At 36.7% G+C, this 60,948-nt stretch overlaps 7 protein-coding genes across 7 annotated transcripts; 6 read left to right on the top strand and 1 right to left on the bottom strand.

The window, feature by feature from the left end:
• The first annotated feature begins 12,028 nt into the window (after window positions 1-12,028).
• On the top strand, window positions 12,029-12,643 carry LOC145138925 (uncharacterized). The gene has a single exon (XM_079072922.1). It carries the CDS (start codon window positions 12,029-12,031, stop codon window positions 12,641-12,643), a length of 615 nt encoding a protein of 204 aa, XP_078929048.1.
• A 446-nt stretch (window positions 12,644-13,089) lies between these two features.
• LOC145137772 (ARM REPEAT PROTEIN INTERACTING WITH ABF2-like) lies at window positions 13,090-18,070 on the top strand. The gene is made up of 18 exons (XM_079071910.1): window positions 13,090-13,446; window positions 14,017-14,177; window positions 14,346-14,518; window positions 14,597-14,717; window positions 14,801-14,875; window positions 14,982-15,076; window positions 15,159-15,234; window positions 15,371-15,478; window positions 15,594-15,722; window positions 15,824-15,892; window positions 16,008-16,067; window positions 16,143-16,266; window positions 16,396-16,538; window positions 16,860-16,923; window positions 17,021-17,100; window positions 17,234-17,416; window positions 17,517-17,641; window positions 17,787-18,070. Exons 1-18 carry the CDS (start codon window positions 13,200-13,202, stop codon window positions 17,863-17,865), a joined length of 2,112 nt encoding a protein of 703 aa, XP_078928036.1. The 5' UTR covers window positions 13,090-13,199; the 3' UTR covers window positions 17,866-18,070.
• A 242-nt stretch (window positions 18,071-18,312) lies between these two features.
• Window positions 18,313-20,055, top strand: CYCP1;1 (cyclin p1;1). Its single transcript, XM_079070367.1, has 3 exons — window positions 18,313-18,587; window positions 19,150-19,529; window positions 19,606-20,055. Exons 1-3 carry the CDS (start codon window positions 18,564-18,566, stop codon window positions 19,892-19,894), a joined length of 693 nt encoding a protein of 230 aa, XP_078926493.1. The 5' UTR covers window positions 18,313-18,563; the 3' UTR covers window positions 19,895-20,055.
• Window positions 20,056-21,568: 1,513 nt separating this feature from the next.
• Window positions 21,569-24,032, top strand: RANGAP1 (RAN GTPase activating protein 1). The gene is made up of 2 exons (XM_079071817.1): window positions 21,569-21,711; window positions 22,251-24,032. Exon 2 carries the CDS (start codon window positions 22,262-22,264, stop codon window positions 23,891-23,893), a length of 1,632 nt encoding a protein of 543 aa, XP_078927943.1. The 5' UTR covers window positions 21,569-21,711; window positions 22,251-22,261; the 3' UTR covers window positions 23,894-24,032.
• A 375-nt stretch (window positions 24,033-24,407) lies between these two features.
• Window positions 24,408-26,385, bottom strand: CSP41A (chloroplast stem-loop binding protein of 41 kDa). The gene is made up of 6 exons (XM_079071818.1): window positions 25,956-26,385; window positions 25,740-25,861; window positions 25,485-25,587; window positions 25,175-25,313; window positions 24,735-25,012; window positions 24,408-24,664 (listed from the first exon to the last, which is right to left on the bottom strand). The coding sequence occupies exons 1-6, from the start codon at window positions 26,325-26,327 to the stop codon at window positions 24,482-24,484; spliced, it is 1,197 nt and encodes a 398-aa protein (XP_078927944.1). The 5' UTR covers window positions 26,328-26,385; the 3' UTR covers window positions 24,408-24,481.
• An 18,814-nt stretch (window positions 26,386-45,199) lies between these two features.
• On the top strand, window positions 45,200-46,995 carry LOC145136222 (GRIP/coiled-coil protein). The gene is made up of 6 exons (XM_079070390.1): window positions 45,200-45,341; window positions 45,422-45,541; window positions 45,629-45,751; window positions 45,987-46,214; window positions 46,293-46,457; window positions 46,536-46,995. The coding sequence occupies exons 1-6, from the start codon at window positions 45,294-45,296 to the stop codon at window positions 46,824-46,826; spliced, it is 975 nt and encodes a 324-aa protein (XP_078926516.1). The 5' UTR covers window positions 45,200-45,293; the 3' UTR covers window positions 46,827-46,995.
• Window positions 46,996-54,575: 7,580 nt separating this feature from the next.
• On the top strand, window positions 54,576-59,017 carry FZL (FZO-like protein). The gene is made up of 11 exons (XM_079070695.1): window positions 54,576-55,169; window positions 55,286-55,827; window positions 55,910-55,978; window positions 56,275-56,472; window positions 56,555-56,686; window positions 56,781-56,867; window positions 56,993-57,412; window positions 57,490-57,657; window positions 57,927-58,157; window positions 58,329-58,444; window positions 58,601-59,017. Exons 1-11 carry the CDS (start codon window positions 54,668-54,670, stop codon window positions 58,884-58,886), a joined length of 2,751 nt encoding a protein of 916 aa, XP_078926821.1. The 5' UTR covers window positions 54,576-54,667; the 3' UTR covers window positions 58,887-59,017.
• The last annotated feature ends 1,931 nt before the right edge of the window (window positions 59,018-60,948 follow it).

Raw genomic sequence — 60,948 nt, 5'->3', positions numbered from 1 at the left:
TCACCAAATTAATTCTCAATTAATATATGACTTATATTAATCAAATAACATTATTATTTCTTTAATATATTATTCTCATAATATATTAACAATAATATCTCTTCTCTCTTAACAAATCATCTTGTCAAGTTGCTATGGTGAAGGCAACCCAAAAGGACCATGCATAACCGGGTCAAGTACTTACCAAATATAGTTACAGCCTTAGACACTAATCCAACACAACGTTCCCGTCAAATTCCAACGTCTTAATCCAATGGCTTAATCCCTTAAGCCAAACGTCGAAAATCTCATAATAGCTCAAAATAAGTGACTTAACCCATAAAGTCAAAGGTTTTTATCCTTTGCATGGCTTAATGAAGCCCAACACCAAAGATGTACCCCAAAGGTCAAAATCACCCCAAAATGTCTTAAAAACTTCTCAATACCTTAAGACCTCAATCTAAACTTCCAGATCTGATTTCAAGGGACTTCTTAAGTCATAAAGTTTCAAACTTTATGACTTAACATAACTTAATGGGACCCAAATCAAAACCTTAAGTCCCAGACTTCATCAAATGACTACCAAATCATGCATGGAAGGTTTATACCCATCAAGATCCAAACTTTATGACTCCATAACCTCAACAAGGACCAAATAATGAAGCTCAAATGTTTTGGAGTAATTTCTACTCACAAGAACCACCTCAAAGGGACCAAAACCATACCAAAATACCACTTAGCTAGATCTACATGAAAGAGTTGTCAAGGTTGAGACTTTATACCTCCACAAGATAGATCTAGGTGCACAAAGCCTGGATCCAAAAGCTCAAAGTCAAGCAATGACTCTTCAAGAAGTTCCTTCTTCTTCCTCAAGCACCAAAAACACACATAAATCACTTTGAAGCTCAAGAATCACTCAAATGGAGGCTATGGTTTGATTCTTAGGGTCAGAGAGGATGAAGGCTAAAGGAAATGAGGGTTGGAGGGGAGTTAAGGTCTTTAAATAGGGTCCAAGACCCTAAATTAGGGTTTTAACCTGGCGTGACGAACATAGGGCGTTCCGAAATGCACCCGCGTCCAAATTCCTGTGTACGCCATGCGTACCCGTTTTGGCCCAACACATGTCTAACTTCAAATGGACATAACTTTTGCATACCTTATCCGTTTTCGTCGTTCTTTATATCCACGAAAAGGTAACTAGAAGCCTTGCACTTTTATAAACTTTATTTAGTCTAAAAACCAACCGAAATTAAATCCAAAATTCATAAAAGGCTCGAACCAACGCCTTTACCGATACCCTTGGGCTCCAAAACACAAACCGAATACTCGGATCATCCAAACTACATCATCCACCTCCAAATGAGCCCAAACTCAATTCTTCAAGGGTTCTAAGTTAGTTAATACCCACTCATTGATCACCACCCCGCAATAGGAAACGAGTCAAAACAAGGCGTTACACAACCATACCCCATTTCCATCTTCATTTTTAGATATGAATAGTGTTATCCATATTTGGGGGAATATTATTCATATCTCCGAAAATGGAGTTGAAGTTTCGGTTGCTAATTTTAGTCCCTCTCATTTTTATTTCACATTTCTAGTTTAATTTTATCTACTGATTATAATTTAAATGCAATATTTAATATTTGTAATATCATGTTATATACTAATTTATATTAATTAATCATAAATATAGAGTTTAATATTTATTTATCGAATTCATATAAAAAAAATTAAATATATACTAAAGGCTTGAAACATGATAACATAATTTATAAAATATAGTAATCAAATATGATCGTGATCTTGATATATTTACTATAAATATAATCTCATTTATTTAATTATTATTTATAATAAAGTAATTTAATTTAAATTTATTATATATAAATATTTTATTTATGATAATATAATTGGTAATATTTTTTAGAATGAAAAAATATAATATATATTTCTTAAAATCAAATTTGTAGAGGGGTGTATTTGACAATATATATAAGTTATAAAAATGAAATATTCTAAGAATATACTTTTTGGGGTAAAAAATGGGGTAGAAAATAGAGTATGGTTGAAGATGAAACACTATTTACATGTTATGTGCATTTTATGCACCATTGAAGCATGTTTAATCGGGATGGTGAAAAAGGGCCGGAAACAAAGATGCGGATTTTTCGGAGCAAAATTGAAGAAAACAAGAATTTGTCACAAAAGAGTTGACACGGGCCGTGTCAAATTTGACATAGGTCGTGTCAAATGGTTTATCAACGTACATTGGTTGCAGATTAGAAAATTTTCCAACTTTTTGAGTGACACGGGGCCGTGTCATTTCTTCACAATTTGACACGAGGTCGTGTCTGTCGCATAACTTCCTGGGGCAGTTTTCTTTTTTGATCTAATTTCGGGATTTTTAGGGGGGACACAGACTCTCATTCACTCCAGGCGACCAAGGACGACTCTTAGAAGAAGTTTTTAATTTTGTAGCTTGAAGAAGTTCATTTGGAAACATTTTAATTTCATATTTGTAAGAACTTTAGTACTTTAATTTCCTTTATAGAGTTGTTAATCTTGTTCTAGTCATGTGTGGCTAGAACCCTAGTTTCTCCAACTTTATGTTTTGACTTCTTGAGTTATGATTTCAATCATACGACTTGATGTTTGCTTTTAATTTCTATCTAGTGAATTTGATTTTGCTTTAATCAAATGTTTATATCTAATTGTGATATGTCGTGTCAAATGGTTTATCAACGTACATTGGTTGCGGATTAGAAAATTTTCCAACTTTTTGAGTGACACGAGGCCGTGTCATTTCTTCACAATTTGATATGGGGACGTGTCTGTCGCATAACTTCTTGGGGCAGTTTTCTTTTATGATCTAATTTCGGGATTTTTAGGGGGGACACGGACTCTCATTCACTCTAGGCGACCAATGACGACTCTTAGAAGAAGTTTTTAGTTTGTAGCTTGAAGAAGTTCATTTGGAAACATTTTAATTCATCTCTGTAAGCACTTTAGTACTTTAATTTCCTTTCTATACTTGTTAATCTTGTTCTAGTCATGTGTGGCTAGAACCATAGTTTCTCTAACTTTATGTTTGACTTCTTGAGTTATGATTTCAATCATATGACTTGATGTTTGCTTTTAATTTCTATCTAGTGAATTTGATATTGCTTTAATCAAATGTTTGTATCTAATTGTGATTCTTATTGGCCATTTGAATTAGAGTTAGGTCATTCAAGTTATCTAATTGCAAAATCCGTAATTATTTTGTGAATTGGACCAAGTAACAAGCACAAAACTGATTCCCATTGAATGAATTTAGTGTAAATCACTAAATCTTATTCACACACTCTTACACTCCCGAGCTTGTGAGGAGTATTGGGTGTTGTTGGGAACATTCACATAAAGTTTAATGCAACCTTTTAATCTAATTCTAAGAGCTTGTTTAGATTAGGTTAGTAAGGTTAGGGTTAATCAAAAAGCTTGTTTTGGTTAACTAATGTAGTGAATGGGAAGTGTTAGAGCTTATTAACACTTTCAAGTACCAACTTAGATAGAATTGAGCCAATATCTAATCATCTTTGAATCACATTGCCAATTTGTCATACATAGAGTTGGAGTCCTTACAAATTCTAAAATTAATTCACTCATTTAGTTGATTACTTGTGTTTTTAATTGTTTGTTTTAATCATTGCATTCAAAACCCTCCTCTTTAGTGTTGGCAACCATAGTACCTTGCGCAAAGAGGTATAGACTGATTGTCCCGTGTCTCTCTGGATCGACCCTGATTGCCTTGTACTACCTTTTAGTGCAATATAGTAGTGTTATTTTTGGAGTATATCGTACCCCTTTATTTGTTGGGATTGACACGCCTAACAAACTGGTGCCGTTGTCGGGGACACGGTGTTACTAATTGTTTATGCCTAGATCTTTTCGTACAAGTACACCATTGCCAATTGACTTGGAGATAGAGAATACTGCAAAGAAGTTACGGAAGCAAGCCAAGCTTCGTAAGAGGCAACCGGGTTCCGATACTTCTTCATCATCTACCCCTCCGGTCATTAACATTTGGGAGGATATACCCCTCTCAAGTGTGTCAGAAACTGAAATAGAAACCCTCTCACTCTCACCTCAACCATTCTCATCCAGAAATACCACTCCACCTTCTTCACCTACTCATAACGTCCTAACCTCTACACCCACAGAAACCTCAATTCCTACTCATACCATGGGAGATAACCATGGAGGGAATCCACCTCCAAATCCACCACCAGAGCAAACCCTTCGCCAATGGGCGAGGCAAGAGGTTACTCAACAACCTATTTGCATCACATATTCAGAATCCACCAACTTAGAACTAAAATTCGGGCTCATCCATTTACTCCCAACCTTTAGAGGCCTGGAAAATGAAGATCCTCACAAGTTCCTCAATGAGTTCCATGTTGTGTGTATGGGCATGAAACCACATAATGTCACGGAGGATCAAATCAAGCTTAGGGCATTCCCCTTCGCGGTGCAAGATGCAGCAAAAGACTGGCTCTATGACCTCCCACCGGGGACGGTTACTACTTGGGTAGATCTTGCACGCCTTTTCTTGGACAAATACTTCCCGGAAATGAAAGCTTCAGCCATACGAAGGGAAATCATTGGAATCAAGCAACATAAAAGAGAAGCTTTCCACACATATTGGGAGAGATTCAAGAAACTTTGTGCCCATTGTCCCAAGCATGGAATTACCGAATACCAGCTCCTCCAATACTTCATTGAAGGCATGACTCCAATGAAAAGAAGGCTTCTTAATGCCTCAAGTGGCGGGTCTTTACCCGACAAGACTCCAACCGAAATCCGCAATCTAATCAAAAACATGGCTGAAGATTCTAAGCATTCAAGCCATGATGAAGAATGGTACATGGATGCACCGCGAGGTGTAAAAGAAGTCCAAACTCCTCAAATTGAAGCTCAATTGTCCGAGCTTACAAAAGTGGTGATGATGTTAGCTAAATACAAAGGTGTGCAACCCATACCCCGCCCTTGTGGTATTTGCACTCAAGTGGGACACCCAACTGATATGTGCCCACAACTTCAAGAAGAAGATTATGAAGAAGCAAAAGCCATGGGAGGATATTCCGGATCAAATAAAAGAGGATACGATCAGCCATGGGGTGACCAAAAATGGAACAACAATCAAGGTTGGGGAGGACATCAACATGGAAGTTATCAACCAAGTCAACCACATCAATACCAACAAAGACCACTTTTTCCACCACATAACTTTCAGCCAAGGCAGCCACAACACCCTCCTCAACAAGCGGGTTCATCAACTATGTCCTTAGAGGACATAGTGAAGAGTTTGGCAACTAGTACACAAGCTTTCCAACAAGAAACAAAAGCAAGCATAAAGAACTTAGAGCAACAAGTTTCACAACTTGCTACTTCCGTAAGCAAACTAGAATCTCAAGGAAAGTTGCCCGCCCAAACAGAAACGAACCCAAGGCACAACGTGTGTGCCATCACATTGAGAGGCGGAGAGAGTTACAATGGTCCAAAAGTGTCAGTTGATCAAGATGAATAAAAAATAGTGATCGAAGAGGCAACCAAAGAAGAGAAGATGGAAGATAAAACAACCGAAAAGAAACCCTTCGTCACTGAATCTAAAGCCACACCTGCTCCATTTCCCGAAAGATTAAAGAGCACAAAGAAAGAATGGGAGGAGAGTGAGATCATGCAAATGTTCAAAAAAGTTCAAATAAACATCCCACTCCTCGAGGCCATCAAGCAGGTACCTAGATATGCAAGGTTCCTTAAGAATCTTTGTGTATCTAAAAAGAAAATAAAAGGAAACCAAACTATAAGAGTCGGGGAAAATATATCTCCGGTTTTGCAAAAGAGGATGCCCCCGAAGTGCAAGGATCCCGGTGTCTTTACCGTGCCTTGCAAATTAGGGAATCTTTATGTACCTCGAGCCCTTCTCGATCTAGGTGCATCCATAAATATCCTACCATATTATATTTTTAAATCAATTGGTGTAGGACCATTGAGCAAAACCGGTGTGATCATCCAACTTGCCGACCGGTCAATAGTACACCCAAAAGGTGTACTACAGGACGTGTTGGTGCAAGTCAATGAATTTGTTTTCCCGACTGATTTTTATGTTCTAGATATGGGAGATGATGACTCTCCAAGTTCAAGTTCCATACTTTTGGGTAGACCTTTTCTTAAAACTTCTAAAACAAAAATTGATGTCTACAACAGAACTTTAACTACGAAATTTGATGGTGAAGTTATCAACTTCAATATTCATGAAGCAAAAAAGGTTCCTTCCGATGTTCAATCTGTCAATCTTGTGAATATGATCCAACCCTCAACTAAAAAAAGTTTAAACTTGTCTAACAATGAATTTCTAGAGTTAGTTTTGTCACGAAAACTAGACAGGAGCAAAGCCAAAGAACTTGCAAAGGTGTTCGATATAAATAACGATGTGCTGGAGATTTTGGAGTTTATTGGTTATAAGAAGCATACAAGAAGGTTGATGTGTTGGAAAGGCCCACATACTTAGAATGAAGCACATTCAAGGGCCAAGTCGAGCCAACGACTTAAAACAAGGGCGGCTAACTGGGAGACAACCCGGGGGTATTTTCGTCATTTTTTTTCGTTTTTTGTATTTCATCGTTTTTAATTGTTCCAAATGACTTCTCAGCTTTCTAATAATTAAAAATGAATTACCAAAAAAGAAAAAATGAATTTTTAGTGTCGGAGGATGCCGAAACCAAAAAAATTATGAAATCTCACAGTACGTTTGACACGGGTCGTGTCATTTTTTACCATATTTGACACGGGGCCGTGTCCGATAGTTGGCTGAAATTTTATCAAGTCTGGGAATGACACGGGCCGTGTCATTTTGCCTTCATTTGACACGGGGTCGTGTCTAACGTGCTGTAACGTTTTTAAGAAAAAAAAGACGGGTTTTGCTCATTCTTTCACCACACCCACTGCTTTCACTCGTTTTTCTCTCCACTTTTCTTCCCCAAAACCAATTTCACTCTTAAACCACCTTAGATTCCTTAATTCCAAGTGAAATATTCTCCCAAGTTATGAAATTTCTTTCCCTACACTTCATCTTGATGCTCTTTGTTGGACCTTTCATGGTGGATCCGAGTTTTTCTCACAAACCCTAGGTCCGAAAATTGACCATCAATTGTGTTAATTCGCTTGCCTTGTTGTGTAGGATAAGCTTGGGGAGGACAAAGGAGGAATCTTCACCACAAAAGTCACACACTCAAGCACAAATCCGGTATATTCATTCCAATACTTATTTAGTTGCTTGAAATTGTTCAAAGTCTGTATCTTTGTGTGATTATTGGTAGTTATTGGTGGGTAATTTGATTTGGAATTAGTTATCTATTACCTTTGTGCATTTAAAGCCCATGACACCCAAAACTTCAAAAAAAAATAGTAGAGTACCCTCTCCAAGCATCGAGGACGATGCTTATTTTCAAGCTTGGGGAGGGGTATGAGGTATTTCATGTTGCATGGTTTTACTTACTTGTCTAAAAAAACATTTTATTCTATTTTTGTTTTGATCCAATCCCAAGCAACCAAATCTTCTTAAAATAGTTGAGTTGATAAGTGAGTCGTATGCTTTGAGATTAAACTTGCTCGTTCTTCATTAAAACCTTAAAGCGGTCCAATCACACACGTGCACACCTCCTGAAGCTATTCATGCAAAACAGAAAATGAAAAGGTTTTCAACACTGAAGCATAACGACAGGTATGAGTCAATCTTTGGGACGCATGACTAGTCTTATGAGTATTAACTGCTCAATTGAACCCAAAGTGCCAAATTCAAGAAATCATAAAAAGAATAAAAAAAATTTCAGTGTTCCGAGCCTTCCAGCGCTCTAAAAAGTCATTTCTACTCATTCCCTTTTATATACCCTGCTTGGGGACATAGTTTCCAACTATACTTACGGATCTTTGCATGTTGACTTCAGTCCCTCGAAAAAAATGTCTAGAAGTCCCTCACGGTAATAGACAGTGAGGTGTCCCACAATAGAAAAGTCAAGGACGAAAATATAAAGAATTAAGCCTAGCAAATAAGTTGATAAAAAAAGTTATTAAGTTAATCTGTGACCTTTGGGATTCGAATAAGTAAACTCCGAGGGGTGTTTTACACCTAATCGCCTAAAGTTGAATAGTTTGGGACTGATTGGGTTGAAAGTTCGCTACACGGGTTCCATAGAAAGTCATGAACTTAATAATTAAAAAAAAATAGATATTCAAATAAAGCTAATATGTGGCCTTTGAGGTTCGGGCAAATAAACCTGAGGGATCTTTTTAAATCTAGCACACTAAGGTCATATGGTATGGATGTGTTGGTTGGAAGCCCGTTACAAGGATTTCAAAGAAAGCCATGAGCTTTATTTGTAGGAAAATATAATTAGATAGTGTATATATTTATGTTTATAGTTTAATTGAATAATATATTTAGGAAAAATGAGTGACCGCCAAAAGATTCATTTGAACTTGGACTTGAACTTATGACATTGGGACTGAATGTTAATTACTTTGACTGGTGTAAGTGGTTTGAAATTTGTAACCAATCTGGGTAAATTTTAGGGAATTCTTAGAAAAGATTTTTTTAGAAAAAGATTGTTGTCAATCAACAAATAGCTGGAGTCGGTCATTGTTTTATTTTGTAAAACAAAGATGATTGAGCATGTTTTTGTCACATATGTTTTCACGAGAGTAAGACCATAATTTGTTCCATGAATTGAGTTGGTGCTATTAAAAGTGAATAAGTGTTGTAATCTTCGATTCTGTTGAGTTGTATCAAGGAGTGCCTAAAGTATTGTTTTTAATGAAAATGTGTTTGTGGGGCCAAAACCAAGTTAGCTCAAGGCACGATAGGTATATTCTCAACTATGTGAAAAAAAGCAAGGTCAATTGGGTTGGATCATTTTTGTTTTGTTATGTTTTGTTTGATTCATTGCATTGTAAAAAAAAAGATCTATACTTTTATTTTCTTCTTTTCTTCTCTCCAGTTTATGTCTATCTTTTGTTCTTTCTTGAGGACAAGAAAGGTCTAAGCTTGGGGAGATTTGTTAGGTGCATTTTATGCACCATTGAAGCATGTTTAATTTACTCTTTTGCATTTCAATTTAGTAATAATCCATGCATTTTACTTGTTTTGGGACAAAACTTGGCACACTTTATTTCCACACTTTTTATGCCATTTTCAGGTGGTTTTGGAGGTTGGAGATGAATCGGGATGGTGAAAAAGGGCCGGAAACAAAGATGCGGATTTTTCAGAGCAAAATTGAAGAAAACAAGAATTTGTCACAGAAGAGTTGACACGGGTCGTGTATCTTTTGACACGGGTCGTGTCAAATGGTTTATCAACGTACATTGGTTGCGGATTAGAAAAATTTCCAACTTTTTGAGTGACACGAGGCCGTGTCATTTCTTCACAATTTGATATGGGGACGTGTCTGTCGCATAACTTCTTGGGGCAGTTTTCTTTTATGATCTAATTTCGGGATTTTTAGGGGGGACACGGGCTCTCATTCACTCTAGGCGACCAATGACGACTCTTAGAAGAAGTTTTTAGTTTGTAGCTTGAAGAAGTTCATTTGGAAACATTTTAATTCATCTCTGTAAGCACTTTAGTACTTTAATTTCCTTTCTATACTTGTTAATCTTGTTCTAGTCATGTGTGGCTAGAACCATAGTTTCTCTAACTTTATGTTTGACTTCTTGAGTTATGATTTCAATCATATGACTTGATGTTTGCTTTTAATTTCTATCTAGTGAATTTGATATTGCTTTAATCAAATGTTTGTATCTAATTGTGATTCTTATTGGCCATTTGAATTAGAGTTAGGTCATTCAAGTTATCTAATTGCAAAATCCGTAATTATTTTGTGAATTGGACCAAGTAACAAGCACAAAACTGATTCCCATTGAATGAATTTAGTGTAAATCACTAAATCTTATTCACACACTCTTACACTCCCGAGCTTGTGAGGAGTATTGGGTGTTGTTGGGAACATTCACATAAAGTTTAATGCAACCTTTTAATCTAATTCTAAGAGCTTGTTTAGATTAGGTTAGTAAGGTTAGGGTTAATCAAAAAGCTTGTTTTGGTTAACTAATGTAGTGAATGGGAAGTGTTAGAGCTTATTAACACTTTCAAGTACCAACTTAGATAGAATTGAGCCAATATCTAATCATCTTTGAATCACATTGCCAAGTTGTCATACATAGAGTTGGAGTCCTTACAAATTCTAAAATTAATTCACTCATTTAGTTGATTACTTGTGTTTTTAATTGTTTGTTTTAATCATTGCATTCAAAACCCCCCTCTTTGGTGTTGGCAACCATAGTACCTTGCGCAAAGAGGTATAGACTGATTGTCCCGTGTCTCTGTGGATCGACCCTGCTTGCCTTGTATTACCTTTTAGTGCAATATAGTAGTGTTATTTTTGGAGTATATCGTACCCCTTTATTTGTTGGGCTTGACACACCTAACATTACCCTATTTTTTACTCCAATCACGAGGGAAAAAATAGTGATAGGTTGGATATGGTCTTAGAGTATTAGTTGCTTGGTAATTTTATTTTATCTTAGTTTTAAAAAGTTAGTTTTCATTAGTTTAATCAAACTAAACCATTTTAACCAACATTTATATGATTTATCTTACATTAAGATAGATAGTCATGTGAGTACGATATCTGGTCTTACGATTATATTACTTTGCACGACCTTGTATACTTGTGAGTACATGTTTTAGTCAACACAACCCCATTTAAATTTAATATGTATTTAACTTTATATTTAAATTTTAAATAATATTATTTAATACTTTAATTATAATTATAAATGTTATATTATAATATATATTTAGAAAAATGCAACCATAATTCCCACTCTAACCGAATTTTGGTGTCGGGAACACTACACACTCTGGACCTCACTTTTTCAATCACGCCTCATGATGCCTAACCATAAATTAGCGAGCTTGAAATTTATAAACAAGTCAACCTAATAGTAACCAATTATCTAATATGTTGGATAAGTTGAAAATCTCAATCCATTCAAGTAAATATGTTGAGCTATGTTGAAATCTTTAACCCATTTATTAAATGGCTTGAAGACAAAACGAACCAAAATCGACTCATTGTCAGTTATAGCCTGTCCATCCACTAACAAAAGGCCCAAAAAAATATATATAATTTTTTTGCGAAAAAAATACCTTAAAAAATGCATCATAATTATATTATTTTATCAGTTTATACAACATACATTTTTTTGTCAGTAAATTGTATGTAAATATCTAATCTAATAAATGATTTTTTTTTTGCCACATGCCACACTTTCATTGATTTGGCCATATGTCATTTTGTCATTATTTTCAATTAAAATTTTCTCACGTGATATTTTGTGGTTGTGTCATTTTTATTAAATTTCACATAATATTTAATTAAATTAAAAATATTAATTGCAATAAGTATAATAATAAATGCAATTCAATTTCATTAATTGACTTTCTTTCTAATTTCTAAACTTCTAAATTAACCTTTCTAAATTAAAGTCATTAGTTTCTTTTGTTTATTTATCTAAGTTATTTTTTTTTAAATTTAAAAGAGAAAAAACACATTAATTTTAATAATTCAATATTTTTCTAAATTTTCTTATAAATTCAAACTTCCCAAATGTTTAAAATTTCATATTTATTTATTTTTTCTAAATAAACCAAAAAAGCATGTGGAAAGCAAAAACGTTGAGCTTCAGTGGCAGAATTACGCTTGCGAAGGCAGTGCTTGGTGACCTCCCGATATATTACATGTCCATCTTTGTTGTTCCTAATGGTGTCATTGACATTCTTGAAAAAATAAGAAGAAATTTGATCTGGAGCAGAGAATACGGGAAAAAAAGCATTTGCTGGGTGAAGTGGGAAAAGATCACGACCCCAAAAAAGGTGGGGGTATTTGGCTTGGCTCAATTAAATCTCTTAATCTATCTCTGGTCACTAAATGGTTATGGAAACTAAAAAATGACAATTCTGCCCTCTGGGCAAAAAGTGATCAATTGCTTACATGGGCTATCGGGAAGACATTGGTCTGTGTTTGGTAACTACTCAATCACGGGGGTCTGGAAAAACATCATAAAGTCTAGCAGGTGCTTGGCAAATCTCAACATCGATCGTAATGAGGTTGTTTCCTGGAATCCGGAGATCAACAAATGGGTATCTAGTTTCTCGTATGGAGATCAATTCATTGTCAGTTTGTTACGAGAACGAATCGAGTTGGCGAGTCATATTGTCAATGATGGGCCTTTTGATTGGTGCAAAGTGATCCCATACAAGATTCTATGTTTCATATGGAGGGCTAAACAGGAAAGAATTCCAGTTGCTGTGGCACTAAGTCAAAGGGGAGTTACCATTCCAGTCACTATATGTAGTATATGTAATGCTGGAGAGGAAACTAGTGACCACGCCTTGATTTTATGTCATATTGCAAAATCAGTGATGGAGTTGTTACTATCTTGGTGTGAAATCAGAGGCGAATGCTTTACATCGGTGAAAGACATTGTCCTTTTTATCTCTCGATGGTCCAGGTGTAGAAAGAAACAAAGCTTACTAAATGTAATTCTTTGCAGAGCTTTATGATGCATTTGGACAGCTAGAAACAAGTGGATCTTTCCAACGAATCCGACGAGTATTGCAGAAAGAATAAAGGTTACTACCTTCTCATGGTGCAAGCATAGAGGTTCCTTCGGGAAAATTGACCGGAGAGTGTGGAACATTAATCCCTTCTTTTGCTTGTAATTTGCATGTTCTTTAACTTTTTTCTTTTTTTTGCTTTCCATTGTACTCTTTTCCCCCATCGTCTTGATAGGGTTTTAATATATTTGCCGTTTTCCAAAAAAAAAAGTTAACATTAACCAAGTAAATGAAAATTAGTTGTATTATTTAAGTTGATAAAAAATGCAGCGCGCAGATTAGCATCTTATTCGGCAACATATTTAGAGCGGGAGTGTACGTTAGCACGAAAATCTCAAAAAAGAGAGGGGAAAAACAATTATTCAAGGGCGGGCGTTGAATTTCTAATTCATTTATTTTAACCTCCGAAATTGCTTTCTCCCCATTTCATTTTCACTTTCACATACTCCTTTTGTAAAACGTAACTTCTCTTTCCCCAATTTACCCCTACATTCAATCTCTCATGGCGGAGGATCGGAGACGCCATGAACAACCTACTAACTCCGGTAGAAGGAGCCTGAAGAGGAAGCTGGAGGACGAATTAATCGTAGATCATAAGTTCATTTCTACAGACGACGTTTCTCAACAAGATCTATTATATGAAATTCGTGCTCAGGTTGAAGTACTCGATTCTACTTTCTCATCGAGTGAAGCAGATCGTGCCCTAGTCAAACGCTCACTTCACGTCCTCTCCGAGTTCGCAAAGAATGGTTTGAATTTTTCTTATTGAGTTTTGTTTTTCAACTTTACGCAGCGTAATTTGATTTGATTTCGTTTGCTTATAATTTAGTAGTTATTGTGCAAGTTTTAGATTTGTAGTTTTGTGTTAACGCGCGGACGAATTTTTAATATCTTTCATTTCACCTACTCTTAGTTTTCGTTTTTTAGATTTTATTCATACTTCGTGTGATATATATTTACACATATAGGTATGTTTATCCGTTCTTATCGCCTTTTAATATCGTGTTGCTCAACGAAAATTTCTTTTTGGCGACTAGGTAGATGCTGATGCTTTGTGTTATTACTGCAAATAAATTGAATACTTTGCCGACGAGTTCTTAATATATTCATTACATGCTCTCTTAAATTTCGTTTTTAGATTTTATTCTTACTTCGTGTGATCACTGATCCTTCTATATTTAATTTTGTGTTTCTTGATTGTTTTGACTTTTTATTGAGTATCTGCTAATGATTTGTGTTAGCACAGGTGCTAAGTTGGATAATTAATGGTACCCCTGCTTTTATTTATTATTCGCTAAGATTTTTCATGTTTTTCTCAGAGGATATTGTGAACTTGATCGTCGAATCTGGTGCTGTTCCAGCCCTAGTACGGCATCTTCAAGCGCCACAGTCACTAGAAGAGGTTGTTACTGGCACAATACCGTATGAACATGAGGTGGAAAAAGGAAGTGCTTTTACTCTTGGACTTCTTGCAATTAAGGTAGGTACTCATTTGAATTGCATAACCTTGTCAATTAAAATAAAGGAGAATCCGAAAGATTATGTTTGATAAAATTACTGTTATTAATGGCGATAGATTGTTTCCTCTTGAATTTGTTCACAAACAATTTCTGAACACTTTCAAAAAACCTTCCCATTGTTTTAACAGCCTGAGCATCAACAACGCATAGTGGATGCTGGAGCCTTACCTCATCTGGTTGGTCTTCTTAAGAGACAGCTGGATGGCCAAAGTTCTCGAGCACTGAATGGTGCCATAAGGAAAGCAGCTGATGCAATCACCAACCTTGCTCATGAAAATAGCAGCATCAAGACCCTTGTTAGGTTTGTTTCCCTCCATCTTGTTAAGATGCTATTCATGTATTTTGGTACCTTTAGTTCATCACATTTTTTCATGTTTAGGGTTGAAGGTGGCATTCCTCCACTTGTTGAATTGTTAGAATCCAGTGATGCTAAAGTGCAAAGAGCTGCAGCGGGAGCCTTGCGTACACTAGCTTTCAAAAATGATGAAAACAAAAACCAGGTTGATGCTTTTATAATTTAGTGCAGCTTCTTTTTGGGATCAAGAACTAAATATTTTCTAATATATCCATGAAACATTTGCAGATAGTGGAATGTAATGCTCTGCCCACCCTTGTTCTAATGCTTCATTCAGAAGATGCTGCTATACACTATGAAGCGGTTAGTTTCTGTACCATTTCTTAAGTACCAATTAGTGTGCATACATCTATTGCATTAGATATTTCAGTATGTTTGACTTTCTTTTGACTTTGGAATGGTCTCTTAGGTTGGTGTGATTGGCAACCTTGTGCACTCATCCCCAAATATAAAGAAGGAAGTTCTCCTTGCTGGAGCATTGCAGCCTGTAATTGAATTGCTTAGGTACCATAATACCCCTCTGTTGACTAATGCAACCTTTGCTCACTTTCTTTTGGCCTTGTTTAATTTTATCTTTTGTCAGCAGTTCAACTTGTTCAGAGAGCCAAAGAGAAGCTGCATTACTACTTGGACAGTTTGCTGCTGCTGATACAGACTGCAAGGTTTCTCAAATTTTTATCATTTATAAAATGATGCTATAGTGTTGTAACTGTATGTCTAACAATAAAAAAAATTTGTTTTTATGCTTAATTTTAGTTGTTGCCATAACCCACATAACCAAAAACTATACTTTTTCAGGTACATATAGTTCAAAGAGGTGCTGTTGGTCCACTAATTGATATGTTGCAGTCTCCAGAAGCTCAACTGAAGGAAATGTCAGCTTTTGCACTTGGGAGGTTGGCACAGGTAATCTATTAATCATGAATTTATTTATTTTCTTTTGTATGATGTCTTTATTGCTATAACATTTATGATTAAAAAATATGTTGTTTCAAATGATGATTTTATTGTCATCTATCAGGACACTCACAATCAAGCTGGTATTGCACATAGTGGTGGCATTGTTCCATTATTGAAACTTCTAGATTCAAGAAATGGCACTCTGCAACACAATGCTGCATTTGCTTTGTATGGACTTGCAGATAATGAGGTAAAACCTTGAACTTTGTAAAAAGTTGGAGCAATATAATTTTTCATAATATATCTGTAGCCAATAATTACCATTCAACTTATGGTAAAATCTTTTTGTAGGATAATGTTGCTGATCTGATAAGAGTTGGTGGTGTTCAAAAGCTGCTGGATGGTGAATTTGTTGTTCAAGTAATTACTTTACTTATCAATTATCATCAGTCCACACCCTTTAAAATAATAAGCCTGACTTTTGGGACAGATTACTTGGTTAGTTGAATTCATGAGTTTATATTTATTTGTGCAGCCAACTCGGGAATGTGTAGCAAAGACATTGAAGAGGTTGGAGGAGAAGATTCATGGAAGGGTAATAATTGCTTGAATTCTTAATTGAAAATTTCAATCACACATGGTAATATGGTATTACTATTTGTTGTGTCAGGTGTTGAGTCATTTGCTGTACCTGATGCGTAGTTCTGAGAGAAATGTTCAAAGACGAGTTACCTTGGCTCTTTCACATCTCTGTTCGCCTGATGACCAGAAATCAATATTTGTGGATAGCATTGGTAAAAACAGCCTGTTCTGTTCTTTGTTAAAATTTGAGTGACATATTGCTAATTACACATTTTCTGTAATCTTTATATATATATATATATATATATATATATATATATATTTGATGACACACTTTTCAGGATTGGATATACTTTTGGAGCTTTTCCAATCAAGCAATTCAAAACATCAAGAAGACAGTTGTGTTGCTTTGCGAAAGCTGGCTGAAAAAGCTACTTCACTTAATCCTGTGGATGCAGCAGGACCATCATCTCCAATATCTCAGGTTGGCTTTCCTTTTTTTTTTTTTTTTTTTTTTTTTTCCTTAGAGCGAATTACATTTTTGGTCCCCGAAGCTTTCAATTTTGATCATTGCTTTTGGTTCTTATTGTTCCAAGTAAAATGACTATCTTTGGTCCCTGAGAATAGCTGAAGTTTGCATATGTGGTCCCAGAAATAGTCATTTTACTTGAAACAGGTATGGACCAAAATTGTAATAGAACTTTTTGGGAACAATCAGCTTCATGCTTGGACAAAAAAATTGCAATTTAGTCTTTTACTTATTAAATTCCAAGTTAGAAGCATAGTAATTGTTGTTGCATTGCAGGTATATTTGGGTGAGCAGTATGTGAACAACCCTACACTTTCTGATGTAACTTTCCTGATTGAAGGTACATATGATATGATATGTTTTAAAAAAAAGTAAAAATTAAGTAATGGATTTGGCAGACAATGTTTGTTTATTTATTTTTTTTGGTATGATATCAGGCAAACGGTTTTATGCTCACAGAATCTGCCTGCTTGCTTCTTCTGATGCGTTTCGGGCAATGTTTGATGGTGGTTACAGGGTTAGTCTCAAACTAGAAACATATAATATGTATCATATATATATATATATATATATATATATATATATATATATATATGTGTGTGTGTGTGTGTGTGTTTTGTGTTTATGAATGTGGTTGGTTTGCATTCTAGGAGAGAGATGCAAAAGATATTGAGATACCAAATATAAGTTGGGAGACATTTGAGAAAATGATGAGGTACATTTACAGTGGATCGGTGGAGGTGGATCTGAGAATAGCCCAGGATCTCCTTAGAGCTGCCGACCAATATCTTCTAGATGGGCTCAAGCGTCTTTGTGAATACACCATTGCACAGGTAACCTTTTCATCTCTGTTATGGAATTGGAACTATCCATCAGTTATGGATTTTTGTTGGCTAACATGAACATCTTGTTTCTGTATCTGTTGTTAATTAGGATATTACGCTTGACAAAGTAGCATATATGTATGACTTATCAGAGGCCTTCAATGCTGTCTCCTTAAAGGATGCTTGCATTCTGTTTATTTTGGAACACTTTGACAAATTAAATTCAAAACCATGGTAAGATAAAATAAACCAATTTAATATATATATATATATATATATATATATATATATATATATATATATATATATATATATATATATTTTAATATTACTTGCGATGGTTTTAGTCAAAAACTTAAAATGGAAGTTTCAATTTCAGGTATGGTAGTTTGATGAAGCGGATGTTGCCAGACATGTGTGATTACTTTATGAAGATACTTGGCAAGCCACTGAAATGAAATCTGAGAGAGATGATTTAGATCTAGGTTTGTTGTTTTCAAGGGAAAATGTACAGAAAGTAATCAGTTTGTGTTGTTTTTTTCAAGGGAAATCATGCATCACAGCTGTAATTCGTCAACAGAATGTGTATTTCCGAACATGATTAATGCCCTTATTGCCAATTTGCTATACAAGAGTCGACAGGGGACTTCGATCCTTAACTAATTACTCTAATGGAACAGTCTTTTGATAAAAGCTTAACGTGCACACATTAACGTCACCAGTAAATCCGCTCTCAATCCATATACTATATTTTATACATTATTTAATCATAATTAATATATATATATATATAATCTTATTTACCACATGGACCATTTTTGTAATTCACCCTATAAAATATATAGGCCACCGACACCCACCGGCTTTCATGTTCCTTGATTCACCTAAATACACCTCCATTCTATTCCATTATTGCAAACCAACAAATTATTCAATCAATAAAAAAGAAAACCTATTTTTCAACGTGAATTGACCTAAAATTAGACAACTAATCTCGAGGGAGAAAGAGAAAGTGATCAAACTTATTATAAGAAGATAAAAGGGGTTTATGCTTATGCTTGCTTCAAGTAAAGGACTACTCATATGCATCATCATCATCATACATAGAACATCAGGTGATCGATGATTTGACTTTTGGGTAGTGGGCGTGGCAACCATGGATGCTTCAAGGACCTCCTCTGTATGTTCTTTGATTTCTCTCTTGCTTTTCATTTTTGGGTATTTCTTGTAACACATTGACGGTCATAAATATCTATGTGGGTTTTGCTTTTTTAATCATTAGTTTATGGTTTTTACAATCTGGGTTCATTTACTGGTGTTTGGATGTAACCAACCTCCTTCCATTAGGGTTAGATGATTGGTTGGTATTAAGTCTCAATAGTCATAGTAGTTGCAACGAATCCTATAATCCAAGATTACGAGTAAAATTACTTATTTACTTGCTTAAATGGTCCCGTTCTATATGTTTTTTGCAACACATTTCCGAATTTGTATGCAATTTTACTTGTGGGTTTTGCTTTTAATCATCAGTTTATGGTTCTTACAACATATATGGGTCAAGCTAATCTTGTTTTTCTTCTAAATATGAAATCGTTTCTTGACATGACATTGCTTTGTTGTCAAAAATAAATTTTGTATATTGAATACGAGCTTATTAGGTAATGGTGAATTTCCCTCGGCTCTTTAAAAGGCTTTCATTTTTCTTCCATATACGATAACAGATTTTTCTTTCATAAATGCAGGAAGCAGCTTTAACACTTGAAAACGACACCATTGGCTCAAAAGTCTGCCATTTTTTAGGCCTCAAACAAAAATATGGAAACCCAAAAGTTGTATCCCTTGTTTCTTCATGTCTTGAGAAATCGGTTGAAAAGAACGAGCAAACTACTAAAAAAGACATTGATATTACAGTTTTTCATGGCTCAAGAGCACCTACACTCACCATTCAACAATACATGGATCGCATCTTTAAGTACTCTCGCTGCAGTCCTTCTTGCTTCATTGTTGCACATATATACATCGATAGATTCATCCAATCTCAAAATATCATTTTGACTTCTCTTAATGTTCATCGTCTTTTGATCACAAGCATATTGGTAGCTACAAAGTTCATTGATGAAGCGTAAGTCCCTAATCGATCTTCTTAATTCTTCTTCCCAAATCCCTAATCGACCTTCTTAATCATCCAATTATTGCAGATTTTTTAATAATGCGTATTATGCGAAAGTGGGAGGAGTGACAACAGCAGAATTGAACAGACTGGAGATGAAATTTCTGTTTGGAATTGATTTTCGACTGTATGTTGACATTTCTACATTTGGAAGGTATTGTTCGGCGTTGATGAATGTGGCTCCAGGCGAGGAGGAGGTTCAGGTACAACGGCCATTGCATGTGATCAACTGTGCATGTGGATTAATCAAAGACAACTGGTCGAAGAACAGTAATGACTCCAGTTATCATACCACTATTGGAATACATATCGAATGATTTTTTATTTATTTATTTATTTTTTTTTAAATATGTGAAACTAGAACACTTATCGAACCATTTAGAAAATTGTTTGTAGCTGTTGTATCAAGATGGTTTGATCTATTTATCAACCATTATGTTATATATTATTGTTTAGTTAATATAACTAATAATGAAGATTAGTTGCCTTTTGTTTGGTAAAAGATTGCATCTTTGTTTCTCTCGTGATGTCAAAAAGATTTTAGAGTTTGATTTTTCATATTTTAGTACTGTAGTCCTCTTCAAAATTTGATGTAAGAGTATCGAATGATGACTGTTGTCTTTTAAGAGCAGATTCTGACGATTAAATCAAATATGTATAGTACATAAACTAGGGCACTTTGTTTCTCTAGACTAAAGCGAACCATCTTGAGAAGTGTATGTGAGAGGGCGAGTCAGGTATGGATGAATATGATGTCCCTCCTAATGGTGGAGATGTGTTTTTTATTTATAGGACAAGTTACGAGTCAAAGAGGGGACAATGAGAGAGAATGAAGGGACAAGGAGGCAAGCGCGTGCTCCAAACCTTCTCTTTGAATGAGGATGATATGAATTGATATCTCAATAAACTCAATAAACAATAACCATGACAAAAGGTTCTTCGTATTGAATTAAAACACTCAAACCAACGCAAGAATAATAACGATAAACCTAATGATTTGCTAGAGATTCGAGAGCCTAACCTCTCCCAAGAGTTCTAAGACCAGAATTTGACAAAAGATACCTTCACCCTCCTTCCAACCATCCTCTTATAATACTTTGGCATAACAAACTTATTAAGTAAAATACCTAAATTATCCATCTACTAATAAGATGCTCTTTATTTATGATTTTCCCAAAATACCCATTTCTCAAATAGATGCTTAAAGTGGATGCACGGGACAAAACATGGGTATCAAAGGATCCAAGAGAATTGGCTAGTCATGGTAATAGGCACAAAGAGGTGACCACTCCAGCTAAATGAGCCTAACACCATTATGACAATCTTACCTTCAATTTAATCTACACCATGGACATAAAAAGTACATGAATACATCTTAGTTAGTATAAATTGATAGATATTATTAATCATTAAAAACAAGTATATCATTTGGTGAGCAAAAGACATGGAACTTTCACCATATACGGATATAAGGGGGAGACGTACGACTTCCTTGAGGGTAAGGTAATTATCTTGTTTTTGCAATGATGATGTATACATAATTTTTTTTTTTTTTTTTTTTTTTTTGGCTACAATGAGCTCATTCAAAAAATTCAAGATCAACGTAATTTTGAGTAATTATTTTATAATTATACTTTCCAAAAGAGCTATTAAAGGTTGGGGTGAGCATAGGGATCAGTCGGATAGAATCGGACCGGGATAAAAAGGGAATAAAATTTACATAAACAACCACTGCCTTTAGAAATATAAATTAAATAAATAATAAAAACATGAAAAAGGTAGCAGCAAAGCAACACCCTAGTGGAGTGTTTTTCTGAGTTGGATGGCCCATGAGCCATATCTAAAAAATAAAATGGGCTTGTAAGACAGCAGCCTGGCCTAGAGAGGAAATCGTATTCGTATCGGCGTATCGCTTCTTCTCCAAGTCCATTAGGGCCCACGTGCCTTCTTCCATACAAAAACATAATCACGGGGGAAACAATCACAGTCCCCCACTTTGCAGTTCGAATTGCCCTCTTCATACTTCAAAGGGTTTTCGTCTTTGCCGGCGGAGCAAAGAGCCGCTCCGGACGGTTTTCAACAGGAGAAAACTTCATCAGTCGCCGTTTCTCTTTCACATCCACCACCACCACCGGTAAAGTTTTTCTTCATATTTCTTTTGCCCTATTACACTGAAAAGAGCATTTATTTCTTTCAGATCTTGTTTGTGTTTAATGAATTTAATGACCGGATCCTTTACTACACGACCGTTGACGCTGGAAACTAGGGCACTTTGTATCGGATTTGTTTTTCTTTTTATCTTATCCATTGATTTTGCTGTTTTAGTTTAATCTGTTGTTAACCGAAGAATCTTAACTTAATCCTTTGTGCAATGGATGAAAGTTCAGCTAATCGTAGGATATCAGTAAATGTAGTCGATGTTGAATTTATGCATTACAGAAAATATATATCAGTTGTTTCAGATAAACGACATTGACGGCTTATGTATCGAGGTTACAGCGCTACCGTTTGTTCGAAAGTGTTATCATTTAAGCTATTTCGCTAGTTCATTTTCTTTATTTTAAAGATTAGGGTGAATGATTTATTAGTTCTGATAACTTTCTTAAGTAAGTCGTGCTGGATTAAACACGAGCGCAAGATTTAAATCTTCTGTATTTTATCGTGTTATTGCAGGTTCGTTTGATATGGAGTCTACTGCACCAAATCAACTGCGCTCAATTAAATTGTGGCCTCCAAGTCATGGCACCAGGCTTGTTCTTGTGCAACGTATAGTTAAAAATCTCACAACTCCATCTATTCTATCTAGAAAATATGGTATTTTAAGCAAGGAAGAAGCAGAAGAAGAGGCAAAGCAAATAGAGTCATCAGCCTTTGCCATTGCAAACAAACACTTTGAAAAGGAACCTGATGGTGATGGAGGATCTGCTGTACAAACTTATGCTAAAGAATCCAGTAAACTCATGGTGGAAGCTGTGAAAAGAGGCCCTAAACCAAAAACAGATCAAGAACCTGAACCCATACCAGATTCAGTTACACCACACCATGAAACCTTCTTTGACATTTCTGGAGGAAAGCGAGCCTTCATTGAGGCAGATGAAGCTCAAGAACTTCTAAAACCTTTATCTGAACCTGGAAACAAATACACAAAGATATGTTTTAGCAATAGAAGTTTCGGTCTGGATGCTGCCCGAATTGCTGGACCCATTTTGTCATCTCTGAAAGAGCAGTTGACCGAAGTTGACCTATCCGATTTTATCGCCGGGAGGCCAGAAGCTGATGCTCTTGAAGTCATGACCATTTTTGCCTCAGCTCTTGAAGGGTCAAATCTTAGGTATTTAAACCTTTCAAATAATGCTTTGGGTGAAAAAGGTGTAAGGGCATTTGAAAAGCTTTTAGCTTCACAAAGTAACCTTGAAGAGTTGTATTTGATGAATGATGGTATCTCAGAGGAAGCTGCAAAGGCAGTATGTGAATTAATCCCATCAACAAATAAACTCAAAGTCCTTCATTTTCATAACAACATGACCGGAGACGAAGGGGCGATTGCCATTTCCGGACTCGTGAAGGAATCACCAATTCTGGAGGACTTCCGGTGCTCCTCCACGAGGGTTGATTCCGAAGGTGGGGTTGCATTATCTAAAGCACTCGGGACTTGCCCCAATCTGAAAAAGATTGATCTTCGTGACAATATGTTTGGAATCGAAGCCGGAATCGCATTAAGCAAAGCCATTCCAGTGTTTACTAGTCTCACCGAGGTGTATTTTAGCTACTTGAATTTGGAGGACGAGGGGACTTTGGCTCTTGTGAATGCAATCAAGGATTCCGATTCCCCCCTTGAAGTTCTGGAGATGGCCGGAAACGATATTACATCGGAATCGGCTTCGGCTTTGGCGGCTGTTATAACCGCAAAGAAAAATACTTTGATTAAATTGGTTTTATCTGAGAATGAATTGAAGGATGAAGGTGCGATAGTGATTGCTAACTCACTTAAAGAAGAGTTTGGACAGTTGACCGAAGTTGACCTGAGCACAAACGGAATCAGAACGGTTGGAGCTAGGGCTTTGTCTCAGGCTGTTGTGGGTAAACCAGGGTTTAAATTACTGAACATTAATGGTAACTTTTTATCGGATGAAGGGGTTGATAACGTGAAAGAGATATTCAAGAGTTTTCCTAGTGTTCTTGGTCCATTGGACGAAAATGACCCAGAAGGAGAAGAATATAATGATGATGATGATGATGATGAAGATGGTGATGATGCTAATGAAGATGAGTTGCAGTCAAAGCTTAAGGATCTTGAAATCAAGCAGGAAGAGTAGGAGAAGATGGATTCAGTATATTTAGAATCTAATCAAGAGTTGGGATGAATGATATGTTTTCTATCTATATATTATTCAAACCTATGAAGTTGGGTACTTGTAATATTATTATTATTATTATTGCAACTCTATTATGACTTTTGTTGTCGTTTTATAAATTGAAATTTTGTTCTAGAAATGAAATTTGTCAGACCCATACTAAAAGTCATTGGTTCAGGTTTGTTGTGCTAAAAGATTACAGCTGTTGGAGCACAGAGTAAGGTGCAAATGGTTTTATCCAAATTTAGGTAACTTTTGTGTTTTTGACTTTTTCTATAGCTCAAAATATAGAAGAAAAACTCTTTCAAAAGTCAAAAAGCTAAAATGATTGTATTACAAAAATAAATAAATGGTACAAGTGTTTTTGTGTATTTTGCGGTTTTATCCTTCGTTTTTCTTTGTTCAAAACTGTTATGCTGACTTTTTTTTTTGGTGTAAAATTTGACACATACAAGCATATACACCTGATGAAATATTAGGCAAAAAGCAATCTGATGACATTTATAAGAATAGGAAATTTGAACATAAAACTGTTAGAATTTTGGGTGATCAGACAGGAACCGGGATTTTAAGGGATTCTAATATCTTATCATCGATATCAAATTTGATGGTCTTCTTGTCTCTCCCAATCTTGACATACTCTTGAAATCTTTCTTTCAAATCCTCGGGTAAGTTGGTGCTGCTTTCCCATCCTAAAATGTCCTTTGCAGCTCTGGGTTCCGCATAAAAATGCTGCAAAACAAATCATCAATTAGACTTACACAAATGGACTTGTACCTTGTGCATTAAAAAATGGTCTTACCATATTACGAAAAGGAAAAGCTTTCTTTGCATCACTCCCAATGGATTTTGGGTCGTAGTGCAGAATCTCAACGGGCAATCCTGCTGCTTTAGCACATAGTTTAGCCATTCCGTCTAGTGTCACGGCTCGATCGCTAACACAGTTGAAGATATTCCCACTTGCAGCACTTGGATTCTCGACCGCTTTTGTTAGCATAGACGATAAATCCCTAACGTGTGAGATGTTTGTTAGCTGCATTCCCGACCCTGGAATCGGAATCGGCCTCCCCCTCACAATACCTGTGGAAATTTCATGTGTTGTGTTAACCACACGACATCACAAAACAGACTGCACGACTAATGTCAAATCAATAGGACAAACACCAGATTAGCCCTCGACCTCTGGTTTGTTTGTCCAAAAGATGCAAATGCCCTTTTCTGAGTAGGCAAGGTAAGACTTACGATCAAAGAACCACTCTTCACAGTCTTTGTTGTTTCCAGAGCCAATCATGTATTGTGGGCGAAAGCTGGCCCAGTTTTCGAAAACCTCAGACAGGTATTTTTCTACTAAAACGTGACCGGCATCGGATTTCACCGCATCCTGTGTGTGATATTCATTATTATAAACACTTCTGCATAACATGTGCTACTCTGACAAATGGAACAAAAACTACAATTTTGAGTGTTTTTTATTTTGTACAAAATATCATGTTGTGTAAAAACGAAACAGTATATGCAATGATTCAAGATTCAGGAATAAGGATGTGTGTACCCCTTCCACATGTGGTGGCTCTTCGGTTTGCTTATAAATTCCGGCACTGCTTATGAACAAAAACTGTCCTACGCCTGCACTCTTAGCCCAATCTGCCACTGGCCTGCAAATAATCAATCAAGATTCCATTTCCATCATCATTGAATTCCAGTAGAATCCAATTTGATTGATTGGTTGTATGTTTTACTCCAAATCCATATAGATTGGCTTAATTGACTTTAAGCCTGAATTATTTGGTATGTTTGAAAAACAAACCTCACGGCATCCAAATCTTTGCCATTGTTATCCAAAACAACATCAAATGTCAATCCCTCCAAAACTGTCCCAATTGCACCAACATCACCCCATACCGTCTTACCACCACCATCCACAATTTCCTGCAAATAAATCTCTCTCACTTTATTGACTAATGCTACAAAAGGATGAATTTTTTATATATATATAAATAAACACAATGGAGTTAGAATTAACAGAGAATCTGGTGAATGGAGGCTTCTTCATCTTATCAGAGCTCTCATCACCAACGGTAAGAATGGTGACATCATGCCCAGAATTCAAAAGCTGCTTAGCGAAATAGAAGCCAATAACAGCATGCCCACCGCTATTTGTGTTAACAATCACAACTTTCTTCTTCTCTGAAGCAATAGCCTTCACTGTGAAGGTAGAAAGAGAGGGTTTTTTTCTCCATGAAGATGATAGAGTGTGAGGAGCGACAGAGATGGAGGAAGATAGAGAAAACGAGGAGGAGAATGAGGAGGATAGAGCTAGGGAGGAGATAGAGGGAGAGAGAGAAGGCCGAGAGAGATTGGAGAAGACGAGAGAGGATGAAAGAAGAGTGGCCATTGATACTCGCCCTTCTTCACAACCAGCAGTTTTTCATCTAATATACAATCAATTGAGAGAGAGAGAGAGAGAGAGAGAGAGAGAGAGAGCCAACACTATTCTTTTATTTTTATTTGTTAGGGATTAAATGATTAATTTTAAAAAATATTTTGTTGGGTAATAAAATATTATTTTTGTATATATTTAGTTATTTTTAATATGTTTTATTATTAAATTTAGATTTATTTTGTAAGAAATATTATTTTGATAAATTATTACAAGTCAAAGCATGTTTTTACACCTTGAGAAACATCATTAAACTAGTCATTAAATTTATATTTTTATACATGATTTACCATTAAACTAAATTTTATACTCATTCAATTACTTTCATATTTTCCGGTCATCATCATTTTTTCAATTATTTTCTTAGGCCAACACAATTCCAAAGAAGAAAAAAGAAACACCATTTTGTATTTTTCATATTTTAACAACATGCCCAAGAAATTCCATTTATATGGGGACGAGGGAGGTAGAATGTTAACAATTAGCCTCGAAGATTCACATAGATGACCTATGACATGTTCCTCGACGAGGACCCATAGATGAGGCAAAGAAGGAAACAATACATCAAAGTTAGCAGTTAGACAAAACATGAGAAAAATATGGAACAAACCTATGAATATGAATACATATAAATGAAGCAAACAAGGAAACGATAAATCATTGTGAACAGTAAAACACGAACATGAGAATAAATAAAGTTAAGAAAATGTGCATATGAGTGTGAAGCAGTTGTCATCAATAAAAGATCAAATAACAAAAGGTACATGTGGGTTAGGCTACTCATCTACCTTAATACTAAGCCTCCACACGCTCCTATCTAATGTCATATCCTCAGAAAGAGAAAACTCCCCCATTTATATCCTCATACTATCATCCAACTTCCTTTTATGACGTCTTCTTTTCTTACCATCAGTTATCATCGACTATACCCTCCGATGTCGACCTTCTTTGTACATGTCAATACAACCTCAATCGTCATTCGCTTAATTTTTTGATGATCCGCTTAACTCTAAAAGAATTCTTATAATTGTATTTGGTAGCTTATCCAAAATAGTTCTACCGCAAGTCCACCTCAACATCCTCATTTCAGTTATCCAGTAAACTCCGCCTCTTCGGATTTTCTTATAGTTGTTTTTGGTATCATGTATGTATCTTAAAAGCATTTTAAAGTGCACACTCTCCTCTCCGCTTAACTCTAAAACATTTTTCTTATTTTATGAAATACTTTTCATCCTACATGTATTTATATTCAACATAGAATTCAACCGGTAAGTATCTTTTTAAGTAATAATATTTGTAATAAGATTTTCACGTAGTATAACCAAGAATACTTTTAGCTTTTATATAGTTATATCTGATTCACATAGAGTGTTACGTAATATTATCAAATATACACTTAACACGTATTTTAGATAATAAGCATTTAATTCACCTATAAAGTATACTGTCAACATAGAATACAAACAAACAAACTTTTCAACATATATTTAATTCTTTAAGTATTCAATACTTACATTAAATCGTACTCATGAAAGTAAATATCCACTCACTCGATTATAGGTGGAAGATTCATGGTTAAGCCAACTCATCGCCTAACACTTCAATTTTTCTCTTTTAAACAACCTAAATACGAATATTACTACGTCTCGGTATTCATTGGTATTTATAAGGTTATATTTAACCATTTATGGATCCTTCAATAATTCCAAAGAAATACATCAAGTTTAATCTGATAAGGAATAACCAGATAAAATTATATCAAATGCAAGATCCGTTTGGTATACAGAGTATAATGTTTGGAAATTCAACTTTAAACACCTTACTAGACCTAGCCTAGACATCACTCCCGTAAATATTTTTACAAGAATCACTGATAAATCTTATTTATAGGTTCATAATAACAATAATGAACATACATATAAGTTACACATAAAATGTAGTAAGTGCAACTTAACTTACATAAATTTTTGGCAAAAGTTCGGAAAGTCACAGACAAAATTTCGACTCCGAATACTTTATTTCGTCGGGCTCTTTAAAGCTTCAACACCTCGCTAAAGTAGCTGGAAACTAAGAAATATCGGTCTCGGGGCCATAGGAAAGTTTCTAGAGAGAACGGTGCGTCGCGTCGTGGCGTGGCGGCTCTATTCAGGTTTTGCCACGTGTGACATGCTCGTCTGGTCACGTCATTGAGTCGGTTAAAAAAGTCGGCTTCAACCTTGCCACATGACATGCTCTCATAGGGCCAGGTTAGCATACACAAGTATTTTTCACCATTTTTGAAAAATCATATCTTTCGCATACGTGCTCCGTTTCTGACATTCTTTATATCAACGATTTCGTATCGACGAGTACTATTAAATTTCATTTAGACTTCGTCGGATAATTTATAGTGTATAAGAAATACATTGTAAAAGGCTTTACGATATTCATAACTTTTCATACGAACTCTGTTTTAGACGTTCTTATATCGACAGATTCGTATATACGAGAACTTAAACTTTCATTTAGATTATTTTGGCTAACAAGCAACCGATCTCCAATTCACTTTTTATGACACACATTGCTATGTTAGGTTGAACACGAAATTTTGAAAAATCATAACTTCTTAATACAAAGTCAAATTTAGACATTCTTTATCTTCACGAGATCGTCATCACCACTACTACAACTTTTGTTAAGATTGTTTATCCTAAATAATCTTTTATTTTTAAACTTTATTGTATCGTTTCAACGATAAATTTTATAATAAGATTTTTTGTAATGTTATATACTCATAATATATGTCCACATAACGTGTATATGATAAATAAATATTTATATAGTTAGTAACGTGTATAACGAGTAATTATCCTATTCAAGGATTTTTGACTATTCAATAAAATAAATAACTATTACTCAAATCACTTAATCGTTTAGCCCCAACTTACAGACGTTACATGACCAATCCTTGAATTGTAACACTCGTGTTCCCAAGTATTTTCATTTCCGGCTTAAAATATAAAAGTGTTGCATTTTTGGTCCTTACGCGAGACGTACTCCATGAGTACGCCTAGCGTAACTCATTAAAAGGATACCAGGACTCTTTTGAGTATGCATGAAGTACTCAAGTGGTAGCAGGGCGTACTCACGCATGTCTCAAACCCTAATTTTTAGGGTTTGGACCCTATTTAAAGAATCTTAAGTTCTTGAGGCCTCTCTCATCACCAGCCCCCACTATCCCAAAGCACCATTTCGAAAGCCTAGCCAACGTGTGAGGTTCTTTAAGCTATTAGAGTGATGTTTTTGTGTGTTTGTGAAGGTGATATGTGGAGGAGCTCTTGGAGATCCATTGCTTGTAGATCCAGATTGTGTTGTTCATCTAGCTTCTCTAGAAGATAAAAAGCTCCCACCTTGATGGTTCATTTGCTAGATCTTGTTGGTTGGTAAATTTTTCTGAGTTTTTCGTCCCATGTGTCATACCCATTGCCCGACCTGTGGCAGAAACACCGAGCAATGTGACGGTATAAAGTGCGCCAATCCTATTAACCTGAGAATACATGAATATTGAAAAGTCAACATAATGTTGGTGAGTGCACGAGTTTTTATTTTTGAATTTCTTTTAAGAATAATTTACTTTTGTGAAAACCTTTCTTATTTATTTACCTAGCCTTCTATCTTTTAGGGTATCTTTTATTAATCTTAAATTACTATCTTTTCAGGATATCTAACGATCGTAACGTATTTTAATTAGAATTATCTTTCGTTAACCCTAATTTATTATCTTTTAAAGATTTCTAACGATCCTAGCGTATTTTAATTAGGATTATCTTTCGTTAACCCTAATTTACCATATTTTAAGGATTTCTAATGATCCTAAAGTATTTTAATTACCATACCAGGCTTCCTTAATGATAATCTAAGTTCTAATGCAATTTTTAATGTATTAACATGAGCCCTTATAATCGACGCTACGACCGTAAATGTACCCCTAATCACGACGCTTCATCGGACTTCGAATAGTAACTTATATGGAAGGTATCATGCCGGGATTGTAGCAAGCAATCACAGGCGGGGTTATCATGGCCCCGTATGGATCTATACATAACTTTCTAGCTCTCGCAAGACTAACGATTATAGGTATTGTGGATATGTCGATTTTAATCAAGGCTTTTGGATAAATAACCAACTCACTAACGCATTAACCCTAGGCTTTTATCTATTATCTTTTAATCTTTTATCATTATCATAATTACCCCTATATATATATATATATATATATAAAGAGAGAGAGAGAGAGAGAGAGAGAATTAGGCTCAAATGTTTTTATTATCTATTGTGTGCATGTACGATTGATTCTGGACCTATCATTTTAGTTATTTTAAGAAAAGCAATTAATGCATATTAAATGTTGAAGATTTAATTAATACTCATTATATCTTCAACATGTATTATGCATTAATTACTTTCTTAAAATAACTAAAATGATTGGTCCACAATCAATCGTACATACACACAACAGATAGTTAGAACACAATAACCTAATCATATATATATATATATATATATATATATATATATATATATATATATATATATATCGTCATATATATACCCTAATTATGGTTATTTTAATAGGATATTTGGGCAGCGTAACAACTAAGTACAATGCATATCCTAAATCTTGTCTCGCATAACTCCTAGGTACTAAGGTTTCCTAGGGATTTGACCATTATAACATTTAAGTAATACCTAATCCTAGATTATCGGGCATCATATCTTTTAGACACAGATCATAGCTTAAATCTACACATAGTATTTACAGTTATACTATCCTAAGGCATCTATCTTATTATAAAATGACTTAATATTTATAAAATAACTATTTATATAAAATCATTTGTTAACCATGTATTCCCCCTGAAAACACTTTAAAACAGTAAAATAGGGGTCGTAAACTCACTCTAATAGTGTATCGGGAAGCGCCCGAACCGTTGCAACCAGAGTTACTTGCCATCAAGAGGGTATTGAAGTATAGAGAGAGAGAGAGTTTGGAGGTTGGGTTGAGATGAAAAACCAGGAAGAAAGCACCTCTATTTATAGTGATGGTGCGCGTCAGGCACTCTCCTGCGCGACGTGCACTTGCTTCGTGACCCATCCAAATCTTGCCAAATGTGCGCGACGGACATGACGCGCGCATTGACACGCACCCTTAATTCCTTTTTAAAAATTCATATTTTCTTCATATGAACTTTTTTCTTACCCTCTTTATATATTTGTGTAGCTCTTTCCTAAAACTACAACTTTCCTTTAGGTTGCATCTTCTAATTTTAACTTTTATTTTTAACCCACATTTTTATGTTTTATAAAAATCGATGCCAGGCGGGGCCCATCGTATGTTACTGATAGATCTGTATTGGGCGGGGCCCATTGTATGTATGGTATGTGGTATTTTGGGGAACTCACTAAGTGTAACGTTCCAATTTCACAACCAAAAATTTTCATTTTTATTAAGAAAAAACCTTCCCAATTTATTAATCCATTAAATAAGAAAACCATTTATTCTGAATTACATTTATTAAAAATCAGAGTATTGTAGAAATGCGGAATCTTTAATGTTTCTAATGAGTGTGTACAGTCCCGCCTTCGCCTTCCAGCAATAACCGATGATACCCGAAACGATAAACAGTTGGATAAGCATAAAGCTTAGTGAGTTTCCCCCAAAATACCACCATATAAACAGATCACAAATATAATCAAACATGTTGGGTCCAGACAACCATCGGGTTGGAATACCCCAAGCCCAGTCAACCTCTGGGTCCAGTCATCCTCGGGATGGAATACCCCAGGTTGGAAAGCCAATATACACTAGGCCGAATCACCCATTACGCTGGAATACCCAGGGTTTGTTGGCCCACCGCCTCAAACCTACCGCTCTTCCCGAGCCTTCGTGCCTACGACTTACAGCCGGCCCGCATCGGGCATCTTGGCCTACCGCACAAAGCATGACCGCCTCAAACCAAACCAAACACAATATGTCGACATATAAAGAATTAGGATCAAGTAGGCACATAATATAGGCAAATAATAATCATACAACTCACTACTGCCTACTAATCCTCTCACAACATACAGTCCCGCTACCAGCTAACCCCCATAGAATGTGTAACCATAAGAAACCAAAGGTGAGACAGCCACCCGAATAGATTGTCCTACTCTAGAGCCACAACCAAACAAGGAACGGGCAAGAGAGCATAGACCAAGAGTTCTCAGGCTATCCTACATGACCACAGATAGTCCCTAAGGGCACTCTGTAGATGATAACCAACAAACACATATAACATACAGTTCTACAGGTTATTACCACAAAGCAACATACTCAATACCAGGAGACAGATCTAACTGATCACTACAACATAGCAGCATACTCGATACCAGAACACAGATCTAACGGATCACTATAGCATAACAACATACTCAATACCAGTACACAGATCTAAAAAATCACCACAGCATAACATCATACTAAATATCGACAATCCAAGGAATGCATGGCCGTATATACTGAGAGGTAAGATAGTCACCCAGATACGTGATCCTACTCAAGAACCACAACCAAACAAGGAACAGGCAATAGAGCCTAGATCAAGAGTCCTCAGTCTATCCTACATGACTATATACAGCCCCTAGGGCACCCCTCTACTAGCAGATAACCAAAACTAGTGGGCCGACATTGGTGCCTTCGACCGATGGGTACCGTGAGGCGAAACTCACCTTGATATGCGTGCGGATAACCACTGCAGTAACGAAGAACTCTACCATCTTCAACTCACTTCCAATCACCTACAGGAAGGTACTTGAGTCAATACCCAATCACAGGTCATAGTCACTTGCAACAGTGACCACCTCACATGAAATGACGATTAGGGTTTCACATCAAATAACGATTAGGGTTAAGTAAGAACACTTAACCCAATAAGGACTTAATCACTTAAGGGTAGGACTGATTAAGGTTACAATTAGTCATTTTCGGGTGAAATAATAACCCAATAAATAGTCCAAATACGTGCCCGATCATTGTCCAAAATACAGCTTCTCAATTCTAGGGGTTTTCAAATAAAATGATAACTAGGGTTAGTGTTCCACACTTAACCCTTTAAGGACTTAATCTATTAAGCCCAATATTGCATTAAGTTAATTGTAGGGGCATTATTAAGTATTATTTTAAGTTTAATTAATAGTTTCAATACGGGTCCCGTCCAACTCCAAAATTGGGTTTCATGACATTAGGGTTTTCTAAACCCTAATTAGGGTTTCCAACCAAAATACTAGCCAATTAGGTTCCAGGTTAGGCTTTTAGGTTAATTAGAGTTTAATAAGCTCGGCACCACCCACTAACACCCCAAACAGTGGTGGTCAACGGTGGTTCACGACGGCAGCCACCACCTCACGGTGGTGGTGGTTATGATTTTAGGCCAAAACAGTGACAAAAGCATTTCAAACATCTGTCCAAACACACACACACACACACACACATACACACAGCCACCCAAAGTGGCGGCTGGTGGTGGTAGAACGACAGCATGTGGTGGTGGTGGTGGTTTTTCTTCAGTTTCCGGCCAAGCAACACCCAAAAACAACATTCAACTGAACTAAACACACACATAAACACCATTTCACACACACAACCACCTCTCACGGTGGCTGGTGGCGGCAGAAGAAGTAGCATGGGCGGAAGCTACCACGGTTGGCTGCCATGGTGGTCCTTTACGATCTCCGGCCAACAAATGCACACATACACGTCGACATATTCTAAAACACGCACTCACACCTTCGAAAACACTCACCACGCTGCTGCAACTTCCCCTTTGGAGGAGGACGATGGCCTACGTAAGCACGAAAAGAATAGCCGCGTGGAGCGGCGGCAGCAATGATGTTAACGAAAAACGAATCGGAGAAGAGGGAGGTGCACAAACTCGACTGGAAATGGTAGCAGCAGATATCACGAGCCTTCAGCTCCTCCGAGCTCCCCACTGTTACGACGTCGGTATTGCAGTTCTTGTATTCGTCGACGGCGGGAACAACGACGGGTCACTTGGTGGTGCAAGGTGGTGATAAGGTGGCAACGGCGGCCGGAGGAATGGAGGTATAAGGGTGGCGGCTGAAGGATATGCTTAGGGTTAGAGTTAGCATGAAGGCAACGAGGGGGGAGGGGGCGCTGGGTTTAAATCCCGTACCTTCCAAACTTAATTCCATTTATACAACATTGGTCCCTGCCTCCCTAAATCCTTTTCAAATTAAATCCAATAATTACCAAACGACCCTTACTTTACAAATTTCTTAACATTTCAAGTCCTAATGTTATAATATAGACCCCAAATTCTAGAAATTATACCATTTAACTCCTTATGGCTAACACTGATAAATTATTACAGGTTTAAGGTTACAATAAAATAAAATATAAAGTACGTCTCGGGGTCTTTGGGCTTATTATTTATTTATATATTCATTTGTTATTATTTTTTTTTACGGAATGTTACAATTCTCCCCACTTAAATTAGATTTCGTCCTCGAAATCAGCGTTCGCTTCTGCTTCATGATGCACTCCCCCACAACGACCAAGATGTACGAAAATCCGCAGAGTTAATCGGTTCTAGAGCCTCTCAGCCAAACACCAGCACTTTAATCCCCCACCAGAAAGGGCATCACCGCAATGAAAACTAAATGATCTCATATTGGACTGAACCACACTCTTACTCTGCTCCGACAACCCAACTGAGCTATCCACGATCAACACTCGAGTTCACCCCCGATCAGACGATAACAAATAAGTAAACCCTCAATCTGAGCTCCTAACACCCTAGGGCCTAAGCACAAGCACGCCCTAGGGATGCTATCACAACTAAGACAGATAAGAACCGAAAGGAAAATCCAACAACAGACAGTGATGTTGTCGCAAAACCCGAAGATTTAGCAGTTGCGTAGAAATCTGGAACCTAGAGAAATCCGAAAGAGAACCGAATCTTCGCTAAGAGTCTTCCTGCTGCGAGGTTCCGCTCTCCCCCACTTGAAATATGCTAGAGACTGAGAACTTCATAGTCCTTCGATACTCCGACTAATTCGAACTCTATTACTTGATCCCAATCACTAATATCCTGATACATGGTAGGATCTGAATTCACATAATATTTACAACTTCCAATACGCATACAATCGAGGACAAAGATAATTAATCCATACATAACAAGAGATCAATTGAAACAAAGCTAAATAAGATAAGTTCGTTTAACTGATCATCCAAAATTACAACTGAACCTTGAAACACAAACGGAAATGACAGATAAATACCAATATTACCACAATTGCTAAATCGAAGAACTGCCAATCTCAAATCTCGGTCCTCGCAACCCTGGCGGTCCCCTGACGACCATCGGGTAACTGCCATGCTAAGGACGTAGGATCCAACACCTCACTGAGAAAAGGACAATGAGCTCTAATGTGGCCTTCCTGACCGCAATGAAAACAAACTCACACACTTCGCCTGCAGTCTATTCCAAAATGACCCTCCTCGCCAGACCGACGACAAGCAACAAATCTGCGCCTCTCTCCAATTGATCCTGAACTCTGGCCGGTGGACTTGAACCGCTTCGCTGCAGGCTAGGACTGATCCAGAGTCTGACACTGCTCCCTCTCCTAGGTCTCTATCTCAATATCTCGCCTCCTCGCGACATCCTGAAGCTCAAAGAGAGAGCTATAGCGCTGGATGGACATGAACTGTCGAATATCCGTCTTGAGCATGCTCAAATACTGATCTGAGCATGCTCTGAAGCTGCAAACTCATAACTGAACAAGGCCCTTTCAGTGAACATCTTGGTGATCTCTGCCACCGACTCGGTCGTCTGTCTCAGATCCAGGTACTCCTGGGCCAGTCTCTCACTGTCTACCAGGGGAACATTCCTTACACGGAACATCTCCGAGAACTGTTCCCAAGTCATAGCGACCCTCTACTCAGGAGTATAAGAACTTATCACTAGTCTCCACCAATCCCTTTCACCGGACCTCAAAAGGTTCAGAGCGCACCTGACCACCTGGTTATCTGGACAAGAACACGTGAAGAAACAACCCTCCACGCCAGACAACCATTTCATCGCCATGATCGGGTTTGAGACCCCATCAAACTCTGGGGGCTTCGTGCGATCGAAGTCCCGATACTGGAAATCCTTCTCTCCTCGAGCCCTAATGGCAGCAACAGCCGCGGTGGCTACAACCACAACAAACTCAAAAAGTGTAGCATATCGGTCATCAAAGTACTCCATCATCGGGATCTTAATAGACCCAAATAGTTCCGGTATCTGATCTTGGACAATGGCCACAACCTCCTCACGGAGAATCCTCCTAATCCTGGCATCCAACTCCTCTGATCCAATCTGCCTGTCATCCCCTGATCCAGATCCGGATCCGGTTTCAACTCGTCTCGTAGTCACCATACTGAAAATACACCAGGGAGATATCAGATAATACGCATAACATGACAGGGGAGCCAACTCCCAACCAAGCCCTAGGGGTCGTGACTTCCTTGTTACGCATACGAGTCCTGTGCTTTCAGTAGTACGGGCCTATACTACCTTCCACACCTACCCGTATTTGTCTCAGAGGATCAACACAACACCCTAGCAATACTCACAAGCATAACCATACACTCAATCCTCATTCCCTATAGGAAAGGCTAAACATCTCAACTGGTCGGCTGACCCCCACACGACTCATCCATGAAACTTCCACCAAGCCTGCAGCGCTCGTGTATGCTAGCCATACATAATGCTGGACCCTATAGACAGTCAAATACCTGATTCTACCCTAAGCCTTTCATCAAACATGAATAGGAAATAAGACTAAACCAAACATTCTCAGGCTATAGAATCTTAGTTATGTACAACTATGATGCATACACTAAAAAACTAAAGTAATGATGTCAATTTCATACAAGAAGAACCCTAGGCTATCAGGCATCATATAATCAGGCAATTTTATTATGCAATTCCTGAATATCCTAGCCTATCTCTAGCGTGTTTTCCTAACAAATCATGTATCAGCAAGATCAAAACTCAGCAAATATAACAAGTATGAGTATTTTAGGAACCACTCTCCTGTTCGGGCTCTGGATGACTGTACACACCGCATCTACCTGAAAATCAAAGTTAAGTCAAGGTCCACGTTCACGATCCCAAGCCAACAATCAAACAAGGACATGACAAAAGACCGAGCCCATGTCCTCAACCTAACTCTTTTATTACAATTTCTTTTTCAAAAACATTTTGCAAAAACTCTCGGATTCTAGTTTGACACTGTATTCACACAAGTGTTCCTCCAATTCACTCAAACCATGGCTCTGATACCAACTTGTAACATCCCAATTTCACAACCAAAAAATTTTCATTTTTATTAAGATAAAAACTTTGCAATCTATTAATCCATTAAATAAGAAAACCATTTTATGAATTGCATTTATTAAAAATCAGAGTATTGTAGAAACGCGGAATATTCAATGTTGCAAATGAATGTGTACAATATCGCCTTTGCCTTTCAGCAATAACCGATGATACCTGAAACCATAAAAAACTGAATAAGCATAAAGCTTAGTGAGTTTTCCCAAAAATACCACTATATAAACAGATCACATATATAATCAAACACGTGGGGTCCAGACAACCATCGGGTTGGAATACCCCAGGCCCAATCAAGCTCCGGGTACAGTCATCCTCGGGATGGAATACCCCAGGTTGGAATGCCAAAATATAACAGGTCCAATCAGCCATCAGACTGGAATACACAGGGTTTGTTGGCCCACCGCCTCAACCCTACCGCTCTTCCCGAGCCTCCGTGCCTAAGGCTTGCAGCCGGCCCGCACCGGGCATCTTGGCCTAATGCACAAATTAGAACCGCCTCAACCCAAACCAAACATAATATGTCGACATATAAACAAACAGGATCAAGTAGGCACATAATACAGGCAAACAATAATCATACAACTCATTACTGCCTACTAATCCTCTCACAACATACAGTCCCACTACCAGCTAACCCCCATAGAATGCGTAACCATAAGTAACCAGAAGTGAGATAGCCACCCGAACAGATGGTCCTACTCTAGAGCCACAACCAAACAAGGAACAAACAAGAAAGCCTAGAACAAGAGTTCTCATGCTATCCAACAAGACCACAGACAGTCCCTAAGGGCACTCCATAGATGATAACCAGTAAACACAGATAACATACAGTTCTACAGGTTATTACCACAAAGCAACATACTTAATACCAGGAGACAGATCTAACTGATCACTGCAGAATAGCAGTATACTCGATACCAGAACAAAGATCTAACAGATCACTACAGCATAACACCATACTCAAAACCAGAACACAGATCTAACATATCACTACAGCATGACATCATACTAAATATCTACAATCCAAGGAATGCATGGCCGTATATACTCAGAGGTGAGATAGTCACCGGGACAGGTGATCCTACTCCAGAACCACAACCAAACAAGGAACAGTCAAGAGAGCTTAAATCAAGAGTCCTCAATCTATCCTACATGACTATATACAGTCCTTAGGGGATCCATCTACTAGCAAATAACCAAAACTAGTGGGATCACATTAGTGCCTTCGACCCATGGGTACAGTGAGGCGAAACTCACCTTGATATGCATGCGGATAACCATTGCAGCAACGAAGAACTCTACCAACTTCAACTCACTTCCAATCACCTACAGGATGGTAATTGAGTCAATACCCGATCACAGGTCATAGTCACTTGCAACAATGACCACCTCACATGAAATGACGATTAGGGTTTCATATGAAATGACGATTAGGGTTTCATATGAAATGACGATTAGGGTTAAGTAAGAACACTTAACCCATTAAGGACTTAATCACCTAAGGGTAGGACTGATTAAGGTTTGAATTAGTCATTCTCGGGTGAAATAATAACCCAATAAATAGTCCAAATACGTGCCCGATCATTGTCCAAAATAGAGCTTCTCGATTCTAGGATTTTTCACATAAAATGATAACTAGGGTTAGTGTTCCACGCGCTTAACCCTTTAAGGACTTAATCTACTAAGCCAATATTGCATTAAGTTAACTGTAGGGGCATTATTAATTATTATTTTAAGTTTAATTAATAGTTTAAATATTGGTCTCGTCCAATTCCAAAATTAGGGTTTCATGATATTAGGGTTTTCTAAACCATAATTAGGGTTTCCAACCCAAATACTAGCTAATTAGGTTCCAGATTAGGCTTTTAGGTTAATTAGAGTTTAATAAGCTAGGCACCACCCACAAACACCCCGGGAGGTGGTGGTCAACGGTGGTTCACGGCGGCAACCACCACCGTGGTCATGATTTCAGGCCAAAACAGTGCCAAAAACATTTCAAACATCCGTCCAAACACACACACACACACACATACACACAGCCACCCAAAGTGGCGGATGGTGGTGGTAGAACGGCGACATGTGGTGGCAACCACCACCTCACGGTGGTGGTGGTTTTTCTTCAGTGTCCAATCAAGCAACACCCAAAAACAACATTCATCTGAAATAAACACACACATAAACACCATTTCACACACACACAACCACCTCTCACGGTGGCTGGTGGCGGCAGAAGAAGCAGCATGGGTGGCAGCCACCATGGTTGGCTGCTATGGTGGTCCTTTACGATCTCCGGCCAACAAACACACACACACACACACACGCCGACATATTCTGAAACACGCACAAACGCCTTCGAAAACACTCATCATGCTGCTGCAACCTCCCTTTTCGAGGACGACGATGGTCGGAGTAACCACGAAAAGAACAGTTGTGTGGAGTGGCGACAACGACGATGTTAACGGATAACGAATCAGAGAAGAGGGAAGTGTGCAAACCCGACTGAAAATGGTAGAATCATATATCACGAGCCTTCAGCTCCTCCGATCTCCCCACTGTTACGGTGTCAAGCTTGCGGTTCTTGTATTCATCGACGATGGGAACAAGGACGGGTTGCTTGGGGGTGCAAGGCGGTGATAAGGTGGCAGCGGCGGCTGGAGGAATGTAGGTGTAAGGGTGACGGCTGGAGGATATGTTTAGGGTTAGGGTTAGCATGAAGGAAACGAGGGGGGGGGGGGCATTGGGTTTAAATCCCGTCCCTTTCAAACTTAATTCCATTTATACAACATTGGTCCCTACCTCCCTAAATCCCTTTCAAATTAAATCCAATGATTACCAAACAGCCCTTGTTTTACGAATTTCTTAACATTTCAAGTCCTAATGTTATAATATAAACCCCAAATTCTAGAAATTATGTCTCGATGTCTTAGGGCTTATTATTTATTTATTTACTTATACTTATTATTTATTTATTTTAATGGAATGTTACACTAAGCTTTGTGTTCATGGTGTGTGTTTAAAATGTTTTTCAGGTACTTCCGGTTCGAAGGGGAAGGGCCCGACATGATGACACAATATCCACCCGTGTTTTGCATTTTATGATTTTGGATTGCACTCTTATAACTATTTTCTACATTGACATACTTTGATGGTTTATGAAATGAATGGTTGATGGTTTTGGCTGTTTTAAAACAAAAATTTTTACTTAGTATTTTTGGGATGTTGCATGAATTCTCCGTGACCATGAAGGACTTCGACGAATCCTTTGAGAAACGCAATGATAAAACTTCCTAACCATGAGTACTTTAATGGTAGCCTACTTTCGTTCTCCTATGCAACAATAAACCTAAACCAAAATATTGTATACCTGAACTATTGTTTCCTCTGTCCCATTGTACTGAAACCCACACAGATCAAATAGACCGATAATCCTCTAAGAGGAATACCCAGTTCTTCCCTACTTAGAGTTCGAACTACCACCGAATGACGTTTTCGAACCACAAATCCTAAAATCGGTTTAACCTGATACATAACATCCTTGACTCTCGGAGTGCATGACACAAAATAAGGATAAACCTTTATACAACAATCAGTCAATTTCAAGGAGACTCTGAATCTCAGATGGAGACCACGTAACCTCCCATAGCGACACCACGTCACACTTAACGAAGTCACCCATAACACCATTTGATTGACGAGGTACCCTAAGGACCAAACCTTGTACACCAGAAACTTGCATTTGAAGAAATGATACCCAACTTCATCCTCCTATGAACCTTCAAGAATCCCCTGAAATAGCTCCGAAAAACCTAGCATAACAGTAGAACTCCCTTATTCAAAACAAAAACATCTCGATGCTACCCTATGACGAGTACCCCTTTTGCGTCCTTTCTCTACTTGTCGCCCCAACTGCGGCTCCCTAAACCCGTTGATCGAGTAACAAAACCTTGAATTCTCTACCCTAAGTGTGATGCTTGGTCGCGCACCAGTTATCCTCATGCTTCGGACTTCCGATCCGACTTTAGAATCAAATTCTTGATCTACATTGGAGACACCGATCCTGTCAAAATTGGTTCGAAGGCTCAACTTGCGACATGATCTCCAATCCGTCCACCGAACAAAAGAACAATCAATCTCAAACATCCTTATACTAAAAGATGGAAAAGATTTGCAACGAACCAAAGTTTACCCCCTTGCGGCAGAAACTGATGTGGAGAACACCATCCCTTTATTATATCTATCGACTGATACGCATCCGATCTCTTCTCCCTCAAACACAGAAAGCTAGACAAACATAACCCCATCGTAGTAAACGACATCCCAAATCATCGGCCGACCACCCATCCTTAGACTGCAATCCTTGAGTCGATTAACACGGTCACTTCCTACTTGATTCATACGACTCAAACTGGTACTACTTCGAACAAGGCCCTCGAGGCCTTAGAATCAACTAACTCACACAGGTGTAATGCCAAGTTTCAGGTATGTTATTTTTTAAGTAAATTTAATAAATTGAAGTTGGATTTATGGTGGCCACGGCGTGGTGATGGAATCCCACAGCGTGGCCAAGGCAAGAGTTTTCATGGCCCTTAAGTTGGGGCCACGACGTGGATACTGTTTAATGACAAACCCAAATCCGGGGTTTGAGCCCCTATTTAAGGAATGTGATGGCTAGGGTTGCCTAACCCTAACCTCATTCACTTTCACTCAGCCTCCAAAAGGAAACCCTAACCTATATTGATAATCTTTGAGTTCTTGTGTGTTTTGGTGGTATTTTGAAGAAGAAGGCATCTTTGAGCTTGGTTCCAGCAATCAAATCGACTCACCAGCCTTGAGCACATTTCTGGACCATTGTAAGTCCCCAAGATCCAACCTTTATGTTATTTACCTTTAGATCTAGCCCTTTTGTCCCTAAATCTTATTGGTGTGATAATTTGGATGGTTGGATCTCATAAAGTTAGCAACTTTATGAATCTATGTGATCATTCTAGTACTATATGTTCCATATATGAGGATCTATATAGTTTTTGGTTCCATGCTCAAGTTTAAGCCTTTATTGTCATGTTTTTGACCTATTATGGACGGGACATGCATTGGACATGCATGTCCATAAAGCTACGATTTTTAGAGGTTATTTGGAGTATGGAATCATTATGGAAACTTTGGATGTGCAACTCTATACATTTGGTGCTTAATGGGTCTTTATGCTTTTGGTCACTCTTAAGGAATTAGTGTTTGGAATCTTGACTTATCAAGGAGTCTTAATGTATAAAGTTGGAAACTTTATCCATCAAGACCATGAGAAGGACCATATCTAAGCTTTGGAGCTCTTGAAGTTATGGGAAAATGGCTTAATGGTTAAGCTGTCCAGACCACTCCCCACGATGTGACCTTAGGTTGCCACGACGTGACGACTTGGTAGAGACCCGTCTGCTTTGTTGTTTAGCAGCCACGACGTGACGACGAACTGAAGTGACTTTTGACTTTGAACGTTGACCGTTAACTTTGACCAATGCTGACTTTAGGTCATCTGGGATATTTTGAGTGGTAGATTGAGGCTTGGTCACTGGGTGTTGTACAGGTGACCCGTAGAGCTGGTAGTTGGAGCAACATTCAGTTCTGCTATCTTTCTGACATTGATGTGAGTTTTTTTCACTTTACTTGTGGGTCGAAGGCACCAATGCCGACCCATTGGATTATGTATCCTGGTATATTGGATGATGTTATGATGGTTATATGATAAACTGGTAGATCTGTACAATTGCCTGTGTTTACTGGTTATGTGTTAGACTGGTAGATCTGTATGATTACATGTACTCGATGGTTATTGATTGTTATTGTATATGTCGACATATTATGTTTCGTTGGGTTGAGGCGGTCCTGCTTTGTGCTGAAAGCAAAGATACCCGAGGCGGTCCGGTCAGGCCGAAGGCCTAGAGAGCGGTCCAGATAGGTTGTATGCCCTGCGATACGGTCCAATCATTCCGAAGGCTCATATATGCATGTTGTTATCTGTTTGGTTGTGTGCGGTACTTTGATGGAACTCACTAAGCTTTGGCTTACAGTTTAAACTTGTGGTTTCAGGTACTTCAAAGGACAGGAGCAAGACGAATGCTTGACCGTGCACATCATCCTGGATTTTTATGAGATTATGGTTTTGGGATACTTTGATTCGTGTTTATGACTTTTGAAAACTATGTTTTGTAAACACTTATGGTTTTGGATTGGTTTCAAAAATAAAAAAATTTCACCTTGATTTTTGGGATGTTACAACAGGTTTGCACCATTTAGACATAATCTGCCATGACCACTATTTAGTGCTTATTTTACGACCACTAAATGATTTAAAAAACCTATTTTTACCTAAAATTCTAAAATTTTTACATGGGTTTTGAGCTTAAAAAGACAAATTTACGTTAAATTTTATGATATATATTTTAAATCTCCTGGTTGATATTTCTTTGTACCATTCAATTAGGATTGACATGCTTTAGTGAATCCCTCATGGCATATTCAATAAGTTGGTGGTAGTTGGGATTCATTTTATGAAATCTAAAGTTCTTAAACGAGTTGACCGCCAGTTAACTTATTTTTACAAGTTGGCCTAAATTTCTTAGGTTCCCACCGCCTATAAAAAAAAAAACTTCTTTATATAAATACATAAAATAAAGTTTATATGGTATAATTGATATTACTAATTACAAATAATGTTTACTAACGAATACTAAACAAAAAGAAAGGTTAGAACTTATTAAAAAGAAATTGCCTTTTAGAGATAATTAATGATAAAAAGTGTTACAACTTTTTCAATGGTTGAACATAGTATAAACTATAAACAATAGATTGTATAAACTAAAAACTTACTTTTATTCAACTCCAGTCTGGGAAGATTTTTATTTAAAAAAAAAAATCAACTTGCTTCTATTTTCTCATAACAAAAATCCTGATTCACAGACTTTATTATTTGCAAAAATTAAAACATTTTTTTCAATGGTTGAACATACTATAAAATATAAACAATAGACTGTATAAACTAAAAACTTACTTTTACTCAACTCCCAATTTTGGAAGATTTTTATTTTAATAAAAAAACAACTTGCTTCTATTTTCTCATAACAAAAATCCTGATTGACGGACTTTATTATTCGCAAAAATTAAAACATTTTTCTTTGATGTTTTCTTCAGACTATAGCATAGAGAATAGAAAAAGAGAAGAAGCTTGACAAATTATGCAAGAATAATATAGAAAAATTAAAAGAAAACAATATGATCTAATTTAGAGTTGAATTTCTAAAATAAAAGAAAACAATATAATTTAGAGCCGTTAGATTCTTTAAGGGAGTATCCAAGCTCCAAAACACGAAGTCCAATCTCCTTCCATTAATAACGTTACAACCCTCTTATTTAAAACCACTCCCCACTTTTACATCTCATAAACCTAGCCGTTACTTCTTCTCTTTCTCTCTGTTCTTCACTTTCTCACAACAAAAGCTTCAACTCAATGGCAGCTGCGTCAATGGAATCCCCATCTCCAGATCCCCTCTTTAAGGTTTGTTTTAATCTAATTGTCATCTTTTTTCTTCACAAAACCAACCCACTAATTAATGTCCTTTGTTTTTCGAATAGCAGGGATCAACTAACATCACGGGTTCATCCCCGATCATCAGTCCGATCTCTGATAAGCATTTCTGGAGCATTCTTCGAAATCGGATCGATACGCTTCTTGAGAACCAGAAAGGTCCATCTTTGGTAAGAGGGTTAGGTTGAATTTGATTGATTTTATGTTTTTGTTTCTGTGTTTTGATTTTTTGTTGGTTTTGGGAAATTTGGTTGTAGAATTACGAAGGGAAGAATCGTGCGAAAAGATTAAAGGAAGACTCGTTGCTTTTATTAAGGGGATTTGATTCTGTTGCTAGTTCCCTTTCTCAGCTTTCTAACAATCTTGACAGTGCACTTCAGGTACGAACTTAATACATCCAGATCATGTCGTCTTTACTTGATTTCTTTTCGGAATTTGAAAATTGGGGAAAAAGGACTCTTTTATCTGTCTGAATCATTGTTTTCGGTTTTTAAAAGCTAAAAAAGAATCAGGCTAAATCTTGTCTCTTGTGAGTTCTCTATTGGCTTATGATCTTCATCTTCTATTGGGTCGTAAGAACAAATTGAAATTGAGTCACTTCTGAAAAATTTACAGGGAGCAAAAGATCTTGCCAGACCACCAACACTGTCTGATGTTCTTCATAGTTCTTTAGAACAAGCAAAAAGAGCTCAAAGTTCATCAAAGGATGAGGAGGAAGAAGATGATAATGAGAGTTTAGATCCCAACAGAAGAGGGATGAAAAGGAAGTTGGATTCCGAGGAAGTTTCTGATGAAAACCACGATGACACTAAAGAATTTGGGAAACTCAACCGAGCCAAAAATGTGAGTAAACTAAACTCTTGAGTCTTGAATAATTATTTAAGCACAAACTTCTCTGATGGTTATCTTTGATTCATCAAGATTGCAATTTCGATGGCAAAAAGAGCAGGATTCTTGGCTAGAGAAATGAAATCAATGAAATCGGATCTTTGTTTTATGCAAGAACGATGCAGCATTCTTGAAGAAGAAAACCGGCGGCTTCGTGACGGATTTGTGAAGGGAGTTCCACCGGAGGAAGATGATTTGGTATGTTCTAATTTCTATGCGCGCATTATTGGGTGAAAATTGTGTGGAACAAATAAAATGAATTTGTCGATTGTCCAGGTGAGGCTTCAGTTAGAGGCATTGTTGGGTGAAAAATCGAGATTGGCTAATGATAACGCAAACCTAACGAGAGAAAACCAATGTCTCCGACAGCTTGTGGAGTATCATCAACTTACTTCGCGACAGGATGAAGAGGAGGTGGAGGAGGAGGAGGACTACGAAAAGGTGATTAAGGGTGTGTGTTTGGACTTCTCAGAGCTTGAGGAGGATCTCGCCGGAGATGATGCCTCAGAATTACCGGAAACAGGGAGATATGGGATCTCCGACCATTATGACGAGGACGAAAGATAGAATGGGATTGTTGACCAAAAATGGTTTTCTTGTTATAAACGAAAAAAGTGCTTTTGCTCAAAATGATCAATGAATGAATCATTCATATGTTATTTTAACCAGCTGGTGCATATTCATGTGAAATACTATATAAAGTTTGATCAATTCAAAATAACCTATTCCGGTTCAATCAGTTATTTTTCAAAATAATTTTTTTAGTTCCACAATGATTTTTTTTTTCTTCAAGAATACAAATGCAAAATAAACTTCAAAACGGAACATAACTAGTTTTGGTCCGAATTTAATTATTTAGTTTTGGATAAATTATATAAAAATCATTTCGGACCTAAAATATCTGTTTTTGAAAATAATTGATTCATGGTCATTGTGGATTGATCAACCTAAAAGAATGTAGTGAATGCAACATATTTAGTACATAAATATGCACATAGTAATATAACATATTGAAAACATTATAAAAAAGTAATGCTATAATTGTAGATGAATATGAAGGGTTGTAGATGCATTGTAGATTAATATTAGCAACCTTTTTTTTCAAATATCTCATACACATTCTTACTATGTTCAAAAGGAAACATCGATTACAACCAAATAGAAGAACTAATGTTTGGAGGACAGAAGGTTAAAACGATCATGTTACAGTTATAATAGGCCAGTCACACGACCGTGCCACGTGCAAACAACCCTTAACCTCCAAAAACAACAACGAAACTCATCCAACTCAATTTTAACACTTCGAAATCGATTTGTAATGGCTTAAAATTGATTAGTAGAGTTCAAAACATTTTTCTAGTAGAGTTCAAAAGATTTTTCAAGCATCAAAATTCATCCTAATCAACACTATTAATGTGATCTATTCAACAATGAAGAAGGTCATCATCCTCGACTTCAATTTAAGCTTTAACACATTGTTAATGACCTTTATGTTGGATTTCCTTCAATGATTTGAACATATAACACTTTAATATATCCAAATCATATCAAAACCTTCATTTTATAATATTTTTCAAATGGATCAACCGATCAAAAGATGATCCACCATTGCTAGAACTCAATTTGTAATTCAACGTTTCATAACTTCATGATTCACCATTTGATTACTTCAATCGAATGGATATGGAGCAATCAAATCCAAATGCAAATGATATGAAATTAGTGATTACTCTAATTTTTTTTTATAATACATGAATAATTTGGGCGATTCCCCATTGTTTCTTTTCATGATATACAACACACAACTTAAACGGATAATGATATATCTCAATTGTTCCTTTTCATGAAATTGATGTTGAAACTTGAAAGAAAACATCCAGGGCATGAGGCAAAGCCTCATGTTTGCAGCGGGGGATTAGTCGGTGCGCGAAAGTTGGCCCGGAAACCCTTGTTAGGGAAGTTCCCTTTCCAAAAAACTTGAAAGAAAACATTAATCATACTTTAGTTTTGAATGCTTCCCATGAATTGAATCCTATTCCTCTCTAGATCGTCAAATGAAGAAGAAAAACAAGTCCAACGTGTTATCCATAGCTATCCCTTGGACACGACTAGTCCCTCTACTCAGACTATATTATGTAAAATATACCCTAGATGGGACATACTTAACATTAGTGGTACCTAATTGAATAGGTTAATTTTCGTTTAGTCCGTAAATTTAAAGGAGATAAGCCTAAAATTAACCCAATAATAAGCCCGATACAAATAGCTAGACGAATCCAACACAAGAGAATAAACTTAACATTAGAGTAAACTCGATCAATGATGCAAGCTAAACCAATTACCAAAGACCATTCAAAATATTTAGGCGAAGTAATTTAATGGCCAAAATCCAAGATACGGCCAATTCATAAGATTGTCGCAAACCTTCATAAGATTGACGCAAACCATAAAGCCCAAACTTAAGATGAATAACAAAATCATCACTTATCAAAATATTTTAATCCTTAAAATCAATTTATACTAATTAATCTCACATATATTAGCACAAAGTTTTCAACTTAAATAACCAAAGTTCATAAAATATTAAGATACTTCTAATTTTCATAAATTCTAAAATATCACCTAAAATAAATTTTCATCCAAACGATCCATTCTCGAAAAGTCAATTCTTATCTTTAAAACTTTCAATATTATTTTGTTAAGATTTATGGAGTCATGAACAAATTGACAAGTTCCTAAGAGTTCAAGGGTCATAAATGAAACTTGGAAATTAAAACAATTGAATTGTTGAATGGACGGTGGAATCAATTGTTTAATATTTATTGTCACTATCTCTAATGTGAACGCAACAATTGAACATTTGAATTGGACGCGAGCTTTTGGTGGAATAATCAATGGACGGCTAAAGAAAAATCTACATATTTTTCAATCTTTGCGGCAATCTTGTGCATATTGCGGCTCACAAATATACCTATATATATGCATGTATGTTTTGCATATTTTGTGTGCAAAAAAAACTTGAGAGAACATCAAGTGTAGAGTGTCAAGCCAATTGTAATTTTGTGAGTTTTAATAAAATTCTCTAGTTGCAGCCCGTGGACGTAGGATTTGCACCGAATCCGAACCACGTAAAATCCTTGTGTTCTTCTTGTTTTATTTTCGTGAGTTTGTGTGTGTGTGATAGTGTGTTTCCGCTGCGTGTACCCTATCTCAATTCCTAACAACTGGTATCAGAGCCAGATTAGCGAGGTTTGGAGGGTACAATCATTTTTTTTTTATCACGCACGAGTGTACCTGATTTGTATCTTGTTTGTCGTAATGGCTGAAGACAAGGTTGTAATCGAAAAGTTCAACGGTTCTGATTTTAACTGGTGGAAAATGCAATTAGAAGCATTGCTATGTCAGAAAGACTTGGACATGGTACTCGGAGACAAACCGGAGAAAATGGAAAAAGCTTTTGAAGATGCGTGGAACTCAAAGGACAAAAAAGCCAAGGCGATTATTACATTGTCGTTGACGAAGAGCGTTGCTTTCAACATCATGAATGAAACCACGGCGCGTGGTATGATGGAGGCTCTGTCAAATATGTATGAGAAACCATCGGCGGCTAACAAGGTGTTCTTGATGAAGGAGTTGTTCACTACAAGGATGAATGAGGAAGGCTCAGTTACGGTTCACATTAACAATCTAAATGCAATTCTGTCCAGATTATCATCTGTGGGAATTAAATTTGATAACGAGACTCAAGCATCACTGCTACTAGCTTCTCTACCTGATAGCTGGTCCGGAACAGTTACTGCTGTTACGAGTTCCGTGGGGACCAGTGGTATGACTTTTGAAGGGGTTAGAGATTTGGTTCTTGGCGAAGATATCAGACGCAAGAATCAAGGTGGATCTTCTTCTTCTGATTTATTAAATGTCGGAAGAGGTAGAGGGAATAGCAGGAGCAGTGGGAGTCAGGAAAGAAGTTCATCTAGAACTAAGAAGAATGTGAAGTGCTGGAACTGCCAGGAGGTGGGACATGTTAAGAGTCAATGTCCAAAGAAAGAATTGAACATTACCGGTGCTGAGAGTGTGTCTGAGGATGATGCATTGATACTCAGTATGGAAAGTTCTGTAGACTCTTGGGTTATGGATTCAAGGGCTTCGTTTCACGCCATGGACAACGGGGAAACGATGGTGAATCTAAAAGAAGGAGATTTTGGAAAGGTACGTTTGGCAAATGACGAGATGCTTCAGGTAACGGGCATGGGAGATATTGATCTAGTTACTTCATTAGGAACTACATGGAGCCTGAAGAATGTTAGGGTTATTCCGGAGCTGAAGAAAAAATTGATTTCTGTTGGTCAGCTGGATAAACAAGGACTGGAAGTAAGGTTTGGTGGTGGTAAATGGATGGTGGTCAATGGTAATTCGGTGATTGCTCAAGGTTTGAAGCGTGGGTCATTGTATATGGTTGAGGTACCTGATGAGGGAATTATGACCGTCCCTGTTAAGCAAGACAAAATCTGGTTCGCTAAATCTACGGCTAAGAGAGTTCATTTTGCAAACATGAATTATGGAGCCAAAGAGATGTTAGCTGAACGAGTTCAAAAGTCTAAACCATTCAGGGGATTCTGTGACAGTGGGAGCACGAGACGTGTTCCTGGTACAGTTACAAAGAGCCGTTGGGTTTTGAAGACTAAGACTGAAAATTTCTCTCCTGTTGGATGTTTGCTATGTTTGGAGAGTGTTAGTGGTCCTCGGTGTATCTCTGGATCCGGTGGAGTGTCCAAACCAGTTGAGACAGAGGATGAGTTGGTGGCGGGATTAGCCATGGCTGAGTTGGAGCTAGTGGGAGCTTCAACTGGCCCTTTCTAGTAATTGATGATGAGGGGCGGCTGCAACTAGAGAAATCAGACTAAGTTTTAGCTTGTTCTTTGGAACTGGAAGCTTGAAGGACTTGGTTGTTTTTTAAGATTACTGGAGTAATTGAGAGTTGGATGGCGGAGAAAGACTAATTTGTTCAAGTCTCCAAGTGGGAGATTGTTAAGATTTATGAAGTCATGAACAAATTGACAAGTTCCTAAGAGTTCAAGGGCCATAAATGAAACTTGGAAATTAAAACAATTGAATTGTTGAATGGACGGTGGAATCAATTGTTTAATATTTATTGTCACTATCTCTAATGTGAACGCAACAATTGAACATTTGAATTGGACGCGAACTTTCGGTGGAATAATCAATGGACGGCTAAAGAAAAATCTACGCATTTCTCAATCTTTGCGGCAATCTTGTGCATATTGCGGCTCACAAATATACCTATATATATGCATGTATGTTTTGCATATTTTGTGTGCAAAAAAAACTTGAGAGAACATCAAGTGTACAGTGTCAAGCCAATTGTAATTTTGTGAGTTTTAATAAAATTCTCTAGTTGCAGCCCGTGGACGTAGGATTTGCACCGAATCCGAACCACGTAAAATCCTTGTGTTCTTCTTGTTTTATTTTCGTGAGTTTGTGTGTGTGTGATAGTGTGTTTCCGCTGCGTGTACCCTATCTCAATTCCTAACATATTTAGTAGAGTAAACTACGCGATTCGTCCCTTGTGCAAGTGCCAAAAAGCACGTTTTGTCCTCATTTTCAAAAATTAACTCGGACCGTCCCTTGTATTGTTAAAATTTGCACGCTTCGTCCCTAAAATCATTTACCAAACATAAAATGTCTATTTTGCCCTTTTCTATTTATTTTTGATTTATTTTTAGATTGTTATTATTATAAATTATATTAAAAAAATCATTAAATAATTGGGCCCACCTCATATACCCACTTCTTCGTATCTCCTGTAAATCACAATTTTCCCTCTTCATATCTTTTCTTTTAAGAACCTAAATCACCACCCCTCTTCTTCACAAGTATTGATGCACTGTCACTCTCAGTTCTTCTCCATCTCCGGTGAGAGAATACCATCGTCGTCAGCACCTACATGCCACCGTCGCTGGAGCTACAAACACACACAGAAAAAACCATCGTTGACGCCACCGCACACCACCATCGTCGTCGCCTGCTGCCCTGCTTAGTGCTCACCATCACTGCAAGCTCCCTCTCTTTTTTGAGTGTTGCGCGTTTAAAACATCTCCTCTCTTTCTCTCTACCTCTCTTAGTTACATTACACCACCTCCGACAACTCTCTATTACTCGTCATTCTTCTTCAACACCTGCTCTCCTCTCTCACTGTGTCTCATCTCCGACCTGCAGGCTTTGACGAGCCCTTCTGTGTTGCCACCAACATGATCTTCTTCCCTGTCGACATCCATTATACCACCACCGTCTTTCCAGTCAAGTTTCCCCCTTAATGGATTTTCATTTTTGAAATCTCAAACGGGTTAGAAAAGAAAGAACCATACACCCCTTCTTCTTCGATTTCAAATGGTTCAGTCTCGATTTCAGAAAATCCCCCTTCTGTGAGATAATGAACCGACGGGATTGGTGGTGGTGAACGATTTAGGGGTACGATTTTGGTGGTGGTGAATGATAAAGAAGTGCAGCATAGGGTTTCAGATACGATTGAAGGGCGTGAATAGGTGATTAGAAAAAGGTAAATCGGGGATGTGAAAAGTCGTTGCTTTGATCAAATCTGTTACTTTGATCAACTGAAGTGGGTATGGAGTTGGACTTGAATCAAGTGCTCAAATGGAAATTGTGGGTTAAAAGATTTGGTTTTACATCAAATTGGAGCATCTGGGTTTCGTTTAATGGTGAGAAAATTTGGTTTTGATGATGGGGGTGGTTGTTGTGAGGGCGTCATCGTCACCTGTGCACTCCCATCTCGTTCCTTGTGGTGGTCGGGGGAGGTGAAGGGGGATGTCGGTAGTGGTGCTTGGGATGAAGGTCGATTTCAATGGGTTTAGGGTTTGACCGGTGGTGGTGTTGTTTCGTGTTCGTTGGAAATGGAGAGTGAGAGAACACGGTGAGAATGAGAGATATGAAGGGGGGGAGGGGGGGGGGGGGGGTTGGATATTTGTTTCTTTTTTAAACCTGAAAATGATAAATAAATAAAATAAAATTAAAAAAGAAATCACTGAAGGGCAAAATGGTCATTTTATGTTTGTAGGGACGACCCGAGTGAAAAAATAATTATACAGGGATGGTCCGAGTTAATTTTTAAAAATAGGGACTAAACGTGTATTTTGACACCTATACGAGGGACGATTCGTGTAATTTACTCTATTTAGTATTTACAAAAAATCTAATTTATTTGCTAAAAATTTACACTTAAAGGGTAAAACGTTTAACCTAAATTGTGGATTTACACATGAAACCATCATCAATTTCAAACATAAAGGTGTTGTTCGGCACACAACTTTTGGGAGCTTCTGACTTCTAGTTTTAAAAAAAACGCTAGTAAAAAAAAACCTCGTTCGACGACGTGAGCGTTTAGCTTTTAGGCTACACAAAACGCTCCAAAATCAAAAGCTACCAGCTACCCACTATCAGCTAGTTTTGCCGAACATGCCTAAAGATTACGAGAATTTTTTGACTTGATCTTTCGTGTCCCATGAGTTATGTTAACTCAACTACACCTCTATATAGTTGTAGACTTCAATATGATATACATGTTTTACAAAAAGTAAACCTATGAGAAACAATTCAAGGTATAAAGTTTTATAAACTTCATAATTATCAGGTAATCAGTTGAAATTGATTGAATTTAAGAGTTATTGTTGTAGTTTATGTTTTGCTTAAGTAAAAACTGCAACGATCATCTGTTCGGAAAAAATAGAGACCTAACAACCTTGGTTCCTAAATCATATGTTTGAATTGATAAAGAAGCATGAAGAATTTTGACCGATTAATGAAAAAAAGGAGAAACTTAATTAGAATACAAGTTTTTGCATAAGTAGGACATATATTTGCTAGATAGAAGATGCCACTTTAATGAGGTTTGTTCATGTAAACTTGTAAAAAGTTGCTAACCAATTTCATGTGGTAAAAAATTTGCTTTTCTAAAACATTTTTGTAATATAAATGATTTTTAAGAAAACTTTTGTAAATATGAATGATTTAAATGTTTTTTTTTTAGTAAAATGGTGGCTTTTCATGTAATAATATTTCTGAAAATTATCCTAAATTTAGTTACATGAAAAGACACTAGACATTTAATATCAAAAACCCATTTAATTGGGGTTTGGTTTGATTAAGAAACCAAGTTGAACTCACAGCTAATTAGATCTATGATTTTTATATTTTATTATTAAAAAAAAAAACGTGAAATTAGTGGCGGGAATGGAGGGTTTCTACTAACGACAAATCTACAGAAAGATAAGAAAAACAGAGATCTCAGACCACCTCCACATAAATCTCAAGATAACACACACTTTATCTCTGTGTATGCACATCTTCTTCAACCTTTTGATCCAAAAACCCTAATGGTATCCCTCCTCCACCGTTCAGTTTCAATTTCATTCCACACCCCATCTCACCTCCCTCTCTTCACCCACTTCAACCACCACCACCACCGTACCCCCTCTCTTTTGAATCTCCACCATCGTCACCCCGCCACTTCTCTCATAACCTGCATCGAGAAGAACGGCTCCTTTATCTCAAGCAACAATGACCAACAGCCCCAAAGAACGTTGTTCCCCGGTGGGTACAAGCGCCCGGAAATAAAAATCCCCAATGTTGTGCTTCAATTGAATCCCGAAGACGTGCTGGATGACGGAAAGCTTGTTCTTGATGCTGTTGATCAGGCGGTTTCGGGGCTTGTTGGGGTTGTGGTGTTGAATTGTGGTGATGGAAGTGGGAGGAATTTGTATGATGCTGCTTGTTTGTTGAAATCGGTGATTAGGGATCGGGCTTACTTTTTGATTGCAGAGAGGGTTGATATTGCTACTGCTGTTAATGCAAGTGGTGTTGTGGTTTCTGATCAAGGTTAGAAATTTTCTATGCATTTAGTCACTGATTTTACCCTAATTTTGAAATGATGCCTATCTATGTGTAGCTTTAGACAACACAAATAATTTATGTATGCTGCAATTCAAAAACAGGTTTACCTGCCATTGTTGCAAGGAATACAATTATGGATTCAAAATCAGATTCGGTATTTCTTCCTCTGATTGGAAGAAAAGTGCAAAGTTTAGATGCTGCCATGAATGCCTCTAGCTTTGAAGGTGCGGATTTTCTAATATACAATAACAATGGAGAAGAAAGCATTGAAGAACCATCAGTTTCCATTATCAATCAGACAAAAATTCCAACATTTTTCACTGTCAACCCCGATAAGAAGGATAAACTATCCAACGAGATGTTATATTTGTTACAATCTGGAGCAAGTGGATTAGTTGTTTCATTAGAAGGACTAAAGTTGCTAGGCAACGATGCTTTGAACAAGATCTATAGCATGCAGGCATCTGATAAAAGAACAGAAGCTTTACGTGATGGTTTGGTGTTGGAGTCAGAAAATGGTGTTTTGGGTGAAAAGGGGTTCACAGGGTTTGTGAATTTGGAGGATAGAGAAGTAGAGTTGATAGAAACCGAGAGATCGATGCTGCTTGAAGCCATTGATCTTATCCAGAGAGCTTCGCCTCTGGTGATCTTTTAATCTTTATAATTTCGTAGCCAAATCGATTTTGAGTTTTAATACTTTTTCATTGATTTTTAATAAATGTCAGATGGAGGAAGTTTCGCTTCTCAGGGATGCTGTTTCACACCTCAGTGAGCCATTCTTACTGGTTATAGTGGTAATTGTGTGCTGAACTTCAACAACTTCTGATTCCGCGGGTATAAATTGGTATTAGCTCTGAATTTCAAATGATTTTCTTTTTTCTTTTTTTGTTACAAAATCACTTTCAAATACTCATTTAAAACCGGGGAATTTGCAACGTAGTAAATTTCTAAAAATTTTCTGTTGTTTAAGTTTAACCTCAGAGTTGTATTATGATGTATGTATACCTTGTTGTTAAATGTTAAGTAAGTAGTATTAACAGTTTGGTACGATTTTCACTAAGATTTCTTTCATGTTGTCATGATTTGATAGGGCGAATTCAATTCTGGAAAATCAACTTTCATAAATGCTCTTCTTGGGAGAAAGTACTTAAAAGACGGAGTTGTCCCTACAACAAATGAGATAACCTTTTTACGATATTCAGAGCTTGATTCTAACGAACAGCAGCGTTGTGAAAGGCATCCAGATGGGCAATACATATGTTATTTACCTGCACCGATCCTTGAGCATGTGAGACACTAATTATATATATTTATATTTGATTGCAATTTATTAGAAAATATTTAATTTAATTTTGGTGAAACTGAAACAGATGATGATTGTTGATACGCCAGGGACGAATGTGATTCTTCAAAGACAGCAGCGCCTGACCGAAGAATTTGTGCCCCGGGCAGATTTGCTTCTTTTTCTTATTTCTGCTGATCGTCCATTGACTGAAAGCGAGGTATCTTCTAGATTTTTGTTTTCTGAAAGTAACTAGAAAATATCTTTTTTATTTTTATTATTATCTTACTTGAGATATTCTTGTTATGTTTAAGGTTTCTTTTCTGCGTTACACACAACAATGGAAGAAAAAGGTCGTGTTTGTACTCAATAAATCCGATATATACCAAACTCCCATTGAGGTATCATACATCCCTTTAATCTCATTTTGAAGGATATTTCTAATTTTGATATTATACTTCAAAACTAATCATTCACATTCTGTTTCTTGAACTTGCAATTTTAAATCATTCTGAAACATTTACAGCTTGAGGAAGCAATTGGATTCATCAAAGAGAACACACAAAAGCTGTTAAGCACCGAAGTAACATTGTTTCCTGTATCTGCTCGATCTGCCCTTAAACGAAAACTGTCAACTATATCTGAAGGGAATGTAGATAAGGATTCTTATTGGGAAACAACTAGTTTCTATGAGCTTGAAAAGTTTTTATACAGCTTCTTAGATGTGTCAACAAGCACAGGAACGGAAAGAATCAAACTGAAACTGGAAACACCAATTGCAATTGCAGAACAACTTCTTTCAGCATCACAAAAGCTTGTGGAAAGAGAATGCCAACAGGCGAAAAAAGACTTGGTTTCAATTGACGAGTTAATAAGCAGTGTAAAAGACTATGCATCCAAGATGGAAACCGAAAGCATATCTTGGAAGAAACAGTCTTCATCGCTGGTATACTTATTATTTTATTTTCTTTTAATTTGGATTTTATGTTTTGGAATGTGTTTGATGTGTTGAAATAAATGCAGATAGATAAAACACAAGCACGCGTTGTGCAGCTTATTATGTCAACTCTGCGGTTATCAAATCTTGATATTGTGGTGTCGTATGTTTTTAGAGGAGGTAATACTGCCCCAATGCCTGCTGCTACAACCATTAGAAATGACATCATTGGTCCAGCGCTATTGGAATCACAGGTATGCACTTACTTCCTTTTTTTTTTTTAATTTTTCATAAAGGGTGAAAATAGTCATTTTGCATGGAACAAGGTCCAAAATCATTAAGTAACATCAAAATAAGGACCAATATTGCAAAAATCAGCTCTACTCAATATATTGACACATCATGATCTAAAAATGCTGGCTCTTGTTTTTTGAAGCCAGTGTTAGATGAGTTTGAACGAAAAGAATAAGGTTATAGGAATTGGCATTTTATTCAGATTTCTTGATTTTATGTTTTTTTGCAGAAATTACTAGGGGAATATGGTGAATGGCTCCGATCAAATAATGCGCGTGAAGTAAAATTTTATGAGGAAAGTTTTGAGAAAAGATGGGCCTCATTTATGAAGTCAGGCAATCGATATTTGTTTGAGACTCGAAAATTGGTTGAGAGTAAAAATGAATTCAGTATCCAACAATTAGATGACTTCAGTGCTGCTGCTGCTTCCAAACTATTTGAGCAAGAAATCCGTGAAGTGGTCAGCTTCCTTTTATAATTATTTAAATAAATATCCGGTTATAATGAATAAAGCAATTTAGGAATTTATTAAAAAAAAAAAAAAAAAAAAAAAAAAACTAACATTTTACTCAAATCTTGTTAAATTTTGCAAGTGCTAATTAGTCTTTTTTTATTTTTTGTGCTAATAAAGTTCTTAGGGACATTTGGTGGAATAGGAACAGCCAGTTTATTAGCTTCACTTTTGACATCTGTCCTACCAACCACTTTGGAAGATCTTCTTGCTCTTGGTCTTTGCTCTGCTGGCGGGTATTATATTTTTCAATAATAGCAACATACTTTTGCTTATTAGCATCCTACTTTGCTACTAGAAAGAAATGAAAAAAAGTAGATTGCTATTTCTTCCAATGTAAAATGACCTGACTAAAATTAAAAATAATTTTTTTTTGTTGGGTCATGTGATAGTTACATAGCGATTGCGAATTTTCCGTTTCGAAGGCAAAAAGTGGTGGAAAAAGTGAAGAGGACTGCGGATAACTTGGCACGTAAAATTGAAGAAGCAATGGAGAGAGATTTGTTGGAGACAAGTGAGAGTCTTGAAAGCTATGTTAAGCTTGTTGGTAAACCATATCAGGATTCAGCACAAACTAGATTAGATGAACTTGTGATGATTCAACAAGAATTGACAAAAATGGAGGAAAGAATCAAACGGTTACAGATTGATGTCCAAAACCTCCATATGCCATTATGATATCATAGGCAATGCTGTTCTTGAATCTTTATAAGTTTGCATTTCAGGCGTGTGTTGTGAGATGCAATTGAACAAGCTTTCGTATAGCTAATAAATTTGATTAATTTTAATGGTAATTGTTGTTATTGAAAGCTCGTTTCATGTTTTCTTGACAAGCTTATATAGTTATACATATTGAAATATAAACATTATCCTCATCGCCATGTTATTAAGTTTTTTTTTTTTTTTTTTTTTTTTTTATTAATAAAGGTAAGGGAGAGGAAGGGAAGAAAGGAATTGGAAGGGAAATAGAAGTAAATAATTGTGTTCTTGAGTTGAAGGAAAAATAGAAGAAAAGTTGTGTTCTTAAGCTGCTAGAAAAGAGAAGGAAATCAACATTCTTATAGTTTTGCCCTTCTTTGAGAGAAAAGAGATTTGTTGCATGGGTAAAAATGTAACTTACGAACATTCCCCTATCTTCCCCTTCTAATTCGCCCAAAACTAGAAGGATAGATTTCAATGCTATTTTGTCCTTCATTTCCCTTCCATTCTATCCTTAAAAATAAAACCAATAACATGTTGGATTTTTTTTTTCCCGTTTCATTCCCTCCTAAAATGAACTTGAAAACAATTAAATGTGTGGGCCCTAAGTTCCAAACAATGGACTACCCTGACTATCCATTTTTTCAACATTCGTTAGAATCATTATCCATTTTTTTCATTGGAAACCGACCATTAGTCTCGATAACTAATTTAATAAATGTCAAATCTTCTAACTGTGCTTTTTGTAACTCAATTAATTATTTATGTATCAATTAGTTGTTGGTTGATCGGTTTTTTTAGCAAATTTTATTCAGTTATAAATCAGAATTAATTATACAAATAGAAAACATATTTACATTACAAATTTATAATTTATAATTTTGAATCGTAATGAAAATTATGATTAAATGGCAAATCATAGCAAAAATATGTTATCATAATGTTTGTCAAATCATAACAATAGTTATTGTATCCTAACGGATATGATTCAAATTACAAAAAAATAAATATGAATATTGGTGTATTACTTTTTTAATAAAAATAAAATCTTGCTTATAATCAAATAAATTTTGTTGGAAAAGAAGGTTTTAAACTACTCTATGCGTTATTTGTTATTTGTTACCAACTTTTCCTTTGAATCCCATATTCAACTGAAAAGGGGGGGAGGGCAAAATCTACCCATGACTCACTGTTTGTGGTCACGGTCAATCTGAGGGGTATGATCACTGAATGTTTATTGAAAAAGTGACACTCTGCACATCGTTTTCACTACATCCTAATTACAACACCACAAACCTTTAGAAATGATCAACACTCTACATTACTAATATTTCTTTTTACTCCAACATATATATAACATTATAATTAACATTATACAACTTCAAATTAAATTAATTTGATAGTTTTATATACTTTGCAGCCAAAAGCATTAAAAGCACGCTTCTTTTCTTTTTCTTTGTTCAAGATTATAAAGTGGGTCGTGGTGGTTTAGAGAGTGTTTCACTAAGCTTAAAAAATAATTTTTTTTAAACTTATTATCGGTTCCACACCTATATAACATATATAAGTTAAAAAAAATGTTTGGGTATGATTTTTTGTAAAAAAAAAGTTTATAGGTGTTTGAGACTTCTAGCAAGTCATTTTGCAAAAAAAAAAAAAAGTTTATTACCCTTCTTATCAAAAACTCCTAAAGCTAGAAGGTTTGTTACCACATCCAAAGAGTGGTGTCACACTCATTTTTTAAGAATTTAGTTTTTTTTTTAAAAAAAAAACTAAATTTTAAAAAACAAAAACTTCATTTTTAATAAAAACATTTCATTACTTAGAATTAAAAAAAAAAACATTACATTGCATTACCTAAAAAAACAATATACCATGACATTAAAAAACACACATCAAACGATTAAAATAACTAAAAAAAAAATACTACATGAAGTCGTCATCCGAGAACTCGTCTTCCGGTTCATTCGGTGTAACGCCCGTGTTTCCAGGCTAGGCATTAATGATGATGTAATAGTCTAGGTTAGCCTTTGTAACCCAT

The sequence above is a fragment of the Lactuca virosa genome, chromosome 9 (genome assembly GCF_052849685.1).
Source record: "Lactuca virosa cultivar CGN04683 chromosome 9, Lactuca_virosa_CGN04683_v6, whole genome shotgun sequence".
Lineage (NCBI taxonomy): Eukaryota > Viridiplantae > Streptophyta > Magnoliopsida > Asterales > Asteraceae > Lactuca > Lactuca virosa.
Note: the sequence above shows the minus strand (reverse complement) of the source record. Positions and strands in the feature narration are given on the sequence as shown.

What these genes read in the sequence shown, in the direction of transcription:
- LOC145138925 (XM_079072922.1), top strand. Translation starts at nt 12,029, where the DNA reads ATGACAATTCTGCCCTCTGGGCAAAAAGTGATCAATTGCTTACATGGG.
- LOC145137772 (XM_079071910.1), top strand. Translation starts at nt 13,200, where the DNA reads ATGGCGGAGGATCGGAGACGCCATGAACAACCTACTAACTCCGGTAGA. An exon ending in GTGAATACACCATTGCACAG is followed by an intron (nt 17,417 to 17,516) that starts GTAACCTTTTCA and finishes GTTGTTAATTAG; the next exon opens with GATATTACGCTTGACAAAGT. An exon ending in AAATTAAATTCAAAACCATG is followed by an intron (nt 17,642 to 17,786) that starts GTAAGATAAAAT and finishes TTTCAATTTCAG; the next exon opens with GTATGGTAGTTTGATGAAGC.
- RANGAP1 (XM_079071817.1), top strand. Translation starts at nt 22,262, where the DNA reads ATGGAGTCTACTGCACCAAATCAACTGCGCTCAATTAAATTGTGGCCT.
- CSP41A (XM_079071818.1), bottom strand. Translation starts at nt 26,327, where the DNA reads ATGGCCACTCTTCTTTCATCCTCTCTCGTCTTCTCCAATCTCTCTCGG. An exon ending in AAAGATTTGGATGCCGTGAG is followed by an intron (nt 25,588 to 25,739) that starts GTTTGTTTTTCA and finishes GATTATTTGCAG; the next exon opens with GCCAGTGGCAGATTGGGCTA. An exon ending in TGAAGAGTGGTTCTTTGATC is followed by an intron (nt 25,013 to 25,174) that starts GTAAGTCTTACC and finishes AAATTTCCACAG; the next exon opens with GTATTGTGAGGGGGAGGCCG.
- FZL (XM_079070695.1), top strand. Translation starts at nt 54,668, where the DNA reads ATGGTATCCCTCCTCCACCGTTCAGTTTCAATTTCATTCCACACCCCA. An exon ending in TCCAGAGAGCTTCGCCTCTG is followed by an intron (nt 55,828 to 55,909) that starts GTGATCTTTTAA and finishes AATAAATGTCAG; the next exon opens with ATGGAGGAAGTTTCGCTTCT. An exon ending in AGAAACAGTCTTCATCGCTG is followed by an intron (nt 57,413 to 57,489) that starts GTATACTTATTA and finishes AAATAAATGCAG; the next exon opens with ATAGATAAAACACAAGCACG.
- LOC145136222 (XM_079070390.1), top strand. Translation starts at nt 45,294, where the DNA reads ATGGCAGCTGCGTCAATGGAATCCCCATCTCCAGATCCCCTCTTTAAG. An exon ending in ATCTTGACAGTGCACTTCAG is followed by an intron (nt 45,752 to 45,986) that starts GTACGAACTTAA and finishes AAAAATTTACAG; the next exon opens with GGAGCAAAAGATCTTGCCAG. An exon ending in CACCGGAGGAAGATGATTTG is followed by an intron (nt 46,458 to 46,535) that starts GTATGTTCTAAT and finishes TCGATTGTCCAG; the next exon opens with GTGAGGCTTCAGTTAGAGGC.